The sequence below is a fragment of the Telopea speciosissima genome, chromosome 11 (genome assembly GCF_018873765.1).
Source record: "Telopea speciosissima isolate NSW1024214 ecotype Mountain lineage chromosome 11, Tspe_v1, whole genome shotgun sequence".
Lineage (NCBI taxonomy): Eukaryota > Viridiplantae > Streptophyta > Magnoliopsida > Proteales > Proteaceae > Telopea > Telopea speciosissima.
The window spans coordinates 34,645,028-34,717,116 of NC_057926.1; the positions used below are offsets into that span (position 1 = coordinate 34,645,028).

Below are 72,089 nucleotides of genomic sequence, written 5' to 3' on the forward strand. Positions count from 1 at the left end.
ACTCGGCTAGTGGAATGAGGTGACCCATCCCTGGTGAGGGTAGAATCACTATGTGTGCAGCTTCTTCTGCTTCTTCTCCCATGGTGATCAGGATTTGGGTCTAGAATTGGTGTGAGGAGAGATCTGAAGCTAAAGTTGGTTAATATAGACAGTGGGGGCTTATTTTGCTTTATTTGATGGGGGCAATTACTATCACTACCCTACACTTAGCCTATATTTACTAAAATTACCCTATCTTAAACTTCTTTTCTGAAACTACTCTGCTTTTAAACTTTTACATCTCCTTCTACCCTCATGTTTTTAAATACCCAGATTGCCCTTCCTTTTCACCTAGTAACTTGCTAATCTATTTAACCTACTATTCATCTTCTACTTTTTACTATTTTTATTCTTAAAATAGTAAAAAATGAAGCACTCACCCACTTCTTCTCTCCCGTTTTTTACTCCATTCAATGTTTTTTTTTGTTGTTTTTTCTTCAATTTTTCTATGTAATTAATTTTTTATTCAACATTTCATCCTCATCGTTCTTCAAACAGATCATGGATCTAAGTATCGGTATCGTGTCGCCCGTATCGGGCGATGTACCGGTTTTGTTAGTCACCAATACCGATACCATGCTGATACTGTATCGGTAGCATGGTATGACAAGGGGTAAAATGGTCAGAGAACTCATTTTTTAAGGAAATTCAAGGGTAATTTTGCCCGATACAGGCGATCCTGGCCGATACCGTACCGGTATCGTATCGATTTTGTTGGTTACCGATTGACCGTGCACTAAAACCATGGAACAGATCAACTCTCATCAAAAATAGTAAAAAGTAAATTGAATAAAAAGAGGAAGAGAGAGAAGTGGGGTGTTTTGAAGAGAGTCTATCTGTTCCATGGTTTTAGTGCACGGTTTCGGAACGGGTATCGATAACCTGCAAAATCGATACAGTATCGGCCTGGATTAGCTGTATCAAGCAAAATTACCCTTGAATCTCCTTTAAAGTGAGTTTTTTTTTTTAACCATTTTACCCCCTTTTCGTACCATGCTACCGATACGGTATCGGCACGATATCGGTGACTAGCAAAACCGGTACGTATTGCCCTATATGGGTGATACAATACCAATACTTAGAACCATGATCTGTTCGAAGAAGAACGATGAGGATGAAATGTTGAATAAAAAATTAATTAAATAGAAAAATTGAAGAAAAAAAAAACCGAACAGAATAAAAAATGGGAGAGAGAAGAAGTGGGTGGGTACTTTCACTATTTTAATGACAAAAATAGTAAAAAGTAGAAGATGAATAGTAGGTTAAATAGATTAGCAGGTTACTAGGTGAAAAGGAAGGGCAATCTGGGTATTTAAAAATATGAGGGTAGAAGGAGATGTAAAAGTTTAAAAGCAGGGTAGTTTTAGAAAAGAATTTTAAGGTAAGGTAGTTTTAATAAATATAGGCTAAGTGTAGGATAGTGATAGTAATTGCCCCTTATTTGATTTGTTTAGGGTGAGTCAGTGGCTGGCCAACCTACTGAGAAAAGAGTGTGGAACGTGAAAGGAATGGAAGGCCTACCTTTACATAAAAAATTGTATCCGACTCCTTTACTTCTGCCTGTCCGGAACTGCCGTGTGCCCCCACACACAAGTGCGACTGAAAGTATCGCCTTATCTCCATTTGGGCAAGGCGCTTGAGTAGAGATACGATAATCTATTCTGCCTTATTTATGTTTGAGGTGCACACGAAAGTAGGGGCAGGCGAAAGTAAAGAGTCGAATTGAAATTTGAGTACCTGGGGTTGATGCCATGTGAAAACACAAGAACACAAGTGACCAATCTGTCATCCATTACAACTTTCCCAACTAATTATATTCAAACTAGAAGATTTAAGTGCTTCTAGGTCAATTGTGGCTATACCCACTCAATCCATATTAAAAGATATAATCTTTAAATATTAATTAATTTAATATTTATTTATTGTTTTCATTTGCTTACATACGTAACTTTTACATGTAAATCCAAGGACAAACAAAAGTAAAGGATCCAAGAGAATCAAGTGATATATTTAGAAACACAATCAAAATGGATACACACCTGGAAAGTTAAACTGAAATACGAAAAGTTATAATGTGCTACCTGCAGAAGGAGATCATGGCAATTGCGTTGAAGAGGACCCATTGGTGGTGGGGCTGACGTCTGAAGGAGATAACGGAAACAATCACAAGAGCGATCTGGAAAGGGGTATCTTGGAGGTGGGTGAACCCTCGTCGGTTTGTGCGCATGTGGAGGGGGGTGCAGCAGGTGGTAATGCTCCCCAAGTTGCTGCCAAGGATGGCGTTTCACTGCCTATAATGGTGGTTTTGAGTGGAGAAGAGGTTATCCGACAGCCGGCCAAGGTGGCAAGGGGATGAAACAAATTTCGCAAGTTCAAGATTCAAATTTAAATTTTGAAACCTTTGGAGAGAATAGAGGAAAGTCGGTTATTGTTGATAACGATTTTGCATTGTTGGTGGACTTGGAGGAGGATTTGTTGGAGTCCAATAGTGAAGATATTGGTGCTAATTTGTTAGGTGAAGATTTGTCTATCAAAGATATTAATCTTCTTGATCGCATTGTGGATTCTCATACGGTTGTAGATGAAGATGATGACAATCAATATGGAGATTTTATTGCAAAAAGGAATATAGGATTTAAAAATAATGATGAGGTGGAGATTGAGTTGGGAAAGGACTCATTAATTTCAAATAAGGATTTTAAAAGTAACGAGGAGGTGGAGATTGAGTTGGGAAAGGAGAGGAGTCTTTATGTTCAAATATGGAGCGATCTTCTCACGTAGGTGGGTCGGATGGAGTGGATTCGGGCCTAAATATGGGTATGGGTTCTGCTTGTGTATCTGGGTAAGATGTGTGTGGGTGGGATCATGAGGAGATGCAAGGTGGGTGGACTCAGGTCTTGGGTCGGAAAAATTGTGATGGCCGTAGGAATGCCCCTCGAGGTGGTTGTATGTGTGGCCGTATGGCAACTCCAGTTATTGGTAGAACTCGTCGTCAAAAGAAGGCAAAGCCTGGTGTTAAAGCGGTGGACACGGCAGTAGAACAACCCTTGGTTGAAAAGGAGACTTCATCTCCCTTTTCACCAGAGGAGGAGGCTCTTTTGGCTCGTGTGGCTTTTGATCGGCCTGGTGTATATGCTGAAATCCCCCGAAGTTCGAATAGGACAAGGACCCCTTCGGTGCTCCTGGCAAATCCCCCGTAGGCTTGTTTTATTATTTTTCTCGGGTAAGCCCTCGCCAATATGGTTTAGGACTGAGTTCCCCCTTTTTAAGCTTGAACTTTCTTTGTCAGTATTCTGTCATAGGCTTTTTTGCCCCCTTTTATATATTCAATAAAATTGCTCTTTTCAAAAAAAAAAAAAAAAAAAAAAAACCCTACTTTTATCTTGTTTTTTGAACATCCTCAAATTGTCAAATATAATATATATCTCTTTCCTAATTAATTGGTCCAGTTCAAGCCTGCACACAAGAGAATTAGGAGGCAGAGTGGATGAATGCCCCAGAGTTGGTAGGGGGCATTTTTCGATGCCTAGGTCAGATCTTAGAGAACAATAGTTAACGGAGCAAGAGGAAGAAGGTTAGTAGCAGAGCTCAAGGATGAACAAGATAGAGTGAGTCGGATAAGAGTGAACTTACCTTCTTCTGAGTATTGTTGCCCTATTTATATTGTCCTTCCGGAATGTCCCTTCTATCCTCTTGATCACGTATTCCTTAGGTAGGTGGGAGATCTGAGCGGTAAGGGTTAACGGAATTTGTGTGTACTTGAACTAGTTTTGTCAGGAGTTACCCCACTTGTAGGCCACGTGTAAAGTTCCTCATTCATGGATTTGGCGTGAGGGGCCGAGAGCTGGAGGCTTAATAAGTACCTTTGGCCCTATTTCATGGGCTACTTTTATCTCAGGTCCATTACACATGTCGCCTTATCATTGCAAGTCAGAACCTATGTGTATCATATGTCCCCCACTCCTTCGAGTCTTGTAAAGAGTCGATGGAGTAAAATGGATTTTTTTTTTTTGAAAAATGAGGTGCTGCTGTTAGGGGTACATGGTATGTGGTGAGTGATGGTTTGCCGATCAGCTGTTGGTATATCATAAGTCCCCTACTCCTTCGAGTCTTGTAAAGAGTCGATGGAGTATAATTGGAATGGGGTTGAGCTTGTTTGCTGGATTTTTCTACTGTCGATGTTATTGTAGTCATAGGAAGGACTTGCTTGTTGTTTGGCTCATGGGCGCGCTATTTTGACCCAATTAGCTGCTGTCGAATAGATTGATGTTGCTTTTGGTGAGGCGTGGGTGTAGAATCTTGTGTCTTGTGGGGTTGGGTCAACTCCAACATCGGTCTTTTATGCGGGTCTGGCGAGTGTTATGGCCTAGTAGTTGGTTCCTCTGGAGTTGCTCCTATAACTCTTGAATTCTTTTGGCTAGATCTAGCTAACTTTCTCTTTCTAGAGTTTGCTCTAGGAGGATCTATTTCTGGTGGTTTTGTCTTTTGGTCGCTTCCAGTTAGTGTCGACTGCTGATATTGTTGTTAATCATATCCCTTTGGCGCTTGTTATTGAGATTGCTGCCGATCATTATCAATTTGTTTCCACCAATCGGTTTTGGCTCGATCAGGGCAATCTTTGAGATCAGATTGTCCGCGGGATGGTGAGTGGTGTATTTTCCAGATTTGTTAGAATCTGATCGGCTGTATGCCTCTTCCTGCATATGTTGGCTACGATAATGATGGTCGTGAGTTTTGCTTCCTGATTGTTCCTGATTTCATCGGATCGCCTCCATTAAGAATTCAAGTTTCCAGTCCATTGCAATGAATTGGCCTTGGGTGACCGGAGTATCTAGATTAGTATCAATGTTGGAGGAGAGGTTCCTCATGTTGGCTGTGGTTGCCTTAATTATGAGAATTCATTGGTGGCCAGATAGTTGGATGGGTATCTGCCATCATTAGAGCAGAATCTATGATCTTTGGTTGGAGTTTGTTCTTCCTTTCGTTGTTACGAATAGTCATCTCCGATAGATCTTTGTCCTACTACTATTTTCCCATTAAGCCCTACAGTGGGTGCCAATCTGTTGCTAGTGATATCTATTGGGGTCCGGTTCAAGCCTGAACACAAGAGAACCAGGAGGCATAGTGGCTGAGTAGCTCAGACTTGGTTCCTGGGGGAGGGACTCTTCGATGCCTAAGTCAAATCTCAGAGAAACAACAGTTAATGGGGCCAGAGGAGGAAGGTCAGTAGTAGAACACAAGAATGAACAAGATGGACTGAGTCGGATCAGAGTGAACTTACCTTCTTCTGAGTATTGTTGCCAAATTTATATGGTCCTTCTGGAACGTCTCTTTTTTTCCTCTAGATTGCGCATTCCTTAGGTAGGCGGGAGATCTGAGCGGTAACGGTTAACAGAATTTGTCCGTAGCTGAATTGGTGTTGTCAAGAGTTATCCCACTTGCAAGCCACATGTAAAGTTCCTCGTTGTTGGATTGGCATGAGGAGCCAAGAGCTGGAGGTTTAATATGGACCTTTGGCCCGTATTTCATGGGCTACTTTTGGCTCAGGTCCATTACACGCGTCGCCTTATAATTGGGAGTCAGATCTTATATGTATCAGGATGCACATTAACTTGATCCAACATAAAGAAAAATAAATAGAAGTAACAATGACAATGATGAGGGAAGAAAGCATGATGCATGACCCCAAATTAGTAGATTACATTGAGCTAAATTTTGTTATATAGAAATATAAAATTCATTCTCTTGGGAAGGAGGGGAGAAAACGATTTCTTTCTTTTTGGAGTCGTCACATAGATAAGGGTCTATGATCCTTAAATGTCTCCCCCTTGTGGGGGGAGGGAGTTGACAATAATGAATAGGGTAGAAGTATGCTCAGATGTTTGGGTAGGTTTAAGATTCTGGGCTGGAAAGGTGTTAAGCACCCAAACCACCTAGCTAAGGGCTGGTACTTATGTGTAGACCATTCCTAAGCTTATTAGTATTGCTAACTCGTCTTGTACACTAGCATGCATTGTAAAACAATAAAACATCATGTAGAGCAAATTTATAGTAAAATAGTAAAACATCATGTAGAGTAAAGCAACAAATCTAACCCTAATCCAAGTTGAGAAATTGGAAAGCGGATTAAGCATGTGAGAGAGCATGTGCATTTAACATGAATATGGTATGAAAGAAATATTATAAAAATGGGGTTGTGGGGAGGGGGGAATTAAACTTAAACATCACTTCGTCAAGTTGCCTACTTATCCTGGATAGGGATCAAGTCAAATGTAGTTCGGGATAAGTGTGTGTGTGTGTATGGTGTACCGAACTTGAGCACCTTGTCAAACTACCTACGTACTCTCGATGGGGATTAGGTCAAATGTAGTTCCCAATGATTACCTTGGGGATGATTGGATGATTATAGATTGGGGGGATAGAACTTGAGAATCACTTAGTCTAGTTTGCCTACATACTCTAGATAAAGATCAAGGGTGTACTACAAATATGACATCTAAAATATTACATGCAATATATATGTTTTGTGAAATTCTTTTGGAAAAAGCAGGCATCACAACATCGTATTCAGTAGTATTCTTTAAAAAATCTGCACTATTACAATGTGCCAAGGGTTTTGAAAATATACATGTATATGTATTATACTATTCTAACATGATAATGATATGCATAATTTAAAATACTTTGAAAGAACTCCTTATTAAGGCTAAACCCTAATCTAGGTCCTTAAGTAGTCTAATTATCTACATTTAATTAAACTAATTGGATAAATGAATTAAAATAGGAAGGAGAGAAACAAAGACATGGCCAAAAAGGCCTTGCATATTCAGTCTACGAAGTTCTGATGCTCCTACAATGATCCTAGTAGAATTCCGACTCTCAAGGGTATTTTGTGATTTTCTCAATAGATTCCCCTATCCCGTTGAAATCTCTAAAGGGTTGTTTGTTTAACAAGGACTTAAGTGGGGTGGGAAAGTGCTGATGTGGCACTTCAAAATCCCAGCCCAACCTTGTTTGGTTAACTTGGGGTTATTAACTTACAAAAGCTCAAGGAACAGCATTAAATGCTTTGTTTGCTGATTGGCACTTGAAAATCCCACCCCATATCCTATCCATTCTACTACAAAATTGGTGGGACTTTGGTTACTGTTTAAGGGAAAAGTAAATATCCTACCTCTATTCCCCAACCCACCACACTGTGGGACCCAATCCAACAACATTCCCACCCCAGCCTCCCCATCAAACAAACAACCTTTAAAAAAAATGGGATGCAAGGGTTTCAGATTTGTTTCTAGATTTTAGGCCTTCCCCAAAGCTTTGGGGGTTCTGATGTTTGTTGAAATGAGTAGGGGAGAGCCCAATTTATTTGAAACCATAGAGGAGTGGCATTTTTGGCATTACCATAATGGTGACACTACCAGGGAGACCTAGCGGTGCCACCAGTAGGGTACCACGTGGCACCCTCTGGTTGAATCAAAACCGAGAATCCCTGATTCTAGCTGCTTTATTAGCTGACCATGACAAACCTTATATCGTTGAAAAGGTATTTTTAAGTACTATCCAATGATGAAGAGATCAATCACAAATTTGACCGAGAAAATAGTCAAAAACTGCTCAAAGATGATATTTTATGAAATAAGGGCCAAACTATGCCATATTCATACCAAATTATGGATTCAGGCTTGAAATGGTACAACAAAGCTATCTAGTTTCGGCCAATTCTTATAAGATTCGAACACTCAATTCACCCTAGGAGTAAAACATTCATTTTTCATTTACGATTCTTGAGAGCAAAGTTGGACTGACATCACCAAGGTTTCGAGGGTTCTTTTGGGTGAGAAAATTCAATGTCTATACCATGTTAAGTTGCTCAAAAATGTATATCTTTCCAATTTTGGTAAACTTTGGATTTGATTGGTCTAAGTCTACCTATGATCAGTTGTCATAGCCTCATACTACCCATTCAGGGGTAGACCTAGGGCCTGATGTAGAGATGGTTTCCGAAGAATTCTTAAGTCAGTTGGACCGACAAAAGTCCACCCGATCAGGTCGAAGATATTAATTTTCCAGCTCAACTTCTAATGGCCATAACTTTTCACTAGGATCATAATACTTTTTCGAAAAGGGAAGCTAGTGCATTATAGGCTGGTCAATAAATAAATTAATTGGACTAACTTTTTGGAGCCAAACTCACTTAATTTGCCTAACTCGAGCTCATTCGGTGGACTGCCATGACCAATTGGTTGACTGGGTGATCACTCGACTAAGTTGTTGAACTATTCAAACACATACCAGTTGACCGCTTCTTCTCGACTAACCCGGTCAACTAGTTAATCATCCGATCATGTCCAGTTGCTCACTATGAGGTACTGTATGATGGTCATCTTGTCAACTACCATCATGATCTGGTTAACCGGATCCTATTTTCTAGGTTTAGTCCTTTGACCTTTCTGTACTCAGAAGAAGACTGCATCTTCTCCGTTCAAACTTCGATTGTCTTGATTCTTTTTTTGTTAGAAAGTTAATTCAATTACCTTCATTCCTCATGTTTTGTACAGTTTCAGATATCGTCAAATTCTAATTAGATACATTCCAAAGAACCATATGAAGTCGTTGCTTCACTCACAAATGTACAATTGATAGTTTCATCACTCAAGTGTGGACTAACACTAGGGTAAAGTCAACCTCTTTTTTTTTTTGTTGCTAAAGATCAGCAATATTATATTAAAAGAATAAGAAAGAGTACAAGAAGGAAAAGTCCAGGCAAACCCAGACGAGTACAAAAACACCTCACTAACACCAAGGCTAGCAAAAACAAACGAACCAGCCTAGGACACTAGGCAAATCTGAACCAGGGCCTACCTAAAGCATCATCCGACAGCACAGCCTAGGTCGAAGGGGAAAATCCAAAAACCAGAGCGAGGAAGTCACCCTTTTCGTAGCCAACTTCGCCTAAAAGATCGCCACTGGATTCACTTCTCTGACACAATGGGTTACCTTCCAAGAAATGGAGCGGAGGAAAGGCTGCAAACCCATCCGCTATTGAGTGACAAACCAAGGAACAGACTTAGCGCAAAGCGCTTCCACCACAGCTAAAGAGTCACACTCCACCCAAAGCTGAGTGACCCCAATCTCTTTTGTTCTCATTAGACCAAGAAAAATGGCCCTGAACTCAGCCTTATAATTGGTCACGGTCCCAAGAAACATGCTAAAAGTAGCAATAGGGACGGCTCGATCATCTCTAAGAATTCCACCCGCTCCAGTACTGCCCAAGTTCCCTAATGACAACTGTCCACATTGAGTTTCACCCAACCAGGGGAAGGGCAGTGCCACCTCACTTCAACTGTCATCCTAGAAGGATTGGGGAGGATGGGAATGCCCAGTCTTCTAGCACAGCACTACTCAAGAACAGAGGAGACCGGATTGGTAAAAGACCAAGAGAGCTCCTGTAGAGACACAAGGAAATCAGACCAAACCTTCTCCACGTCCTAGACGAACCCCTCAAATCTTCTATTATTACGTTCCAGCCAAATACCATACATCAATAAGATCAGTCCCACTGCCCAGGCATCCTTCATAGGAACCACTCTAGCTTTCCTTTTCCCCCAAAGCAAAAACTCTTCCAATGAAACCGGGCTTGGCCATTGAGCATTGAACATATCTAAGAACCTCTGCCATAAGCAAAGAGAAAAAGGGCATTCAAAAAACAAATGAGTATCCGAATCCTCATGTGATGTGCACATCTCACAACGACACTAAGCACACTCCTCTTTTAGCCAACGCCACATAAGTGGGCGTTTTACCAAGAACTAGCCGCCAAGCAAAGCAAGAGTGTCTAGGAAGGAGAGATTTGTTCCAGGCTAAGGCTACCCAGTGAGTGGTGGGAGATTTACTTCTAAGCACCTTCCACGCAGACTTCACAGAGAACCTACCTGAAGGGGTGCCACACCAGAAGCAGGAGTCCGAGGAGGGCGGGTTAGGCAGAGTGATAGACTTAATAGACTCAAAGATGTCACCAAGGAACCGAGACCGAACCTGAGGGAGGGACCAAGAAGTACCCTCAATGAAATTAGACACACGGGCTGTTTTATCCATAAATAAATCCGATCCAAGCCTCGAAGCAATAGCAATAGACTCACTACCCAGCCAGTAATCAATCCAAAACCGAACAGACTTGCCATTACAAATAACCCATCTTTCATTTTGCTCAATCAAGTCCCACACCTTACGGATACCTGGCAAAATTGAAGAAGGAGGCGAGGGGGACTTTAGAGACCCATCAGAATGAAGAAGTTGCACAACACCGAGTTCTCATGTTTAATGGACTAAGCCAACTTACACAGAAGAGCCTTATTAATGTCCCGAAGCCTGCGAATGCCCAAACGGCCTTCCATCTTAGGCTTGCAAACCACATCCCAACTAACAGTCACGACCTTTCGAGCCTCGATGTCTCTAGCTGCCGCAAGTCAACCTCATGGTCAACTTAATTCACTTTAAGTCTTTCTTAATAACATTGGGTCCTCTAAGCCATTCATCATTTAAATAATCTTATTAATTCACATTATCTAACTTCATAACATCATGATCCAAAATGACCTGAAATTCTCAATATCCTTCTATTAGACCAACACAAGCCCGATTTCGTTAAAATAAACCCGTATCTGTTGTGAGGATAGATGGTTTTGGGGTAAACCTCCCTCAATTTCTTAATTGAGAAGGATTCACCACCTAGATTAGGGTCTAGGACCCTTGCTAAAAATAAAACAAAAAATAACTCCATCCAAACTAATCCAATCTAAAGGTTGGGGTCCATATTAGGTTGTAGTCCAGAAAAGGTGTTAGACACCCTAGTCCACTCGGTAAAAATTGGACTTCTATCCTAGGTCAATGTATTATGAATGGGCCAAATTTTAAAAAGGGCAAACATGCTAAAAATCGCACGTACATTAAAAAAGTAGAAGGAACATACTTTAATCCAGCTTTACCTACAAGGTTAGTATACCGGAATTTAAAGCATACACGACATGTTTGGAAGGAAAATCCTATGTTAAATATGTTGTAGACATCATCATACATGCCGGAAATTACAGATTCACCATCTCATGTATAGCATTCAAGCATGAAATTCATTATCATAAGCATGAAAAGGAAGGGAATCATGACATACATAGTGAACCCTGTGTATTAAATAATCTAAGCATAGAAAAGAGACATATATTATATAAAAAATTCAAAGAAAATAAATAAAAATCTTGGATGGAAAATTATGAAAATAACCCTAGGATATATCTAGTCTTAAAAAGATGAAAGTCATGAAAAAGGGGAGGGGGATGGATCTATAATTCAAAACATAAAAGAAAGCTAGTAAAAACAATGGTAAAATAACTAACAAATCCTAGTTAGACAAAAAATAATCAAATCAAAGCATTAAAAAAGGGGTTAAAATGATGAAAATGGCGACCTAAGAAAATAGAAAACAATGGTTTGGTGTTTTGTGTCCTTTTTTGGTAGGGATGTGTTCCTTATATTTGTGTTTTTTGTAATCGTCTGGGTATGCCTGGACGTTAAATAGTTGTAATTTCTTTCTTTTTTAATATATTCTTTGTTGACCTTTAGCAAAAAAAAGAAAAAAAAGAAAAAAGAAAACAACGATAGAACCAGTCTAAACTGAAAGGAAAACTTAAGAAAAATTACTAAAATAACGGCAAAAAATTCCAAAAACCAAATCAGAAAAGAAAGGCAAAGGAGAAAGTAAAACATGGTGTAAAATGTCTCCTTGCAAATCCCATCTAAAAATCCATATAACTATGCACAACACTGTTGCCTCACAGAGGGAATCAATGACGCGTACTTAATAGAAAAAAGATATATAAAATCACCAAAAAAATTGAAATGAAATGAAAAGGTAGAAGACTCCTTGCCGACAACTTTCGTGAAGGGAGTAAAATAGTTTGAGTGGCCTAGACTCAGGTTTGAGAAGCCTCAATATATTCAGAACTGACGTAGTAGAAGAGAAATTCAAGTTCCAAATAACACTCTAATGCACAAGAGTGCGTATCATATGAGTGTGTAATTGTTGGAATCCCCCTAAAACGTGAAAGGTGTGACCTACTTATAGCCTTAGGGTCCCAAAATTGTGTAAGGTATGGGTTCTTAGCTTCCATTTTAATGAGATCTTCTTGTTTTAATAAGAGAGGTCAATATTGGCCTTGGATGGAAGGAGATCACATCCACACGCCAATGGAAGGTTTTTAGGGTCTTCTTGGACATCTTTTAGGTCCTAAAAGGTGTTTAGGTGGAACTAAGGTCTTGGGATAGGAAATAAAAATTGAATCCCAAGCTGAAATTCACCAAATCCCTAAAACATTGGTAAATGGCATGGGATGAATCCTAGACGGAATGCAGTGGGAGAAAACAGTGTCATTTCTCTTGCAACTGGTGTTTTCAGTTAGGATGAATTTGGACTGAAATAGCACCAAGGGGAGGGTTTTAGCCAGGTTCTAAACCTATTCTAGCTATGGTCTTGGTCTCTCGGGTCAGTTTAGGTATGTCTAAGTGTATCGAAACCATCTACCATTATTTTGAAAATTTGTTTTTAATTTTAGCCACCTATACCATCATAGGAACAAAGAAAACTACCGAAGACAGGGCGATACTATGAAATATAACGAGTGGATCACTTCCATACTTTAGAAAGATTCTAAGATTATCATCATCTAAGGCCACTCGGGGGGAGGACAAAATGGGGTGTCTACACCTATCAACCATAATTAACATTGAAATTAATCATTTTCTAGGTACCAAATGTAACAGGTGGTGTCCCATCGTACAAGTACACTTGTATGTACAAAGACACCTTTGTACAGATACAGAGCGTATATACACCTATGGAGACACTTGTATATGGTATATATATGTTCATATGTATAAGGCACTAACTCATCCATATAAACAATATTAGAGGACTGAAATCGTATTGTTTAACTGCAATACTTACAAACTGAGAGTGCTTATGTGTCTCTGACTCTACACTTCTGAGGTGTTTTGTGTCTTTGTAGCATTACAAAGAGTATTGGTTTCTATCATAGTTTTCCTTCTACTTCGTATTCTATCAATGGTTGTTTATTGTCACTATTTCCTTCCCTTTCTTAATTTGTTAGTGGATTAATGAGTATAGCCTTCAGACTCTTTACTTAATCACATTTAGAAGTGCAACTTATTGATTTTAATAGTTGATTTATCTTGGAGTATTAACGCTTGGTCAACTGGAAATGCATGCATTGGGGTGTTTAAAAAGCTTAAGGACAATGTCTTTTGATACGACTCAACTCTGTTGCCATTCATTTTGCTGCAAGAAGAGGAATTGCTTGGATGAATTTCTTTGGTGTTCTCAAGTTCTACATCAACTGCTACAAAGTCATTTATGTGATATCCAAACTGCACTACAAAAGTCAGATTAGTCTTATAGTCATTGCTCGTAATATTTTAACTCTATTTGCTTCTTCGAGTTCCAGTAGCAAACTTATCTTTACATTCTGTTGTACCATAGTCCACGTACTCTCATCAAAATAAGTTGTCCTTTAACAACAATAGCAGGTGTCAAACCTCCTTCTTTAGTAGAGGGATTAAAACATGTATAAAAAATCACCGAAGGATGACAAAACATGGGTAGCATTGGTAATTTCAAGATACAAACATCACAATCATCAAGAAATTAGGAAAATGGGGGTGCAATCGGACTCACAGATGTTGGTAGTCATGGGATCATCCCTTGGTCCATCCCATTCCGGGTAGATGGGGAAATCAATCAAAATTGGATTTGTGGTAAGATAAAAATTTATCACACCAATCTCTTCTTTTGTCCCAGAAGAATTAGGGAAAAGACAAGAAGAGAAAAGAATATCTCTTTCCATCACATGGAAAAAGGAAACCATCCCATACCCGAATGCGTAGCAGAAAGAGATCGATTTGAGTTTTCTTTTGCATCCCATGAATAGCAAATAATACAAGAGTAACCACAAAAGAATTAGTTAGATTTGCTAATCTGAAGAGCCTCAAGTGTTGCTTCTCCTCCAGATAGTGGTTCTTCCTCCAATGAGGACACCAGATAAAACAATCTTGAACCTTCTTTGGTGCAGCCCAGGTTCTCAAAGTCAATTCAATGTCTCCTCAAAGCTTCACACAAATCAGGGTTTCCAGAACCCACACGCTCAAACACACTGGAGAGCAAGAAGGAGAAGAGACAAAGAGAGAGAGAGAGAGAGAGAGAGAGAGAGAGACAGAGAAATTTCAGCCAAGAGTGTTTGGCCGATACCCTCCCTTAGATATAAATATTTTTGCTTTCCCAGTGAGAGTTTTGACTCTCTTACCTCTTTGACTTGAACCTGTTTAATCCCAGTGTGCTTCTAATTGGTGAAGAAGCAGAATCTTAAGGGGAATAATAAATAATTATTTATTTTTTATTTAATGGATAGTTAAATAATAGCACCACATCCATTAAATTAAATAAACTAATTAATTAATTAGGAAATCCCAAATTTTCCCTTACATAATGACAACTTATTATATACCGACCCTCCACTAATCAACATCATCATTAAAGAATCTGGTGCATATATACATATACGGCCAAACCCCATTCCATAGTACATGTCCATATCAGAGCATCTGTGTATGTGATAGGAATCCGTAAAATGTGATCAAACATTTTTAATAAAAAACATACATACTATCTATCATTTTATGTGAAAATAAGTTTTGCAAAATAAAATCCAAAATGTCACAGGATCCTGATTCTCATCCAATCATCCACAGACAACCTCTTATTTGATGTTCCCCAATCGGATAGTGGCGACTATGCTGAGTAACTCTTTCACTCACAAAATGTTCGCACATTATCATAATACCTACTTTGGTTCTTAGAACTTCAGTCATTGATAAACCATAGAATGTCTTTACATTTTGTAGTGACAAGATCCTCTCAGGTACTGGGTCTCAATGACGTATGTCTATCCCTTACTTATATCTGGCAGTAACGCATGAGGGAATCGACATAAATAGATTCTTTGTCAATACACAACAATATGTGTACTCGCATTCGTACCCTGACATCAACATGCCTAAGTGTACCTAATGCGACGACCATATGTTAAGGGTGCCCATCCCAAACCCTGATCGTGACTACCATTTTAAGTGTAAATTTAAGGACACATAATGCTCAATAATTTCATATCGCGTGTGATAATAATAAACAAACATGTATAAATGGTTCAATACAATCCAAACTGGGTTTGATGGACACATATATCCAACAACAGAAGCAAACATATTCAACTCAATAAAAGAATTGGTTCTTGTGGGACGAAATAAAATACAAAGATGACACCAAAAAAACCATCTGAGCTCTAAATGTGACAAAGAGCCATAATCAACCATGAAGCCTGTTTTGAGTCCCACAGGCTCAGCAACCCATGTTCTATTAGAAAAACTACATGATAAGAGAAGATGTCATATTGATTCATTATTGATCATTACAAAAAACACAATTATTTTCAACATATATCCAATTTTTTAAGATTTGTTTGACAAGAATACCATTATATAACACATTCCACAAAAACTAAAAGCATCTTAAATTTAGCCTCCAAACATACTCTAGAAATGAATATACACAAGAAGGAATTCTTTCTTTGGCCTTTTTTTTTTTTTTTTCTCGCTAAGAGGATTCATTAATGAGAAGGAAAGAAAATTAAATATAAAGTAACAAAGACCTGGGCAATCCCAATTAAAGAACTAGAACTACCCCCTACTAATAGAATCTAAATCTAGATCTTGACATCAAGTCAATCCCAAGCTCTTCAGCAATGTAGCTTGGAAATTGAACCGTCTCAAAAAGAAGGAATTCTTTCTTTGACTTTAATTGAACTAAAACTTAACAAATTCTTAGTTTCACAAACATTTCCGATTCTTTTACTAAAAAATAGTCAACTTACTATTACAGGATCTTTCCAGCCAAAATAATAATAATAATAATAATAAAAACAAAAATTATAGGATTAATTTTCCCCTCATAGGAACCATGGTGTCATTCATGATGTGAAGTCATGATTGGACTATGGGTTGATCATTAACTCCCAACCCTATTAAACAAAACCCTATTAAACAAAGTGGAAAATACCCTTCCCGAATCCAATAATAAAATCAAATCTCATTGTTATAAGAGATTCTATTTTTTTTTTGGGTTAACTTATAAGAGATTCTATTTTCACCACAATAAAAAGAAACATGGGTCCAAAATACTATAATGGTTAAAGTTTTTTTGTTTTAACCCAAATATTATCAGGGACCCAGGCTAACCCCTAAATTTTTATTAAAAAATTATTCAAACAAATAATGCTAATGGGTCCTCCATTTCTGTGCCACCTCAGAGAGTGACTGTGTTGAAGATCCTTCTTCACTTAACACCCTGGCTGCTGCATCCTTGAGCTCCCTCATCCTGCTTCTTACCCTCTGCCCTTCTTCTTCTTCCATTAGGTTCCTCACCACCTTTGTAATCTCTTCTCTCCCAATAATTCCATCTTCTCTCTCTTTGGGTCTCAGTGCCACCTTCATGTCCTCCACAAGCATCACTGCATTCATCCTTTGCTCTGCATAGAGTGGCCAAGCAATCAAGGGCACACCATGGACAATGCTCTCCAAAGTTGAGTTCCACCCACAATGAGTCAAGAACCCTCCGGTCGAGCCATGGTTTAGCACTTGGATTTGAGGAGCCCATGAGGGCACCACAAGGCCTCTTCCTTTGGTTCTTTCTAAGAACCCTTGTGGTAGGTGTGAAAATGGATCCTCAATGCTTTGGGCATCAAAGAAGTTGGCATTCACAGATTTACGAGTCGAGCTTCTAATAACCCATAAAAATCTTTGCTCACTTTGTTCCAAGCCGAAGGCCAATTCATTCAGCTGCTCTGGTGACAAAACTCCTCCACTCCCAAACGAAACAAACAGAACAGACCCATCTGGTTGATCATCCAACCACTTAAGGCATTCATTTGGATCACCCTCATCTCCTGAACCGGTCCGTATGAGTGGTCCAACCGGGTAGATCTGCAATGTGCACAACTCTCCACCTTCCATAAAAGCCTTGATTGCACCCGGTTCCAAATCCATGAAGCTATTCAACAAAATACCATCAGCCACCACAACACGTTTACAGAGGTTAAGAATAAATGAATAGGCCTCATTCGTTCGATCCTGAATCGGGTCAGCTAAATCACTTCCACGAACCGGTACACACCCGGGCAATTTAACCGGTTCGGATAGGTCTCTATACTCACAAGAGTACATTTCATCTAGCTTTGGCAAATATAAGAAAAACCACACCGACATAGCTGTAGAGGGATAGAAGAGGAAAGAGAGAAGCTTGAATTCCTTGGCAACTTCTAATGCATCAATGCCAAAGAGATCAACAACTAAGGCAGAGAGACTAGAAGTGGTATTTAGGTCCTTAAGTACCTCACGAAGAGAGGGAAGACAACGAATAATGGTGAGACAAATGCGAACTTCGGGAAGTACATCGGAGGGGAGATCATCAAGATTAACCGGTGGGAGTAACACAGAATTTATGGTTTTGGGGAGGGAATCAAGGAGTTCTTTCTGGGCTCTGGGGAGAGGACCATCACATGGGATAGTGAAGGTTACTGAGAAGTTGTGATAGAGAACGAGGCGCTTTGCAAACTCAGCCATTGGGATGAGGTGACCCATCCCTGGTGAGGGTAGAATGACAATGTGTGTAGCTTCTTCTGCTTCTTTTCCCATGGTGATCAGGATTGGATCTAGAATTATTGTGAGAAGAGATCCCTAGGTAAAGTTGGTTAATATAGACAGTAGAGGCTTATTTTGCTTTCTAAGTTATACCTTTTTTTGTTTAATTTGATTGGTTTAAGGTGAGTCTGTGACTGTCCAACCAACTGAGAACAAAGTGGTGGAGCGTAAAAGTGGAGTTCTCTCTATAATCTTTTGAGGTATCCACAAGACTTACAATAGATAACCGAACAGAATACAACAACAACAACTACTTAGCCTTATCCCAACTAAATGGGGTTGGCTACTTGGTTCCATTCAAATTAAAGTAGAGAGAACTGAGGTCCTCACAAAGGGGGGGGGGGGTGGGAAGTAAGAGGAATGAAGAATAAAAATGAAGAAATTGGATAAGAAAAGAGAACAATGGAAAATGAAAGTAGGAGGAAAGTAGATAGCCCAGAAAATCAGGAAAATCTTAGCTACATGGTGTCGATAACGTAGATCCTTGCCCTCCAAAAGGATCTATCTAAGGGCATACTGGGCACAAGACCGAAAATATGCAACTCATTCTTCAAAACCTCACCTATGGTCATTTTAGGCAATAGTATAGTCATCCACACAATGTGTAAATGGAAAGTTAAACGGCTTAGATATCCTATCAGAAATGGGGATCTATCCGAATCCGTATCCGATTAGTTATTGAACGGATACGGATAGTTTCCAAACGAATACGGATGGTAATTTTTCAAATACGGATAGCCCTAAACGGATTCGAACAAGGATCGGATTTGGATTTTCGAGTATCCATTTACAGCAGAGGTTGATTCCAGAGACCTAAACACTTCTGGTTGGGCCTTTGGCATTTTGTTAGATGGCAAATTCATTTTGGTGAATGCAGATTTTATTAAGAGCAATCATACTCTAGAAACAAAGCTGACTAGGATAATTCACGGGTTAAATTTTGCTTCCAAGAGACGTGTGAAGTTGAAAGAAGTTTGGTGTTCAAATAACTCTCTGATTGGATTTCTTCCAACTCCATCCCAATCTCCTTGGCCCTACGAGCTTCTAACCCTTTTTTTTATGCAGATTTCGGACATGGCAAAGAATATCCAATTCCGAAATATTACTAATGATAGGATTTTAACTTGGTTAAAATCAAAAGCTAATGCAGCTACTAGACATTATCTTTCTCGTATGTATGAATAATGTACTAATTTGCCATCTTTTTAGTAATATAATTTTCTTGGTTCACCAAAAAAATTAGAGGACCATTTTGTTTAATATTTAATTTCTCATTTTCTTTATTGTTTTCAATTATGTTTTTTTTTTCCAGTTGTTTTTTTCCCATAATTAGTTGTTACTATGGATAAGATATGATGATGTCTGAAGAAAATAATCTTGTTTGTTGTAGGAAAATGAGGCTAAGAATGGGGAACTATTTGGATTGTGGTAGCAATCAAGTCTATGAAAGCAGCATCTCCAACTAGCCTTAAAGTATTTCTTAGATCGGTAATAACTTTTTATTTTATATTGATATAAAAGCTATAACTTATTCATTTGACATTTCTAATACTTTCTCTAAATGCAGGGTTGTAGTGCAATATTTTTTGATAAAGATAACCAACCAAAGGTGCAAAAAAGAATCGATAGTTTTATTAATAAATTAAAAACAATCGTAATTTTTTACATAAATAATAATGTTCTTGTAAATTTGATACTGACTTCTCCTTTCTTTTCTTTTTTTTGGAAAATAGTGGAAGCTTTCAAAACTTGAATTGATCACAAATGAAATGGTGGATCAATATTTCACCAAAGAGGATGATGATGATTGGGAAGATCTACGACTTGATACAAGATCTGATGAAGCCAACTTAGCTAGAGCAAGAATCTAATGTTAATGCGTATTTAAAAAAAGGGAAAAAGATCTCTGTCCGGGAGTACTGTGGCCTACGCCAGCACTCCTATGAGTCTATCTCTCCCCTCCCCATGTGAAAAGACACCTCTGCCCCTTATTTTAAGGAAGAGAGAGATAGATATATGGGAGTGCTGGTGTAGGCCACACTCCCGGACAGAAAACTGCTTCCCTAAAAAAAAATAATTGTATTACTTCAGTACAAATTCACTTCAATTTGAACTACAAAAAATACAAAATCAATTTAGAATGTATATTGGAAAAAGAAGTTTATGTGATGGTCCAATCATTTGATGCAAACCCAATGAAAGCTAAATGTTAGAAAGCTAAAACAAAAAAGGAGAGGACAGAAAGATGGCCTGAGTGGAACGAAATCGTTCTGTCCTTAAGACAGTATTTGCACCCTCCTAATCTTGCAAAGGTTTGCAGCAAACCTGCCTCCCAAGATAAATCAGGCGGGCTGTTATTGGTTGTAGAGACAGTAACACTGTGAAGCTATCAGAGATTTTTTGATATCTAGACTGAGAGAATTCGTGGCCCATTTATAGGCCCACAAGGCCTGTTCGGATGGGTCACACCCATTGGCTCATATGGCTTGACCTGACAGGTCATGACTATTGGGCTGGGCTCTCTTGGCTGTTCGTGTGTGCTGCAACTCTTGGGGTCAATGTTGAACCAAGGGTTGCACTCCCTCTTTGATCAGCCACCGATCCAACGGTCGGATCGATCCTACGCACCCTTTGATCAGACACCGTCGATCCCGAAAAGATTAAGGCAACATACTGTGAAGTGCAAAGCCTCACGCACGCTCACGTGCACGCGTACGCGTACAAGTACGTACTCGGACGGTCACCGTCCTCGCTCGCAAGTGCACTGTACAATCTCTTCTAGCATTACATGTGATAATAATAACTACTAACTACTAACACATATAAACCCAATGAGCTTTCCTTTCATAGCCGATGTGGGACTAAAAGTCCACATCAATATTTTGAAAAATTCCAACCCTAAATGTGTGGAAAAATACATAGACCGCAAACGAAGCCCACCTAAAGCACTTTAGGTGATCTGGAAGTCTAGGTAAAAAATCCCCCCATGCTTATATTGGGTTAATTAAAAATGCCAAGCAACATTACTATTAGCCTTTGGAATTTCTACCAGTATGGGAAAGCATTTGCACGCCACACCAATGGCTGTCTTAAAAAAGTTATCATTCATATGGGACCTACATAATCAAAATAAAAGAGACAAAATGATAAATAAATAAAAAGAACATGTGAGGGAAATTGTACTCTGGCAGCTGGCAAATCTTTTTCCCTAATATTGATTCTCTTATTTTTAAGATTCTATTATTGGATAATTAAATCCATGATGATTTTTTATTTTGCCCCTACACAAGAAATAATGTTTTGACTACTAAAGTTTGATACTAGCGTTTTAAACATTCCCTCCGATAATAAAAACCCAGTTCCAACTGCTTCATCTTCCAATCAGCATATTAGGAATGTTGTTTGGCGTCTATTGTTGAAGGTTAAACTACACCCAAAATTTCATGTCTTCTTGTGGAAATTAACGAGTGTTGGCATTACTACTAAAGGAAAATCAATTTGTTTTCACAATTAATGTTGAGTATACATGTGTAATTTGTAATCACACATCTTTTCCCTTATCTTTGAAAAATCTAAAGGTGTGGAGAAGAAACAAAACAAACTCATCTTTGTTGTTCTGTTCAATTTCTTGCAGGGAGAAGGTATGGAAGGAAGTGAGCTATGTGCACTCTCAGATGTTCATGGGAAAATTAAAAAATTGCTCAAGTTTGCAGAGGAAGCTCAAGCAAGGAATATCTTGGTGAAAGACTGCCTTAGGAATCTCAGAGAAGTTGCTTACGGAGCTGAGGACATATTGGATGAGTTCATCTATGAAGCTTGCATTGTTACGAAAAAGATGAAAGATATGGAGGTGGAAAGGTACGTTTGCACTTCCCCTCTAACTTAAAATCAGATGGTCTTTTACGTAAGCAAGAAATCGTGCCTCTTATAAATGATGAACTCATAAAGAAACTAGGGGAGATTGAGAAGGAACTTAAACATTACTATCTCAGTGAGTCATCAGGAAATCAGAAATTACATGGTGGTAGTGTAATTGATGAAATAGATACTAGGCCAAAGAGTGGTTCTCTACTTGATGAATCTCTTACTTTGGGGAGGAAGGAAGATGTAGAAGCAATAAAAAATAAGTTGTTGTCATCAAATCCAAATGAAAACCAAAAACAGGTTTCTGTTATTGCCATTGTTGGATTAGGGGGTTTAGGTAAGACAACTCTAGCCCAGCTTGTCTATAATGATCCTGATGTAAAGAAACATTTTGAAAGTAGAGCTTGGGTTTGTGTGTCTACTGATTTTAATGCTGTTAGATTAACCTCTGCAATTCTAGAGTCCTTGAGTAAGAAAAATAATAACTTGAGCGACCTAGAACCACTTCAACATAAGTTGAGAGATGAATTAAGGGGGAAGCGATTTTTAATCATCTTAGATGATGTTTGGACTGAAAAGAACAAGGATTGGGAACCTCTGAGAGTTGCATTCATGGAGGCAGGGGAAGAAGGAAGTAGAATGATAGTAACAACTCGAAGTAGAAGAGTTTCATCAATCATGCACCCCATGTATACACATGATCTGCAAATTTTATCTGATGAAGAGTGTTGGTCAATCATGGAAAGGCACATATCTTTAAATTATTGTTCTATTGCTCCCAGCCTGGAAGAAGTGGGTAGGAAGATTGCGAGGAAGTGCAAAGGATTGCCCTTGGCAGCAAGTACGGTTGCAGGCCTTTTAAGCTCTTCTAGTTCATCAGATTTAAACCATTGGGAAGAAGTCTTGAATAGTTCCATGTGGGACTTAGAAGAGAGCAAAGATTTGCCAGCTGCACTAAGTCTAAGCTATTATTTTCTTCCCACACATTTGAAGCAGTGTTTTGCTTATTGCTCTGTTTTTCCTAAAGATTATGAATTCAGGAAGCATCGTCTCATCCAACTGTGGAGTGCAGAAGGTTTTATTAGAACCGACACAAGAATGAAAGACAAAGCAGGTGGCCAATATTTTGATGAATTACTGCAGAGATCTTTCTTTCAGAACTACAATAAAGGTGGATCTATGTATAAATTTGTAATGCATGACCTTGTACATGATTTAGCAGAAGCAGTTTCAGGAGATGTGTATGGTAGATTTGATGGCCGGAAATCGAGCCATAGCTCCAAAGAGACTCGTTATTCGTCAATATGTTGTCTAAAATCCATAAACAAGGACAAAGATCATCTTGATCACAAGAAGAGGTTATCCACATGGATATGCCTACCTCGTTATAATTGTTTTGGGGGGGGGGGATTACCATATTGAATCTTTTGGAGGAGTGAGATACTTACGTGTCTTAGATTTGTATGCTTCTGAAATTAAGATGCTTTCGGACGATATTGGCGATTTGAAATACCTACACTATATTAACCTCTCATTTGCTCATGACATAGAACGATTACCGGAGTCATTATGCGATCTTTTCAATCTACAGTCACTGATACTCCGTTGTTGTCCCACAATATGTGAGTTACCTAGAGGCATGAAGTATGTACACAATCTCCAGCATCTAGACCTTCGTGATTGCATTTCCTTACGATCCATGCCAAAAGGAATTGGGAGATTAAGTAGTCTCAAGACATTGTCAAAGTTTCCTGTCTTGAAAGATGATGATGATGGTTGTGGGATAAGGGAGTTGAAGGAGCTGAGGCAGCTTGAGGGCGCACTTTCAATCAGGTCACTACAGAATGTGATTGATCCTCTGGATGCTCGGGAAGCTGATCTGATGAGTAAGCCGAAAATTGATGAGTTAGAATTTTGGTGGCCAGGATGAAAGTGGTGATAAAGATGTTGAGGTTTTTGAAAGCTTACAACCTCTCCCTGATCAGCTGAGGCGTTTAGGTATCTTCAGATACAGTGGGTTAACATTTCTACGATGGTTGATGATCGATTCGCCAAGCTACAACAAGCTAGTCTCTCTGGAACTCAACAACTGCTTTGAATGCCAAGGCCTCCCTCCGATTGGGGAGCTACCCCTATTGGAAACTCTATTCTTACTAAGCATGAAGAAGTTGGAAGAGTGGTCATCTAGCAGCAGCAGCTGTAGAGGGGAGGAAACTGATGAATTACCTAGCCTCCGAAAACTATCCATTTATGACTGTCCAGAACTGAGGATACTACCACAGCCGCTTCTGTCAAGTCCGAGACTATGTGAATTGCGTTTGGAGAGCTGTCCAAAGCTCAGGATGTTGCCTACTCATGCAGGAGGAGGACTAAGCAGACTCACCTCACTCAAAAATCTTCGTCTTGGGTATAAGATGGAAGGGTTGGTTCAGTTTCTGGATGAGACAGATACTCTACCTCTAAATCTTTATGGCCTTGATATCCATGATTGTAAATCACTACCCAAGGGATTGAGAAACTTGTCTTCACTCCGACATCTAAGATTAAGTCCAGAATGTAAAGCCCACTACAGCCCCGAGGAGCTCCCCAGAAATGTCATCGTTGAAAAAGATTATTAATTTGTAGCTAGGGATGGCAACCCCGCCAAATGTCTGCTGGTAAAATGAAGGTAAGTTGAACCTACCATGCCAAAACTTTTGGTTTACACAGTTTTTGACTGTGGAGCTTCTTTGCTCTATTCTAACTTGTCTTTGTTTTTTTTGTTTCTTTATCAGGAGGTCGGAGGGCTTGCGGTTATTGTTCGAAAAAGATCCTGTTGAGATTTTGCATTCAATGACGTAACACCTCTCTCTGTCTCATATTCATGTGTGTTGTTGCTCTTTGAACTTTGAAGTGATGTATGTTGGCAATTTCTAGTTTCCAAACTCTTAGAAGGCTGATTGCAAAATGCATCCAATTATTGAAGACATTCATTTGGTTTTTATGACAATCTCTAAATCTTTTGTGGTTTGTTATGTCAGTAATAACCATTTAGTTTGTTAAGCCTTAGTCACAGATTTTATTATTAATGCAAATTTAAAATTCAGAATAAGTGCAAGTAATGTACACTACAAGAAAACAGGGCTTTATCACCGCCAAAGGTAAGAGAAAATCTCCTCGACATCCTTTACCAGTGGGGTTTTTTTTTTTTTTTCTCAAAAATCTGACGCTAAACGTCCTATAGCTTTTGATATATAGTGGTATTAGCTATTGCCATTGTATGCGATTTTAAGCGGCAGTAATTTTTTTTAGTTAACAAGTGGAAGTAATTTTACAAACTTCAAAAACTAAAAAGAACACTTTTAGTGGTAGTAAATTTAGAAAATGTATTTACTTTATGGGAGAGGGAATGACACCCGGTCACGCAACACGCCACCCCTGGGCCCTAACACAAGGGCGCACAAAATGACCGCTGCACCCTTGGTCAATTTCGGGATTCAAGGGGGTACGATGGTCATTTCCCGTGCCCCTGTGTCAGGGCGCAGGGGCGGCGTGCTCTACGCGATAGGGTGTTGTTCTCTTTCCTTTATTTTATTATTAAACCCATAAAGTAAAAACTCTTTACAAACGTCTATTTGTTGCTACTAAATATAATTATGGGTAATTTACATGTACCTCCCTTGAGGTATCGCATAATTATAGATTCACCAGTGAGTTTAGGATATTTATGCATGCCACCCTTGCTTTCCAAATTAATTAATAAATAAATATATCCACTACATTAGTTGTTCTCGTTAGTTGCGAATGGTAAGATTGTTTTAGACATTTTATGACCAATATACCATTGATAGGGTAGAATGACATGATCTATGCCGAAGAACACAATCCACCGTTTAGGGTTTGAAGACGCATCATCTCTGTGCAAGAACACCTGCAACTCATCCAAATGCGACTCCTTCCTTCCCAACACCCTTACCTCTTCATCGAAAATCCTTTCTCGGTTTCTCTCTCTGTACAGAGGGGGAAAAAATCATCTCATGGCTTCCTCCTTTCTTGCACTCTCAAATGATTATGATACAGATATCCAGAGTGTTTTGTTTATGTCGATTTTATCTTAAGTTCGATGGCATGAAAAGAGATTCATCCAAATGCAGTGCATAGATATCTGAACCCTTTTTCCCTTAAGACCCATAAACATTAATGATTTTCCCCAAATTTAGAAACTTCAAGACAACAGTTTCTACAACCTCGCCGCCAGAGCCTAAAAGATAAGGGACTGTGTATTTTACACATACCGTAGAAGCCATTGAGGGTTTTGTTTGAGTCATAAATTTGAGGAGTTAGAGGATTAAAGAAAACGAAAAACAAAAACGTAAAGGGAAGGTTTCATTTTCATCAAAATGGATTGATGGCTATTTCTTGATGGAGAATTGGAGCTCATAACCATTTACACCACACATTCAGAATCTCCACCGTTTGGGTTTGATGGAGATGGTCTGGACTGAACTTAAGATTCAAATTCTGGATTTTCTTCCAGGTGTAGATACATCAAAGATTGGTTGTATTTGTTCAGAACTACATCAGTCAAACATCTTCAACACATCTTCAACACATCTTCAACATAAAGCTTTTACTTTTTTTTTGCTAAATGATCCTTGTATTAAGAAGGGCAGAACAAAAACAAAAGGAACAAAAAACAACCAAAACAGCACAGACTAGCCTCCAACCATAGAAGAGGCACCACTACAATCAGAATCTATATCTCGGCAACCCCAAAGCATCATGAGCTAGCTGCTCCTCAATGGATCTAGGGAAAACCAAATTAGAAGAGGAAACTCCAGATTTGACCGCAAGCTTTGCAATGTAATCCGCAATTGGATTTGCTTCTCTGAAGCAGTGGGAAATTTTCCAGTTGCAAGTCTCAAGGAAAGGCTTAATCACCTGCCACCTTTGGAGCACGAACCAAGGAATGTTCGAGGCATGAATGGCCGTCACGACCGACGTTGAATCAGATTCGATCCAAAGGTTACTATAGCAACGATCCCTCGCAATAGAGATGCCATCCACAAGGGCCTTGAATTCAGCCACAAAGCTGTTCGACACCCCCAAAAACCTGCTATAAGAATGAACCACTTGGCCATGGTGGTTGCGAAACACACCCCCAGCCCCTGCTCTTCCTGGATTCCCCAAGAAACTCCCGTCTATGTTGAGCTTGATCCAATTGATCGGAGGCTTGCACCAAAGCACTTCGAGCGGACAATGAGAAGTAGAGGTGGCCAAGTCAAGAGCTCTCACACAACAAAGGTCTTTAGCAGTTTTTATCCCCTTGATCGCTAAAGAACAGTCCCTTAACTCCCCTTTACTGCACACTAAGCTGGTGCAGGTTAAGAGAAAAGCCCTCATGCCTTCTTCTATTGCTTTCGTCCCAAATCAAAGCACAAACCACAATAAGACCAACAGCCCACGGCTCCTTAATGTTCAAGCTTCTCATTTTTCTTTTCCACCACCCAAAAAGCTCCAGAATATTGGAAGCCTGACTCCACACAATGCCAAACCAAGAAGAGAAAATAGTCCAGATGGCACAGCTGAACTCACAAGTTAAAAACAAATGACGGATTGATTCACCTTCCTTCTTGCACAGAGGGCATCTAGAAGCTAAGCTAATGCCCCGTTTTTGAAATACATCATCAGTAGGGATCTTGCCATAAACCAGCTGCCACGCAAACATGGAGTGCCGAGGTTGAAGATTGTTATTCCACACCAAACTGGCCCAAGAGACTTTTGAAGATTTTACCCTAAGGCCTTCCCAGGCCGAGGCTACTGAGAATTCTCCAGAATTTGATAGGCACCAGTGCACAGAATCCTCCACAGCAGGATTAGGAATTTGAATAGACTTTATCACCTGAAAAACTGCTATGAGAGTATTTGAAACCACATGTGGCAGCTTCCACTCCCCATCCACAATGAATTCCCCTGCCTTAGTCATATCTTTGCTAAACATAGCCTCATCAAGACGTGTTGCATCAAATTAGGACCTATCCATCTGTCCCTCCAAAAATTAATGCTCTTACCATTACCCAACACCCAACGTTCATTGGAGGCCTCAAAACTCCACATTCTCTTGACCCCAGGCCAAAATGACAACATAAAGCTTTTACTCTCTCCAACCAAGTTTTAGGTACTCGGAAGCCATTAGTGGGTTTTTTCAATTTAGTGCCAAGAATTGTGGTCGCCTCGGAGGTGTAGTAGCAGCGGCAAGGTAGGGCTTCTCCTTTAAGTTTGTTATTGCTCCATAGACCTAGTAATGAAAGAAAGACGTATAGTTTAGCAGGAAGGGCAATGTGGTCAACATATGATAAATTCTAAAATTTTTAGTCTCAGGTTGATGGAGTGAGTTTACTTATTAATTATTTTGGAAAGCAAGGGTGAAATGCATAAATATCAAAAACTCATGGGTGGATCTGTAACTACACGATATCTTAGGGGAGCTACGTGTATATTACCCTATAATTATATATTTTAAAAAATCCCATCGCCTCCCTCGCCTTGCCCCTGCCCCCGCCCCCGCCCTACCCCCACCCCCACCCTCACACACCACTACTCCTTGCACACCACTACACCCCCACCGCCACTTCCACCTCCATCTCCACCCTGCTCCCACCCCCACCACCGGTTCGGACCTCTGCCTACCACCCCCATACACAACTCCCCTCCTTGCTACTTGTTGTAACTCCTCCAGTGCTCCACTGCCTCCCCGGTCCTATGGTCATGTGCCCTTCCATCTCCCTCTCCTTCTACCTCTACTCTCCCCACCCCTGTAGATACTCCCCACGCACCGCCGCCTCCACCTCCCCCACCCTTTGCCCTATCTCCATATCTTGGCTCTGCCCCATGTTTCTTGACATCACCCCACCTGCTTGCTTTGCTGCACGAGGCGATTCATTGCTGGTCTAAGAAGCCAGAGAGAGAAAGAGAGAGAGAGAGATGACATGGCCTTGACATTGCTTGATTTCTTATATTGTAAATGATCAGGTCCTCATCAATTGGATTAAACTTAAAACCAGGAAGAAGAGAAAGAAGAGTGGGGAGAACAAGAAAAACTTTTAGTGGCAGTACTAAAATTGCTACTAAACTTATATTTTAAAAAAAAAAAAATTATTCGTGGCAGATGTATAAAACTACCAATAAAATATTTTATTTGTAATTTAAAAATACATTATTAATAGCGGTTTAGAAAAATTGCCACTTAATAGAGCCCTTTGGTGGCAGTAAATTAATCATCGCTAGAACTTTATATTTTCTCAATTTAATAAAATATTAACGCTGGATGCTTTCCCAGGCTGTGCCCAAAGGGTGTTGGTGAGTGGTTGCTCGGATCATGCGCCGGTAGTGGTGGATTGCAAAGATGTGCCTCGGCCACAAAATGCACCCTTCCACATGAATCGTTTCTGGTAAGAGCATAAGGAGTTTTAGGAGGTGGTGAGAGCTTCGTGGGAGATGCCTGTGAGGGGAACGCCCATGTTTATTGTTGCACAGAAGCTCAAGAGGCTTAAGGGACCACTTCGTGAGTGGGCTAGAAAGGTGTTTCCCCATGTGGACCAGGAGGTGGCTAGATCTTTATCTTGCTTAGAAGAGATCCAGCGTCATATTGAATCAGTAGGGCTGGATGATGACCTATTTGAGAAGGAGGTAATAGCCAGGAGGGAGTACGATGAAGCAGTGGAGCTGCAGGAAAAGCTGTGGGCTGAAAAGTTGAGGGAAAAATGGCTGAGACATGGTGACCGGTGTTCTAAGTTTTTCCATTTATCCACTAAGCTTCACAGGTCTAAGAGTGTCATTCGTGAACTACACACAGAGGCAGGGATGGTAGTCAGTGATAGAGAGATGATAGGGCAGCAGGTGGTTAACCATTTTGAAGGCTTCCATAAGAAGGGTGTTTCGGTCCAGCACGAACACCTTCTTTTAGTCATACCTATGCTGGTTTCTTCGGCAGATAATGATGTGTTGGTAGCAATTCCTTCTGATGAGGAAATCAAGCAAGCTTTGATGGACTTGGATCCCTCTAGTGCGCTAGGCCCAGATGGATTACTAGGTACGTTCTTCAGAGTATGTTGGGACATTGTGGGACTTGAATTGTGTGGGGCCATTCAAAATTTTTTCAAAGAAAGGGTGGTCACGAGACGGGTAAACTACAACTTCCTGACTCTCATCCTCAAGGTGGAGAATGCTAGGAAGTGGGGCAATTCAGGCCTATATGCCTAGGCAATATTTTCTTTAAACTTATCCCTAAGATATTAGCTTCTCGGTTGGCGCCCTTGCTGCCCAAGTTGATTTCAAAAGAACAGGGAGCTTTTCAGAAGGGTAAAATCATCTTCTCAAATATTGGGGTTGCTTTGGAGCTAACGAATATGATGAAGGCAAAAAGTTTTGGGGGAAACTTGGGGCTTAAGCTGGATGTACAAAAGGCCTATGATACTTTGGAGTGGCAATTCTTATTTGATGTGCTGAAGAAATTCGGGTTTCATGCCAAGTGGATTAACTGGATCCATCAGATCCTTGCTTCTACTAAGCTGTTCGTCTTAGTTAATGGTGGTCCGGTGGGATTTTTTGGAGTGGAACGAGGACTATGGCAAGGAGATCCGCTTTCCCCTATGCTATTCATTTTGGCGGAGGAGGTGCTGTGTCAGGGACTTCAGGGGCTCAAACAGAAAGGCTTCCTTAAGGGCATTCCTGGCCCACAAAAGGTATTGACCCCCTCCCACCTATTATTTGCTGATGATCTGTTTATTTTTATGAATGCGGGCTTGCGGGGCATTAAGGAGTTTAAGGGCTTCCTGGAAGTATATCATGAGTATTCTGGCCAGGCTTTTAACTTTGAAAAAAGTAAACTTTTCTTGGGTTTGCTACCCCCAGCAAGGAAAGTGCGCATAAAGGAGGTCCTGCAGATTCCAAAGTGCTCCTTTCCTACACGCTACTTGGGCATTCAGATTTTCCAGGGCAGGGTGAAAAGTGATTTGGTCCTTCCGTTGGTTGATAAAATAAAAGAGAGATTGGCAGGGTGGAAGAGTCGTATGCTTTCAATGGCAGGGAGGGTGGAGTTAGTGAGGGCGGTTCTATGCAGCATCCCTGTTCACAACTTTTCAGTGTACTTGTGGCCATCTTCTTCGTTGGCCATTACGGAGAGATGGATGAGAAATTTTATCTGGAGTAGGGAGGCGACGTCGGCTAGGGCCATCACGGTCAGGTGGGATGCGGTGTGTAAGCCCAGGAAGGAGGGCGGCTTGGGGATCCGGTAACTAAAGGACATAAATTTAGCCCTCCTTGCTAAGTTGGGATGGTTCATTAAAACGGATAACTCAGTTCTGGCAACGTTCTTGAGAGGCAGGTTTGTTGACTTGGATGGGTCTTTACGCAGGTTACAGTCCTCCTCCATCCTACCTGGGTTGAGAAAGGTCTGGACTTTTGTGGGGGAATCGAAGTGCTGGATCATAGGGGACGGGTCCTCAATCAAATTCTAGTACAATCGTTGGGTGGGGGAGAACAGAATAATGGATCTGCTTGGGGACAATGTTCAGGTTTCTAGGAACTTGAGAGCCTGTGTTGCTAATTTTATTCATGAGGGGAATTGGAGCTTGCTAGTGGTCACTTCCCCTCAACTGGACACTGTATGTAATCAGATAAAAGCCATTAATCTATCAACGGTGTTGAGGGAGGATATGAGGGTTTGGTCCTTGGCAGAATCCGGGAGGTTCACAGTGCAATCTACTTCGGAGGGACTTAGACAGAGGGCGCCTTCTCGAAGCTGGGCAGGGGTGGTGTGGTTGAAGGGCCTGCAGCCTCGCATTTTGACATTTGGATGGCGGCTGGCGTGGGGTTGCCTACCAACAGATGATCTCATAAGGAAGAGGAAGGTCCCAATGGTCTCTAGGTGTGAGCTTTGCAAAAAGAGCCAAGAAACGTTCAGCCATTTATTTCTGGAGTGTGAATTCAGTGTGAGTGTCTGGTCTGAAATTCTTATGAGGTTTGATGTCAGATGGGGAGGCTTTCCCTCGATGGAGGAACTGTTCTCTTGGTGGAAGAGAAAAGCGAGGACTGTGTTATTGCGGAAAGCTTGGCTTCCCCTAGCTGTTCTGATTTCGTATCAGCTGTGGAGGGAACGGGATAGAAGGAGGTTTGATTCCAGGGGAGGTTCATACAAGATGGTAATTAGGCTGGTGCTGTTGGCTTTGGCTGAATTCTCTAGCCTAGTTCCTTTGACCGTGAGATCAGTTTTTGAGTTGATTCTTTCAAGAACTTTGCATGTGAAGGTCGTGCCACATCAGCCGCAACAGATTCTTGAACTTTGTTGGTCTTTCCCTAGCCAGGGGGTACCAAGCTAAATATAGATGGATGTTCTCTAGGAAATCCAGGGCGCTCAGGGGCGGGAGGAATTATTTGTGATCATTTGGGTACCCCCATGTGATGCTTCGCTTCCTATGTAGGAGTGGGAACGCTTTGGGTGGAATGCGACTCTCTCTCAGTGGTGATGTGTATCTTAAACCAACGTATTCCATGGATTTTTCAACAAAGATGGTGGCACTACAAAAAATATCTGGAAAACACCTCTTGGAGGGTTATGCATTGCTTCAGGGAGGTGAACACCGTGGTGGATAAACTGGCAAATCATGTGGCTACTACGTCGACTAGCAATGTTTGGGATAGCTCCCCGGCGTTTATTACTAGTGAACTTTCTTGGGATGCTCTCATGAAACGTGCCTAGATATAGATTCTTGTAATGTCCTGTTTGGTTGGGTACTGCTCTGCTGATGGCCCTGCCGAAGGTGGACCATCTACTCAATGACGTTGAATTTCTTTTGATTGTTTGGTGAATATAATATAACTCAGCTACTGACATTTAGCAAAAAAAAAAAGTGTGACTAAAGTTGCACATCATATACTCCATCTTTGATCATATTAGCCTCTTGTTTCCACAGTCGATCTCCACAACTCTAAATTAATGGTAATCCCTGTTGTTGTCTCATCCACCAATCGGCAAAGAGCATACACCATGACACCTCATCTCTGATGTTCTTGGTTAATTCATCCATGATAAGCACAAACAAATAAGGGCTTAGGGCTGATCCTTGATGTAACCTAACCATAAGATATATGTTAACCTTAAGCAAAGGCTGGGGCATTGAGTTATTAGCCTCAAGGTATGTCTTGTAACACAAAAAATAGCTCGAGTTATTAAGCATAAGACATACAGGTCATTGGAACCATAAGGAATTTTCTCTAGTGTGCCTGAGCCACTTAAAGAAGAGAAAATTGGACTGACAACGGGGATAACACATAAGTAACTGATGAGCACCTTTATGTGTGAAATCTTAGGGCATAAAGCATACATTTTACCACATTGGACAGAGTTACTCGGTGCTTTCTTGTGCTTTTCAGGGTTTAGGTGAATTATTGTGAAAATGGAGGAGATTATGCTAAGGAGATGTTTTTAAGCTTTTTTGAGGTGTTAATAGTATGGATGCATAGTCCATCGAGTCAGCTTTGTAACGGTTCAAACGACACTTGATTCTGAGTTGAAACGAAGAAGTTATGGTCGTTTCCGTAACGACGCACAAAAATGGTGTACATGGGTTTATTTATAATTATTGACAGTCGGACAGGGACAAAGTGAAGCGGAAGTTCGGATTCCAGGGGCCTTAACAAAATTATCAGAAGTTACTTTACTGTACCCGAAAGATTCCATTTGGAAGGCTCTGGACAGTCCAACTTCAACTTGAGATATCTTGGGCTCCCCAACTCCGAATTGGACGAAATTTGGGTCTATTTTGGGTGATTTTTCGCAAGGAACACAATGCTGAGGCCTATATAAGCACCCCATGATCCACGTTTTCTGAAGGATAGAATGGGTATTTTATTTATTCTTGAAGGAATCTTAGTCATCACCCTTACTCTCTCTCTCCTCCAACTTCTCAAGGGCACTTCGGGAATTCTACTTGGGATAGATTTATATTTTCTCATCTATGGAAGGTTGAAAAATCAAAGATGCTTTGATTTTATTGCTTGGAGAAGATATCTACAAAGAAAAGGAAGCACTTGTTAGAATTGAAAGTTTATTTTTCTAGAAATAGAAGGTCTATGTAAACAATCTTCTCTTCTCCTTCTTTATTTTTTTTTCTTTTTTCTTAGGATTCAAGGCATTGTAAAAGAGGAAAGAGAAGAGAATATTTCTCCTACACTTCCATCTTCTCTCTTTTCCTCTCTTCCACCTATAAATACACCCTACCTCTCTTGTAAAAATGGCTCATTCACTTTGTAAAATTTCTTCTCTTCTTCTCCTTCTAATTTGTGATTTTTGGCTTTTCTGAGTTTTAGTTTGCTTTTATGATTTTTAGTTAATGGTTATAATAGGTTTAGTTTATGCTTTAATTTCAATTTAAGTCTTCAATTGTGTTGTAATTTTTTAATTCTAGTGTAGGTTTTAAGCCTTCTAGTCTAAGTTCTTAAGTTGATGACAAGACTTGAAGATTTAGAAGAGGAGGTCATGGTAAGTTTATGCAAGTATTCAAGCTTTTCATTTACATTCATGCAAACACATCCAGGTTTTACTATCTAAACTCTCAATCTCATTCTCCATCTCCTCTATCTCTCTCTATCTTCTTCTTCTTCCCCCTCTATTTCTTTTATTTTAATTTTATATGGTTGTGGTTTATGGATGCATTTTTATTCCCTTATTTCTTTTTATATGGTTAGTATGTGTGGCTGTATTTTTATTCCTTTCAATTCGCTTTAGTTTGATAGGTTAGATGCTCATGTGTTAGGACGCCGATTTAATCCCTTAATTTTGTCCACCCACCCACATTCATGCCATCCGGGGAACTGCAAACAATACCCGTGATCGGAGCTATGAAGCAGATCGGGGGATATGGGGAGGCAAATGATTAAGCATCCGGGCTTACTAATACATAACTCCTGCTCCCTTTATTGATAAAGCTGATCCAACCACTTCTACTATTTGCTGATCCTTGATTAGTCATTACTCCCTTTACCAATCCCTTGATAAGTAACCCTATGGCGTGGGCCTCTTGCCGCATTCCGCTCCCTATCACAATCCTCCCTCCCTTTACCCGGGTAGGCTTCTCTCCCAATAGTGTATCAGTGCCTGATGAGGCTGTCTAATAGTAATAGTGGCTACAAGCCCCGAAACTATACCATTCTATAGGTAGTCTTCAATTGGGTTGTAATTTCTTAATTCTAGTTTAGGTTTTAAGCCTTCTAGTCTAAGTTCTTAAGTTGGTGACAAGAGTTGAAGATTTAGAAGAGGAGGTCATGGTAAGTTTATGCAAGTATTCAAGCTTTTCATTTACATTCATGCACGCACATCCAGGTTTTACTATCTAAACTCTCAATCTCATTCTCCATCTCCTCTATCTCTCTCTATCTTCTTCTTCTTCCCCCTCTATTTCTTTTATTTTAATTTTATATGGTTGTGATTTATGGATGCATTTTTATTCCCTTATTTCTTTTTATGTGGTTAGTATGTGTGGCTGCATTTTTATTCCTTTCAATTCGCTTTAGTTTGATAGGTTAGATGCTCATGTGTTAGGACGCCGATTTAATCCCTTAATTTTGTTAGATGCTTATGAGTTAGGATGCATTGATTTTCGTTAGTTCAATTAGTTTAATTTAACACTTTAATTTGGTTCACTTTGCATTACTTTTAAGTTAGTTAAATAGAGTGGCGTATATCTCCTCGTGTTTGACCCGTAGCTACGATTGATCCGTACGCTTGCGGTTTTATTTTAACTCAAACAAGTTTTTGGCGCCGTTGCCGGGGAGATTATTTTCCATTTTATTTATCTGATTTTTAAGTAGTTCAAAGTGTTTTAGTTTATTATTTTCTCTTCTTTTTTTTGAAAAAAAAAAAAATCAGTTTTGGAAAACCTCTTCTTGTTTCTCTTCTGTTTCAAATAGTGTGCGCCCAATCTAAAGTCCTTCATATGCTTCAACCCTCCATCTTTTGGTGTCCCTCATAGGATTAAGTTACCTATGACGCTACATCTTGACTTGGTTGGGTGGATTGACATGTGACTTATCTTTGGAGGTGACCACTCTTGATAACAGGAAAGCGACATAGTGAGAGTGTTGGAAACATAAACGTATAGTAGACCTCCATTCTACATCAGAATCCATATTGGAGTCGCACGTAGGTGGCTATAGAAGACTATACGGGTTCCCTTGCTGTCAACCTATTTGGCATCCTTATAGCTTTTGAACCATTGTTTTGCTTTTTGAGGGATAGAGATGCACTATCTACCTTGGGCTCCCTCTTGTTTTTAGTTTTTTTTTAAGTGTTTTATTTTTCTTTAATTTTTCTAAAGGAGACCTCATATCTGTTTAGGTGGCTAAGGTGTGGACTCGTGATTCAAGTAATCATCTTATTAGAAGACCACATTTTCTACCACCTTTGACCATGGGTGACCAACAACCCAAGACTCTTAAGGATAGGTTTTACCCCACCAGGGCTGCACAACCCTCATGCATTAGTCTACCTGTTGTTATAGGGAATAACTATGAACTCAAGACCAACTTCATCAGCATGCTACCCCATTTTCATGGGATGGCTAATGAAGATGCATATCTCTTCCTTAGGGAATTTGAGGAGGTCTGTGTTCTAATTAAGGTCCAGAATTTGACTGATGATGCAGTTAGGCTTAGGTTTATACCCTTTGCCCTGAAAGACCAGGCCAAGAAGTGGCTCTATGGACTGCCAACAAACTCCATTAATACATGGGATGAGTTCACCATTGTCTTTTTGAGAAAATTCTTCCCTCTTCACAAAACCAATAAGCTTAAAAGTGACATCCTCCAGTTCAGGCAGAAACCACATGAGTCCTTTTCTAAATTCATGGAAAGATTCAAGGACCTCCTCTTAGAATGCCCTCACTATGGTTTTGACTTGTGGCAGCTATGCCAAATTATTTATGAGGGTATTGATTATTAGACCAAGCAACTTGTAGAGTTTATGTGTCCAGCAGGGCTTTACTTCTTTTTCTGAGGAGAATGATGCATGGACATTCTTAACCAACTTGGTTGATAAGACTAGGGAATGGAAATCTTCCCAAGAGGCTGAAAGGACCACTAAGGGGTATCTCATTGAGGGTATGCCAGCCAAGGAGGCCAAACTTGACAGCCTCATAAAACGGTTGGAGTCTATAGTTCTTAAAGAGTCTATACCAGTTAATCCGGTCAGCTAGGTCAACTATGTGTCGGTATGCAGTTGGTATCAAACCCCTGGACACCTTTCTGAGGAATGCCCCAGCACCTTAGTGGGTAATTCCAGCACTAAGAATGTAAGTGCTCTCTACCAAAATAACCCATATAGCAATACTTACAATCCAGGATGGAGAAATCACCCCAATTTCTCATGGAATTAAGGGAACCAAGCAGGCCCATCCAACTTTACCATCAAGGCCCGGTTGGTGCCCAAAGGCCCAACTATGCACCACAAAGCCAAGGACTGTCTCCTAACCCCTTTCCTTCTCGTCCTCATCCAGGACCTTCTATTAATTCTGCTAGGCCTCCTCTCCTTGCACCTTATCAGCAACCCCCAGGGTTTACCAATACAGGAGAGGCAACAAGACTGAATGAGATGGACAACAAGATAGCTCTTCTCATGACAAGCCACAATAACATGGAAAAATAACTCACCCAGCTTGTCACAATCCTGCATGAGAGGAAAATAGGGAAGTTACCTAGCCAGCCTGAGCCAAATCCTAGGCATCAGGTTCATATTCAGTAAGGTACCCAAGCTCCTCTAACCAATGTTGCACAAGGCCAACAGCACCAAGGGCCCTCCAGACAGGTAAATGTTGTTTATGCTTTAAGGAGTGGCCGTGAGTATCAACAGGCTAGTGCACCTCAGTCTTTACCATCTCATACTCCTGTTGACTCTCCTCCTTCTGAAGAGGCCATTGAAGTGCCTACTGTTCCAGGTTTGTCTGATGAACCTAAAGATATACCAGATGATTTAGTTGAGAAAACCAAAGAGGATTCTATTAAAGAAGTTAAAAAGACCAACCCTGAAAGAATTTATACCCCACCTGCCCCTTTCCCAAATAGGTTGGTTAGCAAGAAGTCTCCTTCTATGGAGAAGATATTGGATGTGTTCAAACAGGTTCAGGTGAATATCCCCTTGTTGAATGCTATTGCCCAGATCCCCGCTTATGCTAAAGTCCTCAAAGACTTATGCACCCAAAAGCAGACCACCAATGTGCCCAAAAAGGCATTCTTGAGTGCTAACATTAGTTCTCTAATCTCACTGCCAGTAGCAGCCAAGCATAAGGATCCTGAAAGCCCCACCATCTCTTGTACTATAGGCCATACCACTATTGATCATGCCTTATTGGACCTTGGTGCAAGTGTGAACCTCTTACCCTTTCATGTCTACCAACAACTGGGATTGGGAGAACTAAAACCGACCAAAATTACTCTTCAACTTACAGATCGGTCGGTTAAAGTTCCTACGGGAATGATTGAGGATGTCCTGTTGAAGGTTGGGGAATTTATTTTTCCTATGGATTTTATTGTTTTAGATACCCAACCCAGTACCAACTTCAAGGACTAAATCCCAATTATATTGGGTAGACCGTTCCTAGCTACCAGTAATGCTTTAATCAATTGCAGGAATGGTCTCATGAAATTATCTTTTGGCAATACTTCTGTTGACTTCAATGTATTTAGGTTGGGCAAGCAGCCTGACATGGATGACGAGGTGCATATGCTTCAAGGATTTCCCGATGATATTGATACGATCTTTGAGATTGATTTTGATTCGGGATTTCAAGAATGTATGCAGGAATTGGAGGGTGTTGATGATACCCCCTTATCTGAGGTCTGGAGCATCCAACCACCTTTGGAGCCCCTTGGACCCCTACCCACTTCCATTCCCAAATCCTCTATTATTGAGCCCCCCACATTAGAGTTGAAGGCATTGCCCTCCAACCTCAAGTATGCCTTCTTAGGACATGATCATACTCTTCCTGTTATTATTGCTTCTGATTTCACTTCTATTCAGGAAGAAGAGTTGATTAAGCTTCTAAAGGACCATAAGGAAGCCATAGGTTGAACCATGTCTGACATCAAAGGTATTAGCCCCTCCATTGTTCAACATCATATAGATCTGATGGAGAGTTCCAAACCTTCTAGGGAACCCCAAAGGAGGGCTAATCCTGTGATGAAAGAGGCAATCAAGAAAGAGATCCTAAAATGCTTAGATCATGGCATCATTTATCCTATTTCTGATAGCCAATGGGTGAGTCCTGTGCAGGTTGTGTCTAAGAAAGGAGGAGTCACTGTGGTTGAGAATGCCAATAATGAGTTGATTCTAACCCGTATCCAAACGGGATGGAGAGTGTGCATTGACTATAGGAAATTGAATGCGACAACTTGGAAGGACCACTTCCCCTTGCCTTTTATTGATCAGATGTTCAAAAGACTAGCTGGCTATGAATATTATTGTTTTCTTGATGGTTATGCAGGCTATAACCAAATCCCTATTGCTCTAGAGGACCAACACAAAACCACTTTCACATGCCCTTATGGAACCTTTGCTTACCGACGTATGTCTTTTGGGCTTTATAATGCCCCTGCTACATTCCAAAGGTGCATGATGAGTATCTTTTCTGATATGGTAGAGCACTTCCTAGAGGTGTTTATGGATGATTTCTCTATTCATGGCTCTACCTTTTCTCATTGCTTGCAGCATCTGTCTTTGGTTCTTAAGAGATGCATAGAAAAGAACTTGATCTTGAATTGGGAGAAGTGCCACTTCATGATAAATCAAGGTATAGTTGTTGGTCACATTGTGTCCAAAGAAGGGATCAAGGTTGATAGATCTAAGGTGGACCTTATTGTCAATTTACAATCACCCAAGAGTGTGAAGGACATTAGATCTTTTCTTGGCCATGCAGGTTTTTATAGAAGATTCATCAAGGATTTTAGCCAAATAGCTAGACCTCTCACCTCTCTTTTTGGCAAAGGACTGCCCATTTGATTTCTCTTGTGAGTGTCATGATAGTTTTGAGCAATTGAAAAGAGTGTTGACTTCAGCCCCCATTATTCAAGCTCCAACTTGGACAATTCATTTGAGCTTATGTGTGATGCCTCTGATTTTGCTATAGGGGCTGTTCTTGGGCAAAAAATCAACAAATTGCGCCATGTGATTTATTATGCAAGTAGGACTCTTAATGATGCACAACTTAATTATGCCACCATTGAGAAAGAATTTTTAGCTGTTGTGTTTGCTTTAGAGAAGTTTAGGCCCTACTTGGTTGGATCACATGTGATTGTTTATACTGACCATGCAGCTATCAAATATCTTGTGCAGAAGAAAGATGCCAAGGCTCACCTCATTAGGTGGGTCCTTTTGTTGCAAGAATTTGATCTTGAAATTAGGGATAAGAAAGGGTGTGAAAATTTGATTGCAGACCATCTATCCCGGCTGTCTAATTCTTTGACTGTCGACTCTCTAGTCAATGAGAACTTTCCTGATGAGTATCTGATGGCAGTGTCTAGTGAACCTTGGTTTGCTAACATTGTTAATTATCTGGTTACGGGTATGACACCTGTACATTGGTCCACCCAAGATAAGAATCGTTTCTTTTCACAGGTTAAATATTTCTTTTGAGATGATCCTTATCTTTTTAAGACTTGTCCGGATCAGGTAATCCGGAGATGTGTCCCTGATCATGAGCAACAATCTGTCTTATCTTTTTGCCATTGTCAGGCTTGTGGAGGCCATTTTGGGCCTAATAAGACTGCGGCCAAGGTTTTACAGTGTGGATTTTATTGGCCTAGTCTGTTTAAAGACACTTTTACTTATTGCAAGGCATGTTCTTCATTCCAATCCTTAGGGCGTCTTACTAAGAGAAATATGATGCCCCTCAACCCAATTCTGGTGGTTGAGGTGTTTGATGTATGGGGTATTGATTTTATGGGGCCTTTCCCTAACTCTTTTGGTAACCTGTACATATTACTTGCTGTGGACTATGTGTCCAAATGGATTGAGGCAGTTGCTAGTAAGACCAATGACCACAAGGTGGTTGTGAAATTTCTGAAGGAGAACATCTTCTCCCGTTTTGGTACTCCCCGGGCTATCATTAGTGATCGGGGCAAGCATTTTTATAATCGGCCTTTTGAGGCCCTCATGAGAAAGTATGGTGTCATCCCTAAGTTGGCCACACCCTACCATCCCCAGACCAGTGGCCAAGTTGAGGTTTCAAATAGGCAAATCAAGCAAATTCTTGAGAAAATCATCAACCCGAACTGCAAGGATTGGTCTAACCGATTGGTAGATGCATTGTGGGCCCATAGGATAGCCTTCAAGATCGATCTTGGTCAATCTTCGTACCATCTGGTGTATGGAAAGGCATGTCACTTACTTGTAGAGATTGAGCACAAGGCCTTTTGGGCTATCAAGAAGCTTAACTTTGACCTACCCACTGCAGGTGCCCATAGGAAACTCCAACTATCTGAGTTGGAAGAGCTTAGGAATGAGGCATATGAGAATGCCCGGATTTACAAGGAAAAAACCAAGGCTTTCCATGATAGACACATTCTGAGAAAATCTTTTGAGGTAGGCCAAAAAGTTTTGTTGTACAATTCTCGTTCGCATATCTTTCCAGGTTAGCTGCGTTCTAGATGGGATGGCCCCTATATTGTTCAAAAAATTTATCCTCATGGGGCTGTTGAAGTCCTCAATCCAAGTACAGAAGGTCAATGGCCAAAGATTGAAGCCGTACATAGAGATGCCTAATCCAGTTGAAGAAGAGGTCATGGATCTCCATGAGCCTCTTTACCTTGACCCCTGATATCCTGGTATGTATCCCCTCCCTTGTCCTTATTCTTTCTTTTCTGCATGCATTGAGGACCTTGCATGAATTAAGTGTGGGGGGGGGTGTGTTGGACTTTAATTGTGAATTTTGTGAATTTTGATTGTGGCGATAGTTTTTGGTTATGTGCATAAGTCTCTTCGATTTGCAAAGCGAGAGTGAAAGGGAATTAGGTGCCCTAGCATGCGAAATAATAAAAAAAAATCCCTTTTCAAGGATGGTAGTTGGTTTGTATCCGGTGATGTGGATTGAGTTTGAAAATATGAGTGCTACTTCATGTGATGGTTAGATTCCTCTATGTGTTTATGGACCCCTTTGATCTTTTGGCTAGTAGTTGAGACCAATTTGTTTGTGGCAAGGCATGAAAGAGAAAGTGAATGAAAAAAAAAAAAAAAAAAAAAAAAAAGAGAGAGAAACAGAAAGAAAAGTGGAATTCCTTGAGACTAGACAGGGCACTGTGCCTCATGAAGTAAGGTGACTTAATCGAAATTCCTTGGAAGGAAACTCAAAAAAAAAAAAAAAAAAACTCTTGCATCAATGTCTCAATGTCTTATGGATACATGCAAAAAGCAAAGCTACCAAATATTTGGGTGTCTGGTGTATGCTCCACCATGTCATTCAGAGAACAGTAGTAGAGTAGAAAAAGAGTTTTTTGTTGAGAAAGAAAAAAAAAAAAAAGCTTTTGCCTTAATGACTGGAAAAGAAAGTATGGTAAAAAATACTCAATGCCTATGTCTTTGGTTCCATCAGTACAATGAGTAGTTTACTTGAAGGTGAGTAGTGTTCAGAAAATATGAGGAGATCCCTTGACCTTAATGCATGCTTGTTACTTGAATTGATGTGGGATGATAAAATTCAAGTGTGGGAGAACCTTTGGCTCCTTAATCTTTAGTTGAGTATTTCTTTGAGATTGTGTGCCCTATCTTACTTATGCCATAAGAAAAATTTACATCATTCTTTTTGATTTATTGAATTTTGGCTGTATATTCACTGCAAATACCCACGAGACACAACTCATCCACTAGGGGTAACCTAGGGGTTGAAAGGCTTATTTCACATGCTAAGTGCAACCGTGATTCCTACGAAAGTGAGTTAGGATTTTTTTTTGCATTCTAGGTTAGTTTATCATTTGCTTTACTTGAGGACAAATAACGTTCAAGTGTGGGGGAATCTGATGAGCACATTTATGTGTGAAATCTTAGGGCATAAAACATACATTTTATCACATTGGACAGAGTTACTCGGTGCTTTCTTGTGCTTTTCAGGGTTTAGGTGAATTATTGTGAAAATGGAGGAGATGATGCTAAGGAGATGTTTTTAAGCTTTTTTGAGGTGTTAATAGTATGGATGCATAGCCCATCGAGTCAGCTTCGCAAGGGTTCAAACGACACTTGATTCCGAGTTGAAACGAAGAAGTTATGGCCGTTTTCGTAACGACGCGCGAAAATGGTGTACCGGGGTTTATTTATAATTATTGACAGTCGGACAGGGACAAAGTGAAGCAGAAGTTCGGATTTCAGGGGCCCTAACATAATTATCAAAAGTTACTTTACTGTACCCGAAAGATTCCATTTGGAAGGCTCTGGACAGTCAAACTTCAACTTGAGATATCTTGGGCTCCCCAACTCCGAATTGGACGAAATTTGGGTCTATTTTGGGTGATTTTTCACAAGGAACACAATGGTGAGGCCTATATAAGCACCCCATGCTCCACGTTTTCTGAAGGACAGAATGAGTATTTTATTTATTCTTGAAGGAATCCTAGTCATCACCCTTATTCTCTCTCTCCTCCAACTTCTCAAGGGCACTTCTGGAATTCTACTTAGGATATATTTATATTTTCTCATTTATGGAAGGTTGAAAAATCAAAGATGCTTTGATTTTATTGTTTGGAGAAGATATCTACACAGAAAAGGAAGCACTTGTTAGAATTGGAAGTTTATTTTTTCTAGAAATAGAAGGTCTATGTAAACAATCTTCTCTTCTTCTTCTTTCTTTTTTTTCATTTTTCTTAGGATTCAAGGCATTGTAAAAGAGGAAAGAGAAGAGAATATTCTCTTTTCTTAGGGAATATTTCTCCTACACTTCCATCTTCTCTCTTCTCCTCTCTTCCACCTATAAATACCCCCTACCTCTATTGTAAAAATGGCTCATTCACTTAGTGAAATTTCTTCTCTTCTTCTCCTTCTAATTTGTGATTTTTTGGGCTTTTCTAAGTTCTAGTTTGCTTTTATGATTTTTAGTTAATGGTTATAATAGGTTTAGTTTATGCTTTAATTTCAATTTAAGTCTTCAATTGGGTTGTAATTTCTTAATTCTAGTTTAGGTTTTAAGCCTTCTAGTCTAAGTTCTTAAGTTGATGACAAGACTTGAAGATTTAGAAGAGAAGGTCATGGTAAGTTTATGCAAGTATTCAAGCTTTTCATTTACATTCATGCAAGCACATCCAGGTTTTACTATCTAAACTCTCAATCTCATTCTCCATCTCCTCTATCTCTCTCTATCTTCTTCTTCTTCCCCCTCTATTTCTTTTATTTTAATTTTATATGGTTGTGGTTTATGGATGCATTTTTATTCCTTTCAATTCGCTTTAGTTTGATAGGTTAGATGCTCATGTGTTAGGACGCTGATTTAATCCCTTAATTTTGTTAGATGCTTATGAGTTAGGATGCATTGATTTTCGTTAGTTTAATCAATTTAATTTAACACTTTAATTTGGTTCACTTTGCATTACTTTTAAGTTAGTTAAATAGAGTGGCGTATATCTCCTCGTGTTCGACCCGTAGCTACGATTGACCCGTACGCTTGCGATTTTATTTTAACTCAAATAGTAACCACTATGTGGGTGTTGTCTAACTGTCACACTACCATATTGGATCCATGTCAATAGAGTTGAGAGCTCTCTTGACCATGGAAGGTCATGTGTCGCTTAAAAGATGCAGTTACTGCCATGGTTCAGTGTTTGACATTCTATAGGATGGGATTGACTTTTAGAATAGTCTCTGGACCAATATTTTGTTAAAAATAAATAAATAAAGGTGCACACATAGAGTTTAAATGGGACATTAGCCTGTGATGGTTTTTTTTTTTTTTTTTAAGACAAATTTTTACAAAATTGATAACAATTAATGTAACCCAAGTGGGAGAATGTTGGAATATTTCTAAATATAAGCTTATATTAATTGGGTATTTGTACTTTAATAAAACTAAGCTAATTGATTGGTCTAAATAAGTGTGACATACAGGTTCTGAGTAGTCTAATATGGGCTGGTTGGTTAGGCTTTTGAGTCAACCTTTGGGCCTATGATGAGTGGCCCCGTTGGAAAACTCTATAAATAAAAAGCTAGGTCCCTCCTTTAACCCTAACACGCAGAAGTAGCAGTTCTCATATCTTGAGAAGGTGAAGAGTCACACTAGTGTTCTTCTTCCTTGTGCATTTGGTTCTCTCATCTGGCCAGTGATCTAGAGGGAAATAGAGGAGAAGTATCTTGCTCTAGGGATTTATAGATTTTCGCTGTGTGTCATTGTGATAATGGATCCCAAACAAGGTACACTTTTATGCTTTTAAGGTTTACAATTTCTGTCTCTCATTTATGGTGTTCTTAATCTTTCTATAGCGATCTATTGGGTTAATGGATTATATGTTGTTGGAGAGTTTAATCCTACATAAAGGACTTGGTTCTTGTGGGACCAAATAAAATACAAAGAAATGGCAATGACACCAAAGAACCATCTGAGCTCTTAATGTGACAAAAAGTAAAAACATCTTTAATTTAGCCTCCAAACAAGCTTCCACTATTTTGCTCCTAGAAATAAATATATACAAGAAGGAATTCTTTCTTTGGCCTTAATTGAACTCAAGCTTCACAAACAATTCCAATACTCTTTTACTAAATAGAATCCAATAATAGGATCAAATCTTATTGTTAAAAGAGAATCTATTTTCACCATAGTGAAGAGAAACATGGGCCCAAAATACTATAATGGCTAATGGGTCCTCCATTTCTGTGCCACCTCAGAGAGTGACTGTGTTGAAGACCCTTCTTCACTTAACACTCTGGCTGCTGCATCCTTGAGCTCCCTCATCCTGCTTCTTACCCTCTGCCCTTCTTCTCCTTCCATTAGACTCCTCACCACCTTTGCAATCTCTTCTCTCCCAATAATTCCATCTTCTCTCTCTTTGGGCCTCAGTGCCACCTTCATGCCCTCCACTAGCAATACTGCATTCATCCTTTGCTCTGCAAAGAGTGGCCAAGCAATCAAGGGCACACCATGGACAATGCTCTCCAAAGTTGAGTTCCACCCACAATGAGTCAAGAACCCTCCAGTCGAGCCATGATTTAGCACTTGGATCTGAGGAGCCCATGATGGCACCACAAGCCCTCTTCCTTTGGTCCTCTCCAAGAACCCTTGTGGTAGGTGTGAAAATGGATCCTCAATGCTTTGGGAATTAAAGAAGTTGGCAGTCACAGATTTACTAGATGGGCTTCTAGTAACCCATAGAAATCTTTGTTCACTTTGCTCCAATCCAAAGGCCAATTCATTCAGCTGCTCTGGTGACAAAACTCCTCCACTTCCAAATGAAACAAACAGAACAGACCCATCTGGTTGACCATCCAACCACTTGAGGCATTCATTTGGATCGCTCTCATCTCCTGAACCGGTCCTTATGAGTGGTCCAACCGGGTAGATCTGCAATGAGCACAACTCTCCACCTTCCGTAAAAGCCTGGATTGCACCCGGTTCCAAATCCATGAAGCTATTCAATAAAATACCATCAGCCACCACAACACGTCTACAGAGATTAAGAATAAATGAATAAACCTCACTCGTTCGATCCTGAACTGGGTCTAACAAATCACTTCCATGAACCGGTACACACCCGGGCAATTTAACCGGTTCGGGTAGGTCTCTATACTCACAAGAGTACATCTCATCTAGCTTTGGCATTTGTAAGAACATCCACAACGACATAGCTGTAGAAGGAAAGAAGAGGTAAGACAAAATCTTGAATTCCTTGGCGACTTTGAATGCATCAATACCAAAGAGATCAACAACTAAGGCAGAGACACGAGAAGTGGTACTCGAGTCCTTAAGTACCTCACGAAGGGAGGGAAGAGAACGAGTATTGATGTGACAAATATGGACTTCGTGAGGTACATCTGAAGATAGGTCATTAAGATTAACAGGTGGGAGTATCACAGAATTTATGATTTTGGGAAGGGAATCAATGACTTTTTTTTGGGCTTTGGGGAGAGGACCATCACATGGGATAGTAAAGGTAACTGAGAAGTGGTGATTGAGAACAAGTCGCTTTGCAAACTCAGCCATTGGGATGAGGTGACCCATCCCTGGTGAGGGTAGAATGACAATGTGAGTAGCTTCTTTTGCTTCTTCTCCCATGGTGATCAGGATTTGGATCTAGAATTGTTGTGAGAAGAGATCTCAAGGTAAAGTTGGTTAATATAGACAGTGGGGTTTTATTTTGCTTTCTAAGTTATACTTTTTTTTAAAAATTTTTTTTGTTTATTTTGATTGGTTTAACGGGAATCTATGACTGGCCAACCAACTGAGAAAAAAAGTGGTGGAGGGCGAAAGTGGAGCTCTCTCTGGCTGAATCTGTGATGTCAGCACTAACGTATGAGTTATTTACTTTTTGCATTATTGGTTGTGACTTGTCAGTTTTATCTTCAAGACTTTAACAGTTCAACCCAATAGAGTGAAGCCATAGAAAAGGGTAATGGAAAGGAGAAGTGAAATGTTAATGAATTGAAGTGGGGCCTCGAACAAATCAAATTGAATAACTTCTTACTCTTTTTCTCATTTTTTTAATCTTTTCAAAAAGGGTCTCTCTATTCGTCACCAAGGAGAGTGAAGTAACTCATTTCACTAGCTATTTTCTTCTCTACTGTTTTAGTGACTTGAGGAGGGGTGAATTTGAAAATTTGTCTGAATGAAATCTTATAGGAAAAGAGCTTCTTCTACGGCACTCCCTCCAGCTAGGGATAAGGGTGGGGGAAAAGGGGATGGTTCTTAGATGGGGCATACACGCATGGCTGGTATGGGAAGTGTTGCAGTGGTAGAATGATTTGCTGGATTCACCTGCAACTCTTCTTCAACCTACTCCTCTTTCAACATGCCCTCCTTCTCTGTCCAAACAATCGGCCTCCCATTCGCTCTCCTACCTCACACTAAGGGTCAATAATTGTAACCTGCTTTAATATTAGATGATTCATTTTCAGTTTAAAAAAAAAAGGTCGTACTTAGTGCACGAGGGTCCCGTGTTTGGTAGGGTCAAAAATATCCTTAATTTGGATTTCTGAGTTCAGAAATTGAAAATCTTTGGTTCCAAGCCAAAGGGCCAAGACCCCCAAGTAAGGGTGTCAATTTAGAACCGAAACCGAAATCGGCTGTTTAAAATTGAATCGAATCAAATTGAATGAAATCAGTTCGGTTTTGGTTTTAGTTCGGTTTCATGCATAAAACCATTAAACCAAACTGAATTACCTATTTTCAAACCGAATTAAGAATTATATAAAATTATATATTTTTTTAAATTTTTTAATCAAATGTGGATGATAAATGTTTTTCCATTTTAGAATTTGGTGGACTATGCTCTTAATAAATAAGGGTTTTTTATTCGTGAAAAATGTAAAAAAGTTGGCCCAAACATTTAAAATATGACATAAATTGAATATGAAACAAAATTAAAACCCACTAATACAAACCTAAATTATTGGTTCGGTTCAATTTTGATATCTACATTTTGTTTCTTAAACCGAGCCGAAATCGAATCGATTAACTGTAACCAAATCGATTGACACCCTTACCCGCAAGATCCAATCATGGACATTCCTTTCTAGAACAGATTTGCTGTAATAACTGAAAAATTAACAATCATGGTATTCTCAGCTTCTGAGATTGTGGGGGACATACTCGTGGGCTTTGTTGCCATCCTCATGGATTCATGGTCAATTGGTCATAATTTCTTCTGAACGCTTGACCATAAGAATCCTGCAACTGCAAGAGGTTCGCAGTAGTGGGTCTACAAAAGACCAAACAGATAGGATTGGAGCAGGGAAAGAGAGAGTTTCAGTTGGATTTGAGGATCAGCAAAACGGATAAGGCCTCAAGCTCTTGGAGGATGGAGGGCTGATTTGAGGTACTGTTAGATTCAGTGAACCTTGGTTTGATCAAACTTTAAGAAAGATAATGAAGGTTTTGAAATCTTCCTTGCAGATAATTTCAATTGGTTGGGGCTCGCACAATGTGTAAAAGCATGTTCCAATACCTCCTGACCAAAATAAGAAGAACAAGACTTCGGAGTCCGAAGCCTCATTAAATTAAGAGAGTATAGCAGCAATAATTGAGGACAAGGAGATCATTCCAAGCCATCAAGGATGAGTTATAAGACTCTTAATCTGCCAAGGCTCATGTCATACGGGGGTATGTTAATACATACTATGGTTTTCCATCGCAAAAAACCATAATTGTTTACAGAGAAATTCGTCACAAGGCCTCTAGTATCTCCAAAACTCAAAGATTTTCTTCTTGATGTGAGAAAAAGAAAAGAATTTTACCCCCACATATTTTCATTATTTTTGGTTTTATGCATGAAAATTTTATGGATAAACACTCAAATGGATCAACCAAAGTCATTTCACTTTTCTAAATAATTAGGTAAAACTATTCAATAAGCACTTCAATAGCTTGTCTACCATGTACCAAGCAATTAAATGCTAAGCATTCCTACTATGATGACATGGTAACAACTTGTAGACAAAGACATATCTAAGAAAATGTCTAACCGAATTGGCATGGTTTAATTGCACTTGTTGGATATGTAGAGCCTAAAATGTCACAAACTTGGTGGTCCAACCTAACCATATGTTACACAATGTATTGTTTTTTCTCGTGCATTAAGATCAATTTGTTTAACTTTCTGTTTCTTTCTTCTTCTTCTTTTTCTAAAAACTTTGTTGATCAAAAGAAGAAAGAAAGTTAAACACTAAACAAAATGTAGAAAAAACATATAAAACTCCTCATTGAATGAAGCTAAGAAAGACCAACTCTATCACAAAAAAAAACCAAAAAGCCAAACTTCACATCAAAAGATACTTAACCTTCACTTTGAAAAAGAAGTAGACCAGCGGAATAGACAAGTAGCTACTCTTAAACAATCTGTGTAGCTCATATCTTCCAGCTGTGGCCATTTTCACACCTTATTTTACTGAAATTCTACACCAAATTTGAGTGGCGGAATAGACAAGTAGCTACTCTTAAACAATCTGTGTAGCTCATATCTTCCAGCTGTGGCCATTTTCACACCTTATTTTACTGAAATTCTACACCAAATTTGAGTGCCCATGGCATGTGGAAACACAAGAACACAAGTACACAGCTGGCCATCCACTACAACCTTCCCCAACTAATTATAATCAAACTAGAAGAATAAAAATATTAAGAGAGAGAGAGAGAGAGAGAGAGAGAGAGAGAGAGAGTGGAAGCAACACTCAATTTCAAGAGCTTCTTTTTCAGTAAAGGTTTACTAGTTGCATAATAAAGGGTTGGAGTAGAAGGTTTAAGTGCTTCTACACCCACTCTATCCATATTAAAAGCTATAATCATTAAATATTAATTAATTTAATATTTATTTATTTTTTCATTCACTTACATATGTAACATTTCCATGCAACTCCAAGCACAAACAACAGTAAAGAATCCACGCGGATCAGTTGATATGTTTAGAAACACAATCAAAATGGATACACACCTGGAAAGTCAAATTGAAATAGGAAAAGTTATAATCATTAAATTAAAAAAGCACATACTTTTTATCTTGTTTGAACATCCTCAAATCATCAATGTAACATAAATCCATTTCCTAATTAATGGGATGCCCCTTAAGTTGATCCAATATAAAGAAAATTATATAGAAGTAGATGATGACAATGATGAGGTGAAAAGGCATGATCCATGTGTTAGAAGTTTCTAATTATGGATTTAATTAATTACTGGGTTAGTCACTCAGAGGGAATCTACGCATGAACTAGTTCGCTTCGTCACACACTGAGATAGGCCAACTCAATTCACTGTGAAACTAAATTTAGGGTTGGGACAGCATTTTATATACTTGTCTTTGGTCCCTGGAGCTTCGTCATAATTTCCCCCTCTTTTTCACACAAAGAAGAGATTTGTGGAGTGATTAAAGGTTGTGGAAGACTCAAGTCTAGGCATGGTTGATGGTGTTACAACAAGGGATTTGATACCGCAATCGTCATCAAAATACGAAATGTGAAAGATACATCCAATCTCTATACCATGGATTTATGTATTCGTGTTCTAGGTTTTTGTATGGAGATAGAGTTTCAATCTAGAACCCATGAATTTGATCTAACAGCATGACCCCAAATTAGTAAATTACATTGGGCTAAATTTTGTTATATAGAAATATAAAGTTAGAAAAGGCAACCAGTTCTCCATTGGGTCATTTGTAGGTAGAAGGGGGAAAATGTATCCTTGGGGGTTCTCCTTCTTTGTCTTGAGAGGAAAGAAGGGAAAAAAAAGGATTTCTTTCTTTTTGGAGTCGCCACATAGATAAGGGTTTAGGACTCTTACATGCCTCCCCTTTTTGGGAGAGAAAGTTGATTCTAATGGATAGGGTAGAAGTTTGCTAGATCTCTGGGTAGGTTTAAGATTATGGGATGGGAAGGTCTTAGGCACCCAGATCCGCCCGACTAGGGGATGGTCTCCTTATATTTAGACCACTCCTACGCTTATTAATTCTACTAATTAGTCTTGTATACTAACATGTATAGTAAAGCAGCAAAACATCATGTAGAGCAAAGCAACACATCTAACCCTAATCCAGATTGCTAAATTGGAAAGTAGATTAAGCATGTGAGAGAGCATGTACAGTTAACATGAACATGATATGAAAGAAATATTATACAAATGGGATTGGAGGGACTAAATTTGAACATTACTTCATCAAGTTGCCTATGTATCATGGATAGGAATCAAGTCAAATGTAGTTCAGATAGGTGATTGTGTGTGTGTGTGTGGACTGAACTTGAGCATCATTTAGTCAAACTGCCAACGTACCCTTGATAGGGATCAGGTCAAATGTAATTCCCAAGGATTACCTTTGAGCATCACTTAGTCAAGTTGTCTACATACCTAGATAGGGATCAGGTCAAGCATAGTACAAATATGGCATCATGTAATATATATGTATTGGCTAATTCTTTTGGAAAAAGCAGGCAGCACATCAGTATATTTAGTAGTATTTAAAACTTAAAAAACAGAACACTACATTATAACAGTGTACCAGGGGTTTTGAAAATATACATGTATATGCATAATACGATCCTAACATGATAATTATATGCATAATTTAAAACACTTTGAAAGAAACTCCTCATTAGGGAAAAATCTTAATCTGGTACTTAACTAGTCTAATTATCTATAAATTTAAATAAAATAATTAGATAAATGAATTAAAATAGCGAGGAGAGAAAGAAATACATGTTTTGGCCAAAAAGGCCTGGCATATTCAGTTATACAAAGTTCTGATGCTCCTACAACGATCCTACTAGAATTCTTACTAGGTATTTTGGGATTTTCTCAAAAGATTCACTTATCCCGTTGCAATCTCTAAGACAAATGGGATTCGGAAGTTTTAGAACCGTTTCTGGATTTCAGGCCTTGTCCGGATCTTTGGGTGTTCTGAGGTGAGTTGAAATGAGAAGTGGGGAGCCCAATTTACAGGAAACCATCGGGGAGAGGCATTTTTGGCATTGCCATAATGGTGACACCACCAGGGGAGACCTAGCGGTGCCACTAGTAGGGTATCACGTGGCACCTTCTAGTTGAATCAAAATCCCAGAATCCCTAATTCTAGTTGCTTTATTGGCTGACCATGACTGCATATATCATGGAAAATGTATTTCTAAGTATTATCCATTAAAGTAGAGATCAATAACAAATTTGGTCGAGAAAACAGTCAAAATGCTCTCGAAGCGGGGAGCCTACAAAGTAATATTTTTTGAAATAAGGGCCAAACTATGTTTTATTCATACTAAATTATAGATTCAAGCATGAAATGGTAAAACAAAGTTATCCTAAAAGTTTGGGTCAATTCCGATAAGATTTGGGCACTAAATTCACCCAGTGGTAAAATTTTTTTTTTTTTTGTTGTCGTACGATCTCTAAGAGCAAAGTTGGACTCAAATCACGAAGATATGGAGGGGTCTTTTTGGTGAGAAAATTCAATATCTACACCATGTTAAGTTGCTCAAAAATGTATATCTTTCCAATTTTAGTAAACTTTGGATTTGATCAGTCTAAGTCTACCTAGGATCAGCTGTCATAGCCTCATATTACCCATTTAGGGGTGGACCTAGGGCCTCATGTAGGGAACGTTTTCGAAGAATTCCTAGATTGGTTGAATCGGCAGAAGTCCACCCGATCGGATCGAAGATATTAATTTTGGAGTTCAATTTCCGACAGACAACTTTTTGGTTGGATGGAATTACAAGAGCCATAATACCTTTTCGAAAAGATAAGCCAATTTTCTATAGGCAATCCAATAAATTAATTCATTGGACTATCTTTTTGGAGCCAAATTCGTGCATTTAAAGGGTCTACGTAGCCTTCAAAGTTTTGTACGCAATTTCAAGATATTAGTTTCCTATTTTTTTTCTATTTTAGTTTGTTACTTGTTTTAATTAGGTTTCATTTTTCTTTGCAATCTGACCTCGGATAGAGCCTTTTGGAAGGCAAGGATCCATGTAGCAGACTCTATTAAGCTGAGATTTTCCTAACTTACTGGACGGTCCTCTTTCCTGTTTCCATTTAGCAAATTTTTTTTTACCTCTGTTTTCCCTGTTGTTTTGTTTGGATCAATGCAGCTGACCCCATTAAGTTGGGATAAGACTGAGTTTGTTGTTGTTGTTGTTTGGACGACATAAAGTATCTTGAAGCTTATGAACGAAATTGCTCTGTTTACTCTCTTCTTCCCCATCAAAATTAGGGTTTTCTTTACCTTCAGGATTTGAAGGTGCCTGAGCACTAGAATGAGATCTAGCCACCATACTTCCTACTGCGTCAAAGCCAACCCCCAAAAAAAATAACTTTAGTAAAACTCAATGTATGTATCTGTAATTTAATATATTTTATTTGTGTAGATGTAAAAAAACATATATCCTCGCTTCCCAGATTTTCTCTTTCATTCATATAGTATAGGTATATCCAAATTAAGTTAGGTGCCCCCAAGAGGAAACTCGTGAATCTGCCCTTGTACCCAATCCTATTCAAGTTTCTTCAACAATCAATCACCATATGGACTAGATCAGCCGAGTCATCTTCGTATATCAGAGTCCAATTCCAAGTTCTAAAACCTTGTTTGCTATGCTAATTAAATGTTGGTTATTTTGTGGAATATCGTATTTTTAAAAAATTTAAACCATTGATCTTTTTTTTTGCTAAAGGTCAGCAAAGTGTGTATTAACTATCAAGTGTCAATGTTACAAGTTTTGAAAGATCCCCCGTAGGGGCAATAAAATCATCAAACAACTCTCATATCCCCTTTTAGCATGATGCCAAATAAGGGCAAATAACAGCAACAAATAAATTTCCAACTATCATTGGAACCGAAACCTGCTCCTTTCAAGTAGGTCCCACTCTATATCATTGTGAACAAAGCTTGGTGCTTCTCCCCACCTCTGGGATTCCTGTGTTGAAGCGCTCCTCTTCGCCATAAGATCAGCAACTGTATTTGCTTCTTTGTAACTGTGGGTAATTTTCCATATAATACTATTAAGGTAGCCCGCAACCTCTAGCCAAAATTGACGAAACCTCCATGGAATCTTACCACTCCTAATGGACTTCACCACCGCTTCAGCATCGCACTCTATCCATAGCAGCTGAATGCCTTTATCTCTGGCCAACTGAACACCAAAAAAAAAAGCAGACAGGTCAGCAAAGAAGTTTGTATTTATTCCCAGGTACTATGCAAAGCTTCCCTCTGGCCTTCCAAGGCTGTTGCGAATTATCCTTGCTGCACTAGCATGACCCGGATTTCCAATGGAACAGCCATCGATATTTAACTTCCTCCAATGCACATCTGGTTTTCTCCATAAGATTTCTCTAATTTGGGTGGGCTTGGCATTTGGAAAAGAAGCTCCAATTTCACGAGCAATAACCAGGTCCTGTAGAGATTTAATGGTACACCTCATTAGAGTAGACGCATCCTTCAGGTCTGACTTTAAAGTGCGCAAGATTTCCCCATTCCCGTCAAAACGATGCCTGTTTCTTTCACTCCATATGTTAAATGAAACTAGAACAAAACCCACTAACCAAACTGAAGCTAAGGCACTTGTTTGGGCTTTTTCCTTCCACCATACTATCAACTCTTGCATTGAATCCTTTGCCGGCCAAGCTTTTTGAAACATTGCTAGAAAACCCTACCACAACCTAATAGAGAAAGAGCAATCAATGAAGATGTGTTTCTGGGTTTCATTTGCTTTCAAGCATAGGCTGCACCATGACACCATAAGGACGCCTCTTTGTGTAACCATATCATCCGTTGGCAGCTTAGAATGCAACAAACGCCATCCAAAGACCGAGTGTCGAGGCTGCAAATAAGAGGCCCAGACCACCGAATGCCAACCCGTTCTACAACCTTCCCTTCTTAGCCTCTCCCATGCTGACTTCACCGTAAAATTCCCCTGTTGGGATAGGGTCCATACTTTGTAGTCCTCAGTCTTGATGGTTGGTAGAGCTATGGACCTAGCCTGGTTGACAACTTGCTGTAGCACCGCCGATTCCATTGCAGGGAAACACCATTCAGCATTTTTAATAAAATCAGCCAGCGGGGTGAGTAACGTCCTTAGTCAGGTCCCATACCCCTGAAGATCTTGGTGAGCTGAAACAACAGTCCCCTGTAGCCATCGATCATGCCAAAAGTCAATGTTTGCGTCATCACCCACTATCCAGGCTTCATGGTCCGAAACAAAGCCCCACATCTTCCTAATTCCATTCCAAATTGAGGATGGGGAATTAAGCTAATTTTTAATCATCCCTTTGTTGTGAACCTTGCCCGAAGAAAGTTGGTAATTAGTGTGTTTTTCGACTTAATATCCCAACAGAGCTTACAGAGGAGCGCCTTGTTCACATCTCTTAACTTCCTAATGCCCAAACCCCCTTCATCACGAGGCTTGCATACCATCTCCCATCTCACAGTAATTCCCTTGGACGATTCCGGGTCCCTACTCCAAATAAAATTACGTACCCACCTCTCCATCATAGTTAATAAAGACGTAGGCCACCAATAAATAGAGAAAGTATGAATTGGCATGCTTGAGATGACAGATCTTACCAATTGAATTCTCCCTGACATTGAAATTAACTTTCCTTTCCACCCTGCAAGCCTTGACTTGAACTTGTCCATCATTGACACAGAGCTTCCTTCCTACCCCTTCCTTTAAAGATATCAATCCCCAAGTATCTGGCGGGGAATTTGCTGTCCGAGAATCCAATGATGTCCTTGATCCTAGCCTTCCTAGCAGTGCTTACATTATATAAGAACAACTTACTCTTCTGTAAATTAATACTTTGACCCGAGTAACTTTGATAATCCCCCAGGAATGCTTTTAGCCACTGCACAGGGCGAACACCTGCTTTAATAGATAGGAAAACATCGTCAACGATCAATAAATGGGTGGGGACCTGGACCCCCCTTGGCCCTGTAAGTGGGGTAATCTTTCCATTCGCTCTTAGCTGTGCCAAACCCCTGCATAAAACTTCCTCAATGGCAATAAACAGCAGAGGGGCCAAAGGGTCCCCTTGTCGAAGCCCCCTCTCAACTCCAAAAAAAACCACTGGACCTCCATTAATTAAAATTGAGAGCTTTACTGAAGCCAGGAGCTGATGAATCAGATTAACCCAAGTGTCACTAAACCCGAACTTCCTCATAGCATCAAACATGAAGTCCCATTCAATAGTGTCATATGCTTTCTGAATATCCAGCTTCAAACCCATTCCTCCTCCAAAAGCTTTCCCATGCAGGGAGTTTGTGAGCTCAGAGGCCGCACAAATATTAGAAAAAATGTTCTTCCCCTTTTGAAACGCACCTTGCTCTTCAGAAATCAGTTTAAGCAGGAGCCCCGACATTCGGTTGGCCAGGATCTTTGGTAGCAATTTATATAGGAAATTCCCTACACAAATCGGCCAAAACTTGTCCAAGGTGATAGCCTCCTCCACTTTAGGCACTAGGGTGATGAAATTTTTAGTAACACCCTTAGTAATGATGCCCTCACAAAAAAAGTTTATAACTGCCCTGCACACATCCTTCTCAATGATCTTCCAACACCTTCTATAAAATGCACCTGGAAAAACATCGGGTCTAGGGGCACTGTCTGGATCCAGATCAAACACTGCCGCTTTAATCTCTTCTTTGCTCGGGACTGCAGTAAGGAACCCATTGTCTTCCGTTGTAAGCACTTGAGGAATGCACGAAAGCAACTCCAGGTGGGCCATAGAGGGGGTACGTTTATGGAATGCATCATAGTAATCAGACAGATAACTGCTAATCTAGTTAATATCACTGAGGAGAGAACCATCTGCCTTCTTCAGCACCCTACTAAGACTCTTTGATCGCCTTATCCTTGTAGCAAGGTGGAAAAATTTAGTGTTGTGATCCCCACAGGTGAGGTACTTGATTCTCGACTTCTCTGCCCACAATTTCTCCTACAAGGAAATAGCCTTCACATAATCCTGCCTAGCATACTGTTCACACTGCACCAAGAACTCCGAGCTTCCCATAGTTTCAATGGTCTTCTGTGCATCCTCCAAAGCATTTCTAGCATGCTCAACTTCCACATTCACGTTTGGGAACTCTGATCTGGACCACTCCCTCAATGTAACCTTTAACCTCTTTAGCTTCTGAGTAACCACATAGAATGGAGTCCCTACAACATGGTCAGCCCAAGAGCACTCTACAACAGCCATAAAATCATTATGATCCAACCAAAACCGTTGCAGCCTGAAAGGACAATTCTTCGGTTTTGGCACTGCATACGCTGTCACCAGAATTGACGAATGATCCGAGACTGATCTCGAAAGCACATGTTGGAAAGCATCACCATAAGCATCGAGCCATGCCGAATTACACAGACTTCTGTTGAGCACTGCAGCAGTGTTCCCTCTCCTTCTATTATTACTCCAAGTGAACTTGTTCCCTTTAGTCGGTAGTTGGAAGAGCGAGGTGGCATCTAGAAACGCCGCAAACTCCTGAGCAGATCCATTATTGAAAGCACCAGGTCCCTGCCTCTCTGACTCCAACAGTGTGGCATTGAAATCCCCTAAAACTAGCCAAGGCAGCGCTGATATTGATTGGCTTGATAGGTCTACCCACAACTCTCTCCTTCGAGCACGAAAACTACTAGCATGGATCGAGGTTAGGAAAAACCTCTCCCCCCTTACATCACACAACACAGTAAGTTGTTGATCCGACGAGCTAAAAATCACTGGCTTAGAAACACTGTTCCTCCAGACAATCCACAAATTGGGGTGCTTTCCCTCTCTTTCATTATGAATGCACTCAACACAGAAACCCAAGTGCTTAAAAAATAATTTTGGAAATTTCTCTGGACCCACCATTGGCTCACCCACACAAATCACGTCAGGTGCATGAATCTTCACCAGAATTCTTAAGGCAGCCTTAGTGTTGCTTTTAAGAATTCCTCGTAAATTCCAGTACACGACCTTTATTAAAAACCAGAGGGTTTAGCGGCATCTCGTGCGGCTCTGTGTGGCAGATTCCGCACCTTCTTCAGCTGCTTACCCGCTCTCTTATTCGACATTGGCGTGAAAGAACCCACGAGCGCTGCATCCACTTGTCTGACCTCATCAAAAGCCCTAACGGGGACTGACGGGTCGTGAAGAACAACCTGGTCCTCCCCGCTAGGCAAAAACTCCTGGTCACACAGCACCCCTCCCTGTGTAGGGGAAGACCCCTGTGAGTCGCTAGTGCCTTGGCAATACAAAACCACCTCAATAGTCCCTCCCACGCTTGAAATTTTTGGTTGCACAACAGGTCCTTCCCCCATGCTCACATCGGCCGAGCCTTGCTGCCTCTCTATCGACTCACTTCTCATCTCAGGCTGCACTACCCCACCCGTCCCCTGATGCACTACCATAGCCGCACAAGTGGAACTACGCAGCACCTCCTGAACCGGAGAACCAATCCCTCCTTGGCACGCAACCCCGATGTTTGAGGCACCAAAACCCTCCTTATGCCGCCCATCAAAGCCCTCAATCTGATGTACCACCAAGGTCTCGGTGGTAGGGTAGATTTGCACTTCAGGCTGCTGTGAAGCAATAACTCCTTGCACTGCCATCCCTCGTACCGAGGCCCCTGACGAAGCTCTCCTACTCCTCCTCCCTACTCTGGCATCAACATACTCCGCTCCAAGGATAGCAGCCTCCACTCGAGTCACCTGATGGCGAGTAGGGCAATTCTCCAATCGATGCCCATACTTCTTGCAATCCCCACAACGTGAAGGTGGATCCTCAAACACCACCGATTGTTTAAACAAAAACAACTCAGCACTCCCAGGCTGCTCCCGTTCCACCAAAACTTCTGAAACCCTAGGCTGTGTTTCATCCACTTCCACACAAACCCTAGCAAAGTGACCATAGAACGAGGCTTTGGTCTTTCTATCAATGGCTACTGGCCATCCCACCGCATTAGCTATGGAAAAAAGTATATCATCGTGCCAGTACTCCTACAGTAGACCTGGAAAGCAGATCCAGATTAACCGATGAGACATCTATTGCATGTCAACGTTGAAATCCGGACTCCAGCACTGAAACCTAAGCAGTTGCCCTCTAATACGACAAGGCCCTCGTCTCCAAATCATCAGCATATCAGACTCCAAATCAAATCTGAATAAAATAATCCCTTTACCTAGGGTTTTTAACTCCACCATCCCCGAGAGGGCCCATGAGTCTTTTACAAAACTCCTAACATCATTCATCGACAAATACCTGAAGTTTAGCCTGCCAATCAGCGAAAATTTGAGTCTGCTCATCTGCTCCTCATATGCCAACTGGGGGATCTTGATGCTCGTCATGTTACCGTCCCTCACAGGCTGAGGGAGGCTCACCACGTTAGGAACAAGGAGTCACGCACCTACTGCCACTACAAAGGACTTTTGTTGGGGAACCTGCTTCGGGCCAGACTCCTCCTCACGATGGCGATCACCCTCCACGTTCCCCCCATTGAGATCCTGCAGTTCTCTCGCATCAGGATCCAAGGTTTTCGGCTGATCTTCGTCTCCTTTATGAAAAACCCTAGGGGCGCCCTCCTGGGAAACCCTAGGCGCCGCTCTCACGCTCTCCAGAACTCATATTCCTCATTAACATATGTATATTGTGGATTAACTGTAAGTGTGGAAGGGACTAAAAGTACTAATAGAGCCGAGGATCCATGTATCATGTCAAATAGAAATATTATTAATGCTACTTTTTTTTTTGTAACATACTAGCTTTTGAAATAGAGGAAGGATCCTTACAATGCTATTCTAAATTTCTAACCATGTTTAAAAAAGGTTGATGAATGAATTACTTTTTCAAGCCAGAATTCATCAATATTGCATATACTAAATACATTGCACGATTGATTATTAATGAGCATAGAACCAAGTGATTGGTTAGGGTTTCTCATTTATCTAGGCAATTAAGTATCAAAATGACATCCTTAAGCCTCATTTTTTGTTCATTATAGCCAAACATACATATATATATATATATATATATACCATAAAAAGGATCGAACCTTACAATTGTGCGGTCTGTGTGTGATGTAAAATAGAAAACTATGTAAATATGCAAATAAACGCTTGTGTGAGTGCTTAGCAGGTGCTGATGATCCAGTATGGATCCTTTATCACACTCAGAGGGGATAACCCTCAGCGATCTACCATTTTGCAGGTAGTCTTCTGCTATGATCTAGTAGGCGGCTGAGCAGAGCAAGTAATCTTGAAGTATGCAAATGAAATATGCAAAAAGAAGAGGTGGCAGATCCGGCCAAATAAACTTGAAATATGTAAAAAACTTGATAAAACTTAAATTAAATCTTCAGAGAACTTATTAGAGAACTTGTTACAGGCATAAAACTTGAAGCATACAAAGATATGCAAAGAACTAAAGGACTTGGATACAAGTAAGGATCCCAGAAGGATTAACTTACAGGTATGGGACGAACTCTTGAAAGCTTGGGATAAAAGCTTATGGAACTTGGAGATCTACCGTCGGAGGTTTACCATCGAAAGATAATTACAACTTGTATACATAAAAGTACACTTGAAAAATAAAATAAAAAACTTGCAGAGGATCTACTTAGATGTTGTTGATGTAGAAGAACTTGGAAGAGATGAGTTGCAGAGGTGCTGCTCTATTTTGTTTCTCCCAAATTTTCCTCCCTCTCCTCTTGGAAGACGAAGTGGTCCTTTTATAGGAGGCTTGCTCCAAAAAGTGAACCTTAGCCGGAAAGAATCTAAGGATCACATGGGCTTGTCGGCTGCTGTTGACAAATGGGGCCAAATGGGACCTGCACACCGAAAGGTGATGGAATCTATTGATTTTTGAGGCAAAAGGCACCGAAAGTAAATTTGTCGTGGTCTTGAGACGCTGCTGGAAACGGGTCATCGGGTCGGCAAGATCCAGCGGACCGAAGAGACTTTGAACTATTCAAAAAAGTCAATTTTACAATTCATGAATAGTATTTTTGACAAAGAATAGCGAAAGGAATGGTCATCAGGGCATTCCAAGCATCCAGAAGGATACAGTTTTCCCCATATGAACCAAACACTGGGTATACCATATTTGAATGGGCCTGGTAGTGGCTTGACTATCCAAACCTGGGATAGTAATAGGGACACGAATTTTTGCCACATGTCACTTGCAATGCCATTTATTTGATGATGTCATGGCTGACGTTTTCCCAATATCAAGGTCTGGAAAATAACCTTATTTTGAATGATTCTTGCTTTTTCCTTTGGTATGACGAAGTTGCTAGGCTCGGAGAACTTGATTTCTGGTGCGAGGGGAGACCGTAACAAAGTAGGTCTCGCACTGAACCGTTTTCTAGGGCCGACGGAGTGTAAGTCCCGGTGAGTACGGTATAATATGAGATAGTGCCTTTTTCCATTTTAGAACGGCAATATGCACTTTTAAAGGGGGGATAGTACCCATATCATGGACCAATTAAGTCGGACAATGTCTTCTAGTACTCGGGAAGACTGGAGTTCAAACTATAGCGTCATAAGTAATGACGAACAAAAGAGAGATGGGAGTCTCAGAAAATGGGCCATTCCCAAAGTTCTGACAAAAGATGTTTACAAACAAGACCTCTACAGCTTCGTTGAAACAATCAATACCGTTGAACAAACAGTAGACTACAGCCCAAATATGCAAGAAATCTGCTTGCTAAATCCCAAAAGCCTTGAGCAACTCAAACAAAAATATAACTATATTCATATACGACTCATCCAAGTTGCCATAAAACCCCTCCGTAGAGAAGGGTTAAACACATCCATACTCTTAGCCTTGAGAGACACTAGATTCCTCAAATTTGAAGATTCCCTCATGGGAGCCATCGAAACAAGTATGTGTTATGGACCAGTCCATTTTAACTGTTATCCTGACATAAGTTTGCCCCTAAAAGATGAAAACATCCTAGATGCCCTCAAAATCAACCTTAAATCCCATGGCTACAATATGAAGCCAGGATCAATACCCATAGCTGTTGTCCATAGAATCCAGTACAAAGCTATGAAGAAGATTTCTTCTCCTAGAGCCTTAAGGAAATCTGAAAAGGGCCAAACCAGGTTCATAGAAACAAACTTCGCTCACGCCAGGACTATTCTCCCAAGAATTTCGAAATGGGATGAAATCTCATTCCCAGAAGAATGAAAACTTCAATGCCAAATTCCTATCCCACAAATAGATAATAGAGAAGTTGAATACATCACCCAGACTATTGATGGAGAAGTTTCGATCAAGTTCAATAGAACGCAAGGCACCCAAAAGGGAAAAGAACCTGTAGGATCCTTGTTAAAGAAATCTAAAGAATAACCTGCCAGAGCTTCGTTCTCCAGTACACCTTCAAACTATAGTTACCACATGGCCTACCAATCAGAAAATAGTAGCCTTACCAACCTTAGGCAACATTGAAACGTTTCACATGGAATGTATCAAGATTACAAAGCTGAAACACAAGGATCTGACTCAACTCCAACAACCCCTAGGTCACCATCTTATTCCCAGATGGCAGCTCCTACACAAGATGGCTGAATAAGAGTCATTCTTTGCGAAGAAGACTTCCAAATAAACAAACCCTTGTTGAGAGAAGACTTCGACTCTCCAAAAAACAAAGATAAACAAGATTGGTTTTTTGAAGCCACTACAGAAAACCAATGAAGCAAAATTAGAGAACATTGGTATAATATAATAACCAGTGAAAAAATTAACATAGCATTCTTCACTTATTTGGAGATATATGCCAAACACCATGAAATAGACTACCCCTTTATTAGTCTAAATACAAATCAGAAATCCACTACCTCTTGGAAGACTGACTCCAATGATATCATTGAATCTATCCACCCTCCTCTAGCAAATCTCAAACTAACCATTAATGGAGCAGAAATCCCTACTACCCCATTTAGAGCAACAAGCGGAGCCACTGAAGGCGAAAAGAAACTCATTGGCCCTAACAAACTACACAAACCACCATCTCTTAACGATAGGAAACCAATTATCTAGGATTGAAACCCTAGTACAACCAAAGATAGATCCCCTCACCCAAGGTACTAGGACCACCAATGATGTCCCCAGTTCTTCGAAAACAAAACCCATGTTTACTCCTCATAATATGAATAAAAGAAACATGAAAGCTCTAAACAAAGTTGATGCCCTAAGAGAAATCAAACAACGATTAAACTCCTTAATCATCCCAGAAACACCCGAAAAGGAATCCCAAAGCCAATCCCAACTCTCAGAGATTGGAAGAACAATAGGAGTCATAAATCTCCAAGAAACCAACAATAGACCAAACACTATAAATGTGATAGAAGAAAACTTTCAAAGGTCCTACCCAAAACGTCCCTTCCCTGATTTACAAATGAAAAATTGAGGAATTTATTCCCAAGCTTCTTATTAAAGTGGAGTCATCTATCAATGGAACATAGATGGAATGTCTGAATACCACATAATAAACAAGTTACAAGAAATGACTATGGTAGCCAATGCCTACCGAATTAAAGAAACTTCTGACCAAGTTGTGGCTGATCTCCTGATTTCAGGATTTACCGGCCAACTAAAAGGATGGTGGGACTATGTCCTAACCATTGGCCAAAAAACCGAAATCTTAACCGCAGTACAAACCACTGAAGATGGAACAATAATCTTAGAAAACGGTGGTGTTGTTGAAGATGCAGTCAACACTCTCATCTTTAGTATTACCAAATATTTCTTAGGAGACCCCTCTAGACTAAAAGATAGATCTTCAAAACAATTAATAAACCTCAGATGTAGAAAATTACATGATTTCAAATGGTATAAAGATATATTCATGACTAAAGTCCTAACTAGGGAAGACGCTAATTCTCCCTTTTGGAAAGAAAAATTTATCACCGGATTACCAAACATTTTCTCAGAAAAAATAAAACAAAGACTAAGGAAAGCAAACAATGGTGAAATTCCCTATGAGAATCTTACCTATGGAGACCTAATCAATACCATTCATGAAGAAGGGATAGCCTTGTGAACCGACTTAAAATTAGCAAAACAAGTAAAGAAAGAAAACAAATCCTATAAAGAATTAGGAGGATTTTGTGAACAATATGGATTCCCAATTCCAAAACCACCATCAAACAAAAAAATAAAAAGCATTTTAAGTCTAGACAGAAACACTCAGAAAATACTATACTACGTAAAAGGAATGTTCCATCCCAAGAAAACCAAGAAAACACAAAACAAGAAAAACCCACAAACTCGATAAAAGGGATGTTACAATTGCAAATTAGGCCACATTGCAAAATATTGCAAGGCTGCTAAGAAAGTAAGCCTTCTAAACTTAAGCCATGAAACTCAAGACCAAATCTTTAAGATATTTGCTGAGTCTGACTCAGACAAAGAAGTTTCCGATGAAATTTATTATGAAGTAAACCAAATCAATCAAGAAAGTGAGTCCAGTGATGAAACTGACTCTGAACCTGATGCCGTAGCATGTAACTATATTACCTCTGCTATAAAAATTTATTCCTCCTCTGAGGATAGTTTAGAAACCAAAAGCATCAATATGATGATACAATCCTTTTTTGATGCCATAGAACAAATAGCAGATATCCAAGTTAGGAAACAATGCTTAGAAGAAGCTAAACAAGCCTTAGAAGAAAACAAAAAAAGACAAAAGCCTTATGATATTAACCAAGTCTTCAAAAGATTTGAGAACAAAAAATCTACAGAAAAATCCGAAAAAACCAGAATCACAAATCTAGAAGTAACGACACAAGAACTAAAAAGAGAAATAAAAGAAGTCAAAGAAGAATTAATAAGGCTCAAAGGAAAATCCAAACCAACTGAAAACCCAGAAACAGAAATCGAACAAACAAAACAGAATTTTGTAGTTAGCATTTCCCCTCAAAAATGGTTTATCAAGATCAGTCTAACAATAGCCTCATCATACAAATTCACATCTGTAGCCTTGATTGATTCAGGGGCACAACTGAACTGCATCCAAGAAGGACTTGTTCCTACCCAATACTTTGAAAGGACTGGACAAAGGTTAACCACCGCCAGTGGAGCCTACCTTGATGTGCAATACAAAATACCCGAAGTTCACATTTGTAATCAAGGAATATGTTTCAAACAATCCTTTATCTTAGTCAAAAACCTAGATTGCCAAGTAATACTAGGACAACCCCTTATAGAATTAATAAAACCCTTCAAAGTAACAAATCAAGGATTAATTACAAAAATAGGAGGACAAAAAATAAGTTTTGACTTCCTAGAACTTTCTGATATGGAACACATAAAAAATCTTAAGGCCTTGGCCATAACAAAAGAACCGGCTATAAACAGAATAAAATCAAAAGAAAAACACCTGAGCCACTTAAAAAGGAAAATCATGTCTATAAAAACTGCCGAAACAAAACAAAAGAAAGATATTCAAAACCAAATAAACCAAATAAGAATCCAATTTGAGACTAATCTTTGCTCCGAATTTCCCGATGCCTTTTTGCATAGAAAAAGACAAATAGTCAAACTTCCTTATGAAAAGGAGTTCTCTGAGAAAAATATCCCTACTAAAGCAAGACTAATCCAGATGAGCCAAGAACTTCAAGAAACCTGTAAGAAAGAAATTCAAGACCTTCTAGATAAAAAATTGATTAGGAAAAGCTGATCCCCTAGGAGTGCTTTCTATGTAAACAAAAACTCTGAAATAGAAAGAGGAACCCCCCGGTTAGTAATCAATTACAAACCCCTAAATGAAGTTCTGCAATGGATCAAATACCCAATTCCCAATACAAAGGATTTACTCCAAAAAATACACCAAGCTAAAATATTCTCAACATTCAATATGAAGTCTGGATTCTGGCAAGTTCAAATCCATGAAGAAGACCGCTATAAAACTACCTTCACTACTCCATTTGGACATTACGAATGGAATGTAATGCCCTTCGGATTAAAAAATGCACCACGTGAGTTCCAAAATATCATGAATGACATCTTTAATCCTTATGGCCATTATGCCACAGTTTATATAGATGATGTCTTAGTTTTCTCCGAATCAATAGACCAACATTTCAAACACTTGAGAAGCTTTTATTAGGTTGTCAAAACCAATGGACTTGTCCTCTCAAAGAAAAAAATGGATTTATTCCAAACCAAGATAAGATTTTTAGGACATTATATCTACCAAGGAACTATCATTCCCATTGAAAGAACTATTATCTTTGCAGAAAAGTTTCCTGACCAAATCCTAGAAAAGAAGCAGTTACAAAGATTCCTAGGAAGTTTGAATTATGTTAAAGATTTCCTCCCTTCAATAAGCAAAATTTGTGAACCCTTATACCAAAGGCTTAAAAAGAAAGCCCCTGCATGGGCTGAACCACAAACAAAAGCCATCCAGGATATTAAAAAATTGGTCAAAGAAATTCCATGTCTAACCTTAGCAAACCCAGAACTCCCTAAGATTGTCGAAACGGATGGTTCAGACCTTGGGTATGGAGGAATCCTCAAACAAGTGGACCAAGGAAAAGAACAATTAGTTCAATACACATCTGGATTATGGAACAATGCACAAAAAAACTGTAGTACCATCAAAAAAGAAATTTTGTCAGTAGTTTTATGCATCCAAAAATTTCAAGGAGATTTACTAAATAAAAAGTTTTTAGTCCGAGTTGATTGTAGTGCTGCACAACAAGTTTTAAAAAATGATGTCCAAACTATTGCTTCAAAACAAATTTTCGCAAGATGGCAAGCTCTTTTATCCAGTTTTGATTTTGAAATTGAATATATAAAAGGAGAGCTAAATTCAATTCCTGATTTTTTCACCCGAGAATTCCTACAGGGCCCTCAAGGTTATAAATCTCATTCACATCATGCCTCCCAAAGATGACAACCCCCTCTCAAGAGTCAAGTCCTAGACTGCATATGCCAAGACTCCATCTCAAAAACAGATAGCAAGCTCCTCTCAAACCACATCAATTGTTCCATTTTCTCACATTGTTGCAGGGACATCTCAAACAGTCACAAAACCAAGCTCCTCTCAATCAGTAACCAATTTTCCCTCTCAAAAGCTCACCCAACAAACACCAAAGCCCATCCAGAAAAGCCAGTATGTTAACAAGGGTATTTTTCAAGACCTCCTCATCTTAGAAGACTACTATACCCACAAATGTACTTCTGCAACAGACATTGCCAAAAGAATCTTTTACCAAGATTGGCAATTCTATTCTCCAAATCCAACAAAATCTCAAGAGTTCTACGAATTCATCCTCGTAGATACTGATTTTATCAAAATCAAGCAAAATTTTGACAAAGAAGACAACTCTCTTGTGACTTACTCCTCAGTCACTATTCTCAAGATCATCAACGCTGGAGATTGGGGGATGTCCCCCCTTCCTCACAAAGACTTTTCTCAACATTATAATCCAAAAGGATATAATTACTTTGACTATGTGGATGCTTGGCACCACGCTTTCCTTTGGCAAAACTCAAAAGGAAGACACTCGTGGTTCTTCTATTTTGATTACAAATTCAAGAGTAATATCCCAAATTGATTCTCAAAGTGGTGGCACACATATGGACCAATCGAAGAGGTACTTCCCTCATCCCTTGTGGAAGTCTTTACAAAGTTCTGTGAGATCACTTCAAAAATCCTAGGACAATCGGACTTATTTAGGTTCTTCCTGCAATGTCACTTAGCTTGGATAATGTACTGGGAATATCAAGTTCAACATCTTGAAACACATGAAGTAACCCTGCCAGTTCTGGTAAGGATTTTTTATGTCAAATGGTGAGACGGATGTAATATTACACACTGTACCACTGACAAGATCATCAAAGCCATTACTGGACTGAAGCCCATTCCAAAATTCACTCACTCCCAAGGATCCAATAAGGAAGTTCGTCTCAGATGAAAACAACTTGAAGAAGAACTCGCTCGACTTGGCCCAGCTAGCGAGGAAGACGACGATGAAGAAGAAAGATTCAGTATGGACTCCTTGTCCCATCATCTTCATGAGGGACAGTTTGCCCAAGACCCTGATGACCATGAAGACCTGCTTACTCAACAAGCAGAATCAGTTTCTTCAGCCCATTCTGCAAATAGGAGCTGCGAAAGAGGTCGAGGCAACATTGCTGACCATTTAATCCGCAGGTCAAACAAAATCAGATGAGGGCTCTTTCAAAAAAAAAAAAAAAAAAAAAAAAAAAAATATATAAATATATATATATATATATATATATATATATATATATATATAAATTTGCAAAAAACCCGTGGATCTTGGTCATGTATCCTAGCCAAAGGACAATCCGGGCAACCCGATTGGGAAAAGGATGTCTACGTTAGTGTGACGTAAGGATGACTCCTTTCACACTATTGCCACTACTTGGCAATTAAATAATTGAGTACAAATAGTGTGGACACAATGTGGAAAACTGCCTGTCTCTCAAATGTGGAATGCCATGTGTCCCCATTACCAATCAAGACCACTTCACGACAAGATTACTTTCGGTGCTCTCCACCCAACGTCTCCAATGTCAAGAAAGTAAGCCCGTGATTCAAGTTTCACTGTCGCGTCTGGCCAGCTTTTCCAAAAGAAAAGACCATTTCGTCAAAAAGAAGATTCTCCTTCACGTGGCTATGGGCTGCCAAGAGCCTCGTTCCTTGATCCTTTCCGTCTTTAAAAGCCAAGGCGGATCATTTCGAAGGCGGACAGAAGTTTTGGAGAAGAGAAGAGCAAACACTCTGCAACTCTCTTCCAACTTCAACATAAAAAAGAACTAAGTAGTTCTTCAAATTTTTCATTTTTCAAAAATTTTGTAATCAAAGTTCTGCGACAAAGATCTGTATTTTCAAAGTTCAAGTGTTCTTCCCAAGATCTAAGCTTATATCTCAAGCTTCCAAGTTCTCATCCTTACTTGTAAGTTAACCCTTCTAGTTGTCTTACTTGTATCCAAGTCCCTGATCAAATATCTCAAATCCTTAGCAAATTCCAAGATTGTGTTTGTAATCAAAGCTCTCTTCTAATAATATATTTCAAGTTTAAATTTTCAAATATCATCTTTCTTTTTGGCCGGCTCAGCCGCCTACAAAGCACGGCAGAAGACTACCTGCAAAATGGTAGATCGCTGAGGGTTAGCCCCTCTGAGTGTGACAAAGGGTCCATACTGGATCAGCAGCACCTGCTTTCCACCACACACAAGTGTATTATTTTATTTTCTCGCTTGCTTTCTCTGATTGTTCATCACACACTTAAGCACAATATAGTTAGATCATTCGTTTTCTACTGGTATATATATATATTTTCCACAAAAATAAAGTTCTATGGATCTAATTAAGCTGAATGATGCATGAAAATGTTCCCAATTTTTCAGGTATACCCACATCTCAATAATGATTTTCAACCTAGACTGTTTATACTATGGACAGTAAGCTTTGTCAACTTATCATTTATTTTTGGATTAATTTCTTAAGGATACATAACTTACCATATGTTCAATGTCTGTGTGTGTGTGTGTGTGAACAATATCAGGTAGATGGTTATAGAACCCATTGTTACAATTTCGAGTGCGAAGGTTACGTACAAGTGGGCCAGCATGCTGGTCCCGGTGTATCGTTTGATCAAGTATCTATTTATAATGGAACCCAAATTAGGATACATCTCGGTATAATCAAAGTAAGTAGAAGAAGGTTTGGTATGCTAGCGGTAAACCGTATGTTAGCACCTTGCATGCGTGTCTATCTCTCTCTTTCTCCCTTTGAAGGGTAAAGGAGACATTTCAAAGTGGGGAAGAGAGAGATAGGATCTTTATCCCCTCTAGTTCCCTGCCCGACACAGTTCCCCACAGTAACTCTAACAAGGGGGATGCAATGACTGCCCTACCATTGCCCGAATGCTCTGCCCAGATAGGGTCCACTCCCCTTATTAGAGGCACTGGAAAACTGGGCCGGGCAGGGAACTAGAGGAGATAATTTTTTGAGAGAGATAGGCACATAGGGTGCTAGTATACCCATCCCTCTCCCTTGTTTTTTTTTTTTGTTTCTTATTTGAATAATTATAATTCGTTGGATGACTTGATCTCAAACTTATAGGACCAGAAAACTGATAATTGGTTGGCATTGTGGGGAGAAAATTTTGAGATTATGGGTTACTGGCCCAAGGAGCTCTTCAATCACTTAAGAGACAAAGCTGAAGGAATAGACTGGGGAGGGGAGACTTATGGTCCAAGACCTTATCCTGAAATGGGTAGTGGCCATTTCCCGGAGGAAGGTTATGGAAGAGCATGTTTTATCTCCAGGATTCGTATTATCGATGAACATTGGAAGATGAGAGATGTGGATATAAGAGAAACTCGTAGTCATAGTGACTTGCCTCAGTGCTATAAAAAAATTGTTGGTCAATCCGTGGAGCAAGGGACCCATATCTATTTTGGGGGTCCTGGTGGTAATTGTTTCAGTCAACCCTAGCTTAATTACCAATAAACCAGACCCTGAAGAGTAATAAATTTTGTACTTCCATCAAAGTACTTGTCAAAAGATATAATAAATTTTGGGTATCTTTTGGTTCTATTTGCAATCCCACTATTTTCCAGCACTTCTTTTTTCTTTTTTATTAATGGGAAAATGTTTATGTCTAGTAATGTGCCCTACGCCTGCATTCCCTATTTCTATCTCTCTCCTCACCCTATGGAGAGCAGAAATGTCATTCCATAGGAGAGTAAAGGAAAATGTTTTCCAACTGGAAATCTGGAATGTGGCTTACACAAGCTCTCCCATGTGTTTATCTTCCAACCCCCTATGAAATGACATCTCTCTGTACGATTCTACCCCCTATTGGGAGAGGAGAGAGATAGACCTAGGGAGTGTTGGAGTAGGCCACGCCCATAGAAAAAAATCTTACCTAATATTATACAGAGAAAATTACTTGGACACCCCTTGTGCTATGGCTTAATTACTTAGTCTCCCCAATGTTTGAAAGAATTACTTGAACACCCCCTATAGTTTACCATTTCTTTCAAGTCATGTCCGATAGTTTAGTGATGATGTCATCGGTTAAATTTTTGTAATTCCTAAACTACCCTTAAAGGGTAGTGAAGTGACCCTTTTACCCTCTTCCTTCTTCTTCCTACAACCCAATTTCAGATTCAAACCGTAATCGATTTTAAAAAAAAAAAAAAATCTCTTTTTTTAAACAAATTTTAAACAAAATAACCCAAAACCCTTAATCGATTTCAGATTTAAACCCTGACAAATCTCTTTCATGGCTGATTCAAGTACAAAAAAAAAAAAAAAAAAAAATTAATTTGAGATCCCGCTACCTGTTCCTTTGTTCATAGAGGTAAAAACTTGATTTCCGATAAGTATTTTCGATGCCCTCATGGTTCTGATTTTGAAGAATATTATTTCATTATCATTCAATTGGGATGCTTCTAGATTAGTTCCCTATTACCAACAGCATAAGTGGATTATTAGAGCTTGATGTATCTGGTATCACAGGCTGAAGATAGTATGGCTGATTGATTTTGTCCATTCTGAGATTATAGTTGCAAATGGTGTACATCGATTGACCTTTACAAATGGACTGTTGGGTTCTTGTTGGGTTCCACCAATTGAAAATTTTGACCTCTACAAATGGACTGAGATTATTGCTGCATAAGTGGATTATTGCTGTGAGATGAACTGAGATTATTACTCCACCCTTA

General features: G+C 39.7%; 4 protein-coding genes across 4 annotated transcripts in view; 1 reads left to right on the forward strand and 3 right to left on the reverse strand.

Annotated features, from left to right (window-relative positions):
• LOC122645498 (hydroquinone glucosyltransferase-like) overlaps positions 1 to 82 on the reverse strand; it is a 1,450-nt gene extending 1,368 nt beyond the window's left edge. Inside the window, exon 1 of the mRNA XM_043838811.1 lies at positions 1 to 82. This exon is cut by the window's left edge and continues 1,368 nt beyond it. Coding sequence (XP_043694746.1) covers positions 1 to 82 — 82 coding nt within the window.
• A 16,352-nt stretch (positions 83 to 16,434) lies between these two features.
• On the reverse strand, positions 16,435 to 17,880 carry LOC122645497 (hydroquinone glucosyltransferase-like). The gene has a single exon (XM_043838810.1). It carries the CDS (start codon positions 17,848 to 17,850, stop codon positions 16,435 to 16,437), a length of 1,416 nt encoding a protein of 471 aa, XP_043694745.1. The 5' UTR covers positions 17,851 to 17,880.
• A 1,382-nt stretch (positions 17,881 to 19,262) lies between these two features.
• Positions 19,263 to 23,818, forward strand: LOC122645004 (putative disease resistance protein RGA3). The gene is made up of 7 exons (XM_043838358.1): positions 19,263 to 19,295; positions 19,424 to 19,465; positions 19,590 to 19,715; positions 21,491 to 21,561; positions 21,672 to 23,026; positions 23,178 to 23,606; positions 23,706 to 23,818. Exons 1-7 carry the CDS (start codon positions 19,263 to 19,265, stop codon positions 23,816 to 23,818), a joined length of 2,169 nt encoding a protein of 722 aa, XP_043694293.1.
• A 21,703-nt stretch (positions 23,819 to 45,521) lies between these two features.
• Positions 45,522 to 47,049, reverse strand: LOC122645646 (hydroquinone glucosyltransferase-like). Its single transcript, XM_043838966.1, has one exon. The coding sequence runs from the start codon at positions 46,986 to 46,988 to the stop codon at positions 45,573 to 45,575; it is 1,416 nt and encodes a 471-aa protein (XP_043694901.1). The 5' UTR covers positions 46,989 to 47,049; the 3' UTR covers positions 45,522 to 45,572.
• Between the last annotated feature and the right edge of the window lie 25,040 nt (positions 47,050 to 72,089).

Excerpts from the sequence above, each read along its gene's own strand:
- LOC122645497 (XM_043838810.1), bottom strand. The coding sequence starts at position 17,850 with ATGGGAAAAGAAGCAGAAGAAGCTACACACATTGTCATTCTACCCTCA.
- LOC122645004 (XM_043838358.1), top strand. The coding sequence starts at position 19,263 with ATGGGGAACTATTTGGATTGTGGTAGCAATCAA. Across the intron at positions 19,716-21,490 it reads ATGAAGCCAACTTAGCTAGA|GGAGAAGGTATGGAAGGAAG; the intron begins GCAAGAATCTAA and ends AATTTCTTGCAG. Across the intron at positions 23,027-23,177 it reads GACTCGTTATTCGTCAATAT|ATTTGTATGCTTCTGAAATT; the intron begins GTTGTCTAAAAT and ends TACGTGTCTTAG.
- LOC122645646 (XM_043838966.1), bottom strand. The coding sequence starts at position 46,988 with ATGGGAGAAGAAGCAAAAGAAGCTACTCACATTGTCATTCTACCCTCA.